Source organism: Strix uralensis, chromosome 15 (genome assembly GCF_047716275.1).
Source record: "Strix uralensis isolate ZFMK-TIS-50842 chromosome 15, bStrUra1, whole genome shotgun sequence".
NCBI lineage: Eukaryota > Metazoa > Chordata > Aves > Strigiformes > Strigidae > Strix > Strix uralensis.
This window is the reverse complement of record NC_133986.1, coordinates 17,024,527-17,085,474: the sequence shown is the minus strand read 5'-3', so window position 1 is coordinate 17,085,474 and position 60,948 is coordinate 17,024,527. Positions and strand designations below refer to the sequence as shown.

The following is a 60,948-nucleotide window of genomic DNA, read 5'->3' as shown; positions in this document are numbered from 1 at the left end:
TTTAACTTTTGAACTACTCAAAGCCGTATTTTTCCAGTGTAAAGGGATGCAGGCATCTCCCTAGGAATGCAACAATCTACAGGACTTCACGTGACACAGAAGGGTCAGTGATGGTCTTGAAAGCTCCTGTCTCTTATTAGGAATGATCAGGACCTTAGCAGCTGGGAAAAAAAGGTAAAATAAACATATGTTCTCAGTAATGTCCTAATACTTTGTATTCTGTGGCTGTGGGCAGGCAGGGTGGAAATTGGCTGTGTGGGATCAGTAGCTTCAGTCTCATATCTGCTTTTCCTTTCCTTCCCTTTCCTTTTCAAGAAAGGAACCTTGTGACGTACCACTCTGACATATAACTCCTTGAAACACTTAAAATCAGGAGTAAAAGAGCTGGTAAAGGTATGGTGTAGGGAAGACTCATTTGCCTACAACAGAATTAGTTGAACTTATCTAACTCTTGTCTTCTGTAACTGAAACTAAAATTACCATTTACTTGCACCAAGTCTTTGTTGTGTGTACTTCAGTGGTACTGACAGGTCTTTTCTTGAGATCTGGTGTGCCTTGTAAATGTGAACTCAATCTGTTTAATAGCAGACATAGTAAATACAGTGTGATAGCCCCACTATATGTGATGACTGAATTAATCTCTTTGCAGAGTGCCCATGGGTTGATTCATGGTGTATCTGTGTTCCTAAGCACAGAGGGTCGTCTGCATTACCATTTTGGTTTTTTTCTTGCCCACAGTCAACGTATGGGCAAGTTGAGTCATGGTGATGGGCGGTATCAAGTGCAACCTTTTGGGCTCTGGAAGTTGGTTCCAGTCTCATCAAGAAACAGGAAATCTTATAATCTGTCATGGTTTCCAAAAGCTCATCACTTATTATTAAGGGCAATTTTTCTAAGAGAGTGCTTGCTCTCCTGACTGAAGGATAACAAAAGGTAATAGCCCAGCAGTTTAGAAAAAATCTGTTTCTTACCAGTCATTTCTGCTCCTTAGCTGGCACAGGCTACTAGATTTCAGCCTGTAACATTTTGATGTTCAGAAAATCTGTGGCCAAGGCTGAAAATTTTGATCAGGCAAAAGAAATATAAGTAAAGGGAATTCCATTTTTAAGGTGAAAGGAGGAACTGTTAAAATGGTGAGATGGCCTTTAAACTGTGTCACTGTGAGCTTTGCAGGATTTGAAAATGCAAATAAATCCAAAGGTATGCAGAGAGTTGTGCAGTGGAGCAGGTGAGTAAAGCAGCATGCTCTATGCCTTTTCATTTTAGCACTTGGTGCTACTGGTGTGGATTTGCACCATAATGACTGAGGGCAAAATAGGCTCTTTTCTAGGGCATTTGGGATTACACAGTAACATCTTGTCTCTTCCTAACCAGCCCCAATCATTGCTACCACTAACAGCAGTGTAAGAGTGAGAGGGTGGTAAGGGCGGGGGGGAACACCTTTGGGCAGACCAGGCAAAAGCAAGAGTAATGTCTTTCTCGTGGCTTCTTGATTTGTAGGGAAGAGTTTAAAAATTGTGCCTCTGGGAGAAAATTTCTGAGCAGAAGAGGTAAGACGTATCAGGGTCTAGAGATGTATGATACCTCTGTAAAAATTTAGAGGGTATATGGAGATACATAGTCTCGGATAGAGACTCTTCACTTGTCTTCTGTGCATAAGGAGTTGAAGAACATTTGTCTCACCTACTGGAGACAAAGGCCAGCAAGGAGACCAGGGTATATATTTTCTGATAAGGAAAAGGATCTCCTTGGGAGGATGCCCAAAACAGAGCACTTTTGGCACAGCTATAATTTCTGCTGGCAACCAAGCAAAGTCTCAAGGTCATATGGTCTTAACATTGTCTTCCCTGTGGACTGTATCATCTAGGTTGCAGTGCATAATTAAAGCTTTATCATTTGTGCCCCCAAATCTTGGAAAGGCTTGTGTTGCGGGTTGATTTCCTTCTGCCCCAAAATCCTTCAGCAGGACACAACTGTGTCAGAGACTACCATTCCTTACTGTATCTGTCTTGCCAAGAAAAACCTTTTAAAACTAGGGAGCTAGAATTTCTAGATGACAGCACCCATTCCTCAAGGACTAGAATAGTCCCTTTTCTCCAAACTGCCTCCCATGCTAGGACCAGTCTTGGCATAGCTATAGGCAGCAGAGGCCCCACTGGAAACAGGCTACATGGTGACCAAATTTTTTCCCATAGTATGGTCACATTGCTTCCCTCGGTGATGCACACCAAGCTGACAGAAGGTGGGCTGCATCTGTGCTGTGGGGTTTGCCTTCTGCTGAGGGAGAAGTGAGGATTTTTGTTCTTCTCAAAGGCCAGCATGATCTACCTGCTATTGCAAGACTACAGGTATTGCCCCTGCATCAGCTATTGCCTTTGATTAGAAACATTTTGTCTTGCTTTGATTATTTTGGCTTAAAGCAACCTCCTTACTGTCTCACCACTGCAGTGAGGACAATGACACAGTTCCCAGCTACATTCACTGAGTGCAGAGTGTGCACAGCCCCTTGTAGCATTCCCATATCTGACTGTATGTGATACACTTAGGGGAGCTGGGGTGGTCCTTGGTTAAGGAAAAGTGCAATGAAATAGTCTAAATGAGTAAACTGGAATAATCCAAGCTGCTAGTAGGGTTTCCACTGATATTCCTGGTGTAGAACAGAGACCTTTTACTATTAATGACAGAAAAATATCTCAGTTCCAGTGAGGTGTTTGCATGGAGCTGTTAGAAATGAGTATTCAGGGCCAGTTCCTTAGTAGTTAGTCTGGCTGGAAAAAAAATACAGTTTTACCTGAATTGAAGAGCTAGTTCTTATAAAAGCAAACTAAATGGTTTCAATCTGATAGAAAAATGCAGCTCTTTGGAGCCTCCTGAAATGAACAGTTTAAAGGAGGAGGATTTGTCTTACACTGTGGGCATTTGTCTAGGCATAGGGCATGAGCAGCACTCAGGAGCTTAGTACAGCTTTTGCAGAACAGAGTAAGTCCTAATGGACCTTTGGATACATCCAGTTTTGATACCTTTCTTGAACGATATCTAACCCCTGTGCAGCAAGGCAGACCAATTTTCCCATTGTGTAGATGACATGATGGGTACAGAGAGCACAAATTACTTGCCCAAAAGCCTGCAGAAAGACAAAAGAAGCAAGGAATCTCCTATGGCCAGCTAGCACTTCCTACTGCACAAACCTTTCCCTCCCAAGAGTTTTAACTAACTGGGGCAATTCTCCATGTAACTTTACATTTCAGGGCTTCTTGTTATATCCGCTCTTTCCCACTCCCGGTAAATCTTCAAACAGTACCTCTCTGTTCTGCTTTATTAACATATTTTTTCCCCAACAAAAGAAGTTGTTTCTAGGAAGTCTTCTGCCTTATTGGAGTCTTTTAGCATGGTGATGTGCTCCTTTGAGATCCTTGCTGGAGAAAGCATTCCTGAATTTGTGGAAAAACCTTGTCTACTGACAACACCTGAGGGTGAGTAACAACAAATTCTGGTGAAAGACAGTTCTTTACCTAGTACGTGCCAACAACTGACTGCATATTCAGGTGCTCTTAGTTGTATTTACCCACCTCGTGCAAGGAAATACATACGGTCCATCATCTTCTACAACTGGAAGAGTGGTAAACAAAAACAGGTGCAAACTGCAGTTACCTATACCCAGCCTCACTGTTTTTACAGATTTGTCATGGATCAGTCAAAATCAGTGGGAAAGCTGCTGTTCATTTTAGCTGCTGGAAACTTGTCCTTATTGATTTAAATACAGCAGTCCTTGTTTATGCAAAACTCACGATCGAATGATTTGGCTGGGGCTGGAAGATTGTTACCCTTAATGCATAAGTAAATAAGCCTTTCCATCATGTATAATCTCTCCCATATGACTGATCTGTGACTATCTAAAGTGACAGAAAGATCATATGAGTCTTCATTATATATCAGAAATCATTCCTGTCAGTGTGCAGAGCACTGCTAATGAACAGATTTCATTCACAGAACGGTGATGGATGTGAAGTTGTAATAAGTACAGTAAGTAAAACAAGGTTAATCTAGTCTCCTCCATAAAGCAGACAGGAAAAGAAACCATGCATTTAAAATAAACCCAAACAGAGAAAGTAGGCAACAGGCCCCTGTCCCATTTCACTCAATCATTTATTAATTCCAATGTTTCTTCTGGAATTTTAGGAGACAAAGCAATATTCTGAGCTAAAGTTAAAAGTAAATCAAAGCCTAATGTAACATGGAAAAGGAAGAGTGGGTACCAATAGAAGGATCCAGAATGTTTTTGACAGTATTTTTAAGAAGTATGTGCTAAGGTAACACATCTTTTTTTCTTGCCATTATCTTTTTTTTTCCCCTATTCCCACAATAAAAACTGTAAAAAGGAAAAACTTAAGCACTATAGCGGCAATAAAAATGTCTCCATTTGCAGTCAGCCTACTGCAGTAGTGCTACTTTCAAATGCTGCTGTGTGTTTATAGGGCAGTGTTTCTGTTCAACAGAAAAAAGAGTATCAGAGCAGGACCCAGTATTTTTGTTACTTAGTTTTGTATTTAGCATAGTGAGGCCCTAATGCCTCTTGTGTGTCGTTCAGACAAAACCAATGCTAAATCTTAATAATTCATAATAGTATTCAGGCCATGTGTCCCAGTTCAGGCCTGTTTAATTTGTGATGTCCCATGGCTGCAGAAGTTCTCCCCTTCTGTTCTTTTCCTTGCTTCCCATGCTGTGTCCCTTTCTCTCCCCTTTCCTTAATTCTTAGTCCACTCTAATTCACCTCTTCTCTCAGGCAGTCCTTGTTTATAAGTCTGCCAGCTGGGGCAGGTCAAACTCTCTTTGTCTTTTCCTACAGTACTCCAGAGTCTGAAGTCCAGCAGCTTCCATTCACCTTCCTCTGCTCTCTGTATTGCTTATGCAGTTCAGGGGTAATACTTTCAGTGCAGAGCACTGAATAAAAGGATGACTTTCAGAAGAAATGTGGCTTCATTTTGCTCTCTTAAGGCAAGAATGGTCCTGATCCAAATTACATCACTGTCAGTGGGAAGACTTCTGTGTGTTTCTGGGGCTTTGGGAAGGCTGGGAGAGATCTTTAGGGAGGAGGAAGCATTGGATTTGGCCTCAAAATTTCTGCCCTCAGAGATTCTGCATTTTCAACAGATATGAATCATATGGGTATGAACTATTTGCTGTCCATCACCAGTGTGAATGCAAAGATGTAGGCACCTACAGTCCTCTTGTGGCCAGCAAGAAACTCCCTGTTATGCTGAGAGTGATAGGGAGTCTTTGTTCTCAGATGCACGAGGTTCTGTGTACAGTGTCAGCATCTGCAGACAAACATTTGAGGGTCAAAACTGGTGGACCAAACTGTGACCTACTTTCTTTTCTTACATGTCTTTGCAACAATCACTGGGCTTTTTAGGCTCAAACAGAAATCCAACATTGTACAAGTCATAAACCAACCCACAATTACCAGAGCAGCCATGTGAAAACACCTTTCATGAGATAGCAGATTTCAGTTTGAAGCCTAGTTATTACACATAATAAGCCAAATTCTCCACTGACGTCAGTGTGGCAGGGGTGTGAGTCACTACTGAATTTGGACCAGTTTTACTGGAAAAGATGGGAATGATAAAATGCACCTTGGCACTGTCCTTTTGGTGGAAGTGAACTTTGCTCAATGTTACAGGGCTTGGGAGTGAGTGGATGGGCCTGGGCATAATGAGAACGATCTTTTTTCATTTGTATATGCTTCCTACAAGCAGCCAAATGTGTGCCTGCTATTTGAAAGAAAACCAACCACATTATATTCAGCAAACTTTCTTTAAATCAATGCTGAGTAAAAGCGATGCTGCCCACCTGCCTTACCTTTTATTGCAGTAGGACCATCTCTTAAAGATAAGCTTTGCCATAAGTACCATTTTTTAAGTATACTACTTACCTTTTTGATAAAGGCCTTAGCAGGACTTAGGCACATGCTGTTTGGTAGCATGGTAATTACCTTAAACCAAATAGTGATCCTGTGCCAGGCACTGCAGCGCTCTTGACAGATAAGGCAGGAAGATGTCAGTCCTCCTTAAGTTTGCCAAATGGTTCTAGGTATGCTGGTAGATGTTATCTGCAGTTGCCTGAAACCATTTACTTTTCAATTACCTACAATAAAGGAGAGGAAAAAGAGCAGAGCTAAGACAGAAGAACTGAACAGAAAAGCAGTGTGTCTGTTAGTAATCAGCTTTGTAGGATTACATGCAACTTTTGCTGAACATTATGAACCATAGTTAGCTTAATTTCTACTGAAGCTGAAGGAATGAATTGATCTTTTTGCTGCCACTCAAGAAAGAAATCAAAATGACTTCACTGACGTCTTGCTATTTAGTGTAGGAAATTAGAGATCAGGAACTAAAAATAAAAGAATGAATGTTTGTCTTTTTGATATTTTCACAGGTGGGCCCCTAACTCCTGACAGAACTGAAACCACTGAAAGTGACTGAATGACAGACAGCAGCGTTTGAAATCCACCTGCCAAAGAAAATGCAAAACTTCACCTAGAAATTCAATGGGAAAGAGTTGAAGCAGCATGTCAAGTATGAAATTATCACATCTGATGATAGATTGGCCCACACTGTGAAAACAAAAGGCATTCAGTCCAGTGACTTTAAAGAACTCAATGTTCAGACTGGAGATCTAGTGCAGAACACTCTGCTCTTCATTGATCATAAGTAATGCAAAGTAAGCCTCTTTGGGCAGTGGGTGGTTCAAACGCAAGATAGCAGGGTTTGAGCTGAAAAATCATAAAGCTAAAACACAAAACCCCAGAACCTGGGCTGAGAAGACTGGGAGCTGCAGTCTCGTAAAGCTAATCTGTGGATGGGCAAGCAGAGGAGCATCAAGACCTCCTTTTCACACTGGAAGTAAAGTCCCAAGCCTGGAATCTCTCCTGCAGAGGAGCCCACGTTCTATCCTGCAAAGGCAAAGCCACTTGTTTTGATTTGTAAGGTGCTTGCTGGTATGTGCCATTTTTGCTTGTCAACCCTTTCCCCTTTCCCAGGGGTTCCAATGCAGTTTGTCAATCTTAAGAACACCCAAGTGAAAAAGAAAACAAAAGCCTGCCAAAGTATGTGCTGACTTCTGAAGATGTAACCCTGAAGGGGATGAAGAATGGACGCGTGACTGAGGGGTCTCCTAAGTACACCACGAAGCGTGAAGGGAAGAGCAGAGAGCTTCTCATTAATGCTGCTGAGCTGAGTGACTCAGGAGATTGCACAGCGATGGTAGGCAGGGACCCTAATGAGCAGTGCAGCGGTGCCAGCGTAACTGTGGCAGGTAAGTGTGAATAGCTCAAGAGAGGGAGGAGGAGGAGGAATAGTAGTCTTTACACTGTTCTTCGGTGAACTCTGCCAAGGAACAGTGCTGCTTTGCTATAACAGCTAGGAAACTGATGAGAAATAACACTGCTCTGCAGTCTATTTATTATTTAACATAGAATAAGCCACTAGTCTGTGCCCCCTCTTGGTAGCATGAAGGTAATAATTAAGGATTTCCCTTTGCTGTATAAAGCGGTAGAAACATAAAGCAGTATATCTTCCATTTAAGTCCTTGCATGTGTCACCTAAACCAGCCTAGTAAAAAGCGTAGCATGTTTTTTATTTTAATCAGGGTTGTCCTAATGAATTCTTATCCTGATTCTTTAAAGCAACCCATGGGACATTTGACTGCAGTCTGCTGAGGACCAGCAGCACAACATGAGGCTGGTAAATATGTAATATCACTTCTGTGAATTAATTTTGCAGTAGCATTATTAATGCTGTAAACTTAAGTCTGTGATCTTTACAGAAAGACACAAGGCTAAGAGCAGGAGGAAAAATTGGAAAGCTTAGCTACATGCTCTCAGATTAGGCCGGAGAAGAATTTCAAGCTTAGGGTATGGATTTTAGTGGCTGTTAGTATTTGAGATGACTTCTGTTAGATGTGGACCAGCTTTGAGATATGCCCAGGTGCCTTCCATATAAAGTACAGCATTTTAAGACCATTTTAAAATGAACTGCATGGAAGGAGGATAAAATTATATTAGTGCATCCTTCACAGGTTCAGGAACAACTGAGTATTCAGCTGGTAGCATAGTAAGAAGGAGACTTCAGGGGCCAAAAGAGGCTCAGCTGTGAGGTCAGACAGATTTTTCTCATGTGGAAGATTGATCTGCCGTAGTGCCCACCCCTGACAGGTGTCTCTGTGGGGCTGGTCTCTTCCTAATAGTCCGGCATTTTCTGTGTCAGATGATGCCCCACAAACCCTGTCCTGGTGTACAGACGGATGGAGGCCACTCCATTAGTTCCATTTTGGCCATGTATTTCTCATTTTGTTTTCCCAAAACAGGCCAGAAGGGAGCAGTTTCTCAATGACGTCCCCAACCCTGGGCTTCCCAGGTGTGCAGCCAGGTGAGGATTCTGTGGCCAGGGTTGAGAGTGGCTGATGGTGGGCAGGGAAGCCCTGGCTGCTGGAGGATGGGTGCCAGGCCTGTGTGAGTGCCCTCTGTGGGCTGGAGCCAGGGTGGCCTGAAGGGACAGTGTGGGGCAGGGGTCTCCTCTGACCACTCCTCTGGGACAGGAACCACTTCTGTGGCACAGGTAACGTGGAAAGCCGTGGCTGAGCTGCCTCTGACTCCTTGTGCATGCTGGAATTGCAGTCTGGTGCCTTAGTTACAGATTCACATTCCCCATGTGGAGTTCAGGTTTGGATACAAATATTATGTAGGCAGTAGAGGAAGTGTTTGGCTGGTTTGACAGTTCCTCTGGACCAGCTAAGGGTCTGGAGCAGTGCCAAGAGGCTGTTTTCTGCTTCAGCTTTTGGATTCCTATAGCTGTATTCCCTTCAGTGAACACACATAAAGAAGAGCAAAAACTACTTAGGAACAGCCTTTCTCCATCCCCCTTTCTTCCCAAGATGTCCAATTTACTAAACTGCTTTCATCCTGAGGGCCTGTCCATTTTGTTAGGAGGTCTCCCTGCCGTTAAATACTTCCTTTGTGTTTGAAGTGCTCAGTTGACAATCATTCTGCACAGTTTTTCTGTTCACATGCCTCCACCGGGATTTCTTCCAGAGACATTTGCAATCATGAAGAGTGTGTGTGTGTGACGTTCATGCTCTAATTGGGGATCCCGCCCAATGCTGTGAATGATGTGAAGGTGGAAGGAATATGGCTCAAGGGTGGCAAATAGATAAAATGCCCATGGTATCATCAGTATAATGAAAGACTGCAAAACCCTAGTGGGAAGTTTTCTCCAAATAGCTACTGTGGGACTTGGCCAGGTGTTGGTAAAGGGCTTCTGACTAAGCACAAACAGATGGACAGATCAGACAAGAACAGATCTAATCTTTCCCAGTGTAGTACAGTCTCAGTCTTACTAAGTTTTGGCTCTGGATCTTAGCTTTTTCAAAATTTTCCTTCCCAGTCTTCTGTAAAGATGCTTTCATGTTTGCTAAACCGTTTTCTCAGCCTGTAGATTCGCATTCTTTCCCACAAGGTTGGGTTCTCACCACTCACCCTTCTCCCTCTTCCAGTCTCTGATTTTCAGAGTAATCAGTAAATGTATCCTTTGCATGCTGATACACACCCTTTGTTACATGCCATGTGGCTCATCTAGGCAGCTGCAAGAGATCACTCTGTCCACATAACACTGAATTCATTTTGTCCATAGATCACAGAGCATTGTACCAGAGTAGGAGCTAGAAATCCTGACCGCTTGGTCATCTTAGAGCAGGAAACTCTGATCAGGGGATTCAGAGACAGGGTTGGAGATGGTGTTTGTTGCAATGGGGGTTGTTTCCTGCCTCAATCTTCTTGGCAGATTAAGGACATGAAAAGGATCTGGATAGTGAAGCAGGGAGTCATCTGCAAACTCATCACTGACAGAATGGGAGAGGAGTGTGAAGGGAGATGGGCGTTCTGTGCCAAGGGGGCAGAGAGCGGAGCAACAGTTGCCACTGGCGGTAGCCACCCCATCTCCTTACTTACTGCTCTTTACCAGGTGTACACAAACACTTGCAGAACCACTGCTTCACCAGGTCTCCTCACCTGGGCCTGTACCATTTACAGGCTTATCTATGTGCATGAGCAAAACCTCTTCTTTCTGCTGTGTTCCCTGAGGGGAGAAAATTGAACAGTAAGTGACTAAGCTTAGGTTTCTCTGTTTATAAATCAGTGATCAAGAATTTTGGCCTGAGCCTTTACTCCAAACGTTGTCATGAGCAACAAGAAAAACACCTTTTCTGACATTATATATAGAAATATATAAATATGTGTATTACTCAGCTCTTGGCAGCCAGATGGCGCCAGATGGACTTTCAGACGCGTCTGCAGCGTGGAACTAAACCTCCCTGTCCGCTGCATCAAGGCAAGGTGGGTAGGTACTGCTGCCCCGACAGCAGGGCAGACACACCAGTAGAGGTGCTGTGCCTGCAACACTGAATATTTATCACACCTGTGTTGCAGTAAAAAACCCATCCACAGCAAAGCTTTGGTATAGGGAGGGTTGGTTTTCCTGCATTCAAAAATATTTTTTTTAATGCCTTTTTACGACTTTCAGCAGGAGATAATGATTTCTATATATACATGTTGTGTGACAAAAGGAAAACCACCAAATATCTTTAGGAACCTAGTTATTTTTTTTATTGTGTGCAGGACATCCTTATCATTTTCCCATATTACTCTGTAACAATTGAGCGAGCATTTTCTTTACAAGCAGTACCTAAATTTGATTCTGCTATCTTTATCATGATCATAGATATATGTCGTAGTGTGGCCTAGGGAAGAACAGCACAAAGGGCTCCTTCTTGTGCCTTGCAAAACCAAGAAACTGCCTGGAATCAAATCTCCAGGCCCTAGGGACGTGAGGAGCTTTGGGGCTTGCTATTTCCCAGAGGTCCCTCTTTTTCTGCTGAGCTGAACAACTAAAGGAGGGCAGCCAGCTCCCTGTACAAGAAACAGAGGTAAATTAACTGAATCAAAACACGCCGAAGATTTTGAATGTCCCCGAAGTCTTTCACAAAATACAGAATTCTTACAGTAAAAACATGAAGGAGTGTATGAAGGGCCCTGCTTTGGACCACCTTTTCTGGGAACTCGCAGACATGGGAAAGATGTCAAGCTATATTTGTAGCTGCAGTTTTCAAATGTCTTCTGTTCTTTCCAGATTCTCCTGTTATTGAAGAATCTGTCCTCGAGCTTTTTGCTGCACACAGCGTTACTGTGAAGACTAAGCATACAGCAAGCATCAAGGTGCCTTTCAAGGCAAAGCCAATGCCTAAAGTCACATGGTTCAAAGATGGTATTGAGGCGGCAGAGGAAGAAAAAGTGTTGATGGAGAAAACCGGTGACTGCATTACATCAAAACCTGAAAATTCACTGTGGCTCAGCTTCTGACAATCCTTACTTCAACTTTTTTGGTAGGTCCTAAATTAATCATTTTATACGAGGACAATCACTGGTAGATATGTTTGGTTACAGACACTGTAATTCAGACTTTCTCTTTTAAAATATTGCAGTGAGGCAGACTCTGAGTTATCAAATCAAGTGATTCTAGTCAGTTTAGTTTTGCTGTAATCTACACTGGTTTACACCATGAGTGGATATGACCCTCTAAATAATAGCCCTCCCTGTCACTCTGGTCAGCTGCTCACACTGCAGACAAACCAGAACCTCCACAGGGGAAAGCAGAGTTCCTGCAACACACAGGGAAAATGTAAAATGAGAGAGAAAGCACCCAAAAGCAATGGAGGAAAGCAGGTGACTCACTTTGTCATCAAGAGAAGGATGGTTGGAGAAGAAAATTCACGGATCAAAGTAGGGGTAGTGGAGAGCAACTACACTACATTTGCTATGGAGAAGGTGGAGGAAGGGAAAACCTAATTCAAAATACATGCCATCAATTCTGAGGGCCTCATCGAGCCCCTAGAAACAGAAGAAATTTTTGCTGGAGAACCTGCTTTTAATGTGGTTTCACAGTCCCACTTCCCATCATTTTTGTCCTCCTCCTCCTTGCCAGTCCCCAAAAGAACACTGTCCCCTGAAACTCAAAGGACAGAGCTTAGAAGCTACTTTGTGCTTTGGCTGATAACCAGGAACAAACAAATACTCAGGTCCTTTTACTGCAAGTGTTTGTGAACTCAGAAACCCCTTGACATGGACTGGCCACAAGAGAGGACTGACTAGCACACTGTTCTGGTGTCGGTTACGTAAGCTTAGTGCGATACGGCAGAAATGAAAAGTGGCTTTCTCTGCAAAATATTGTGGGGGAGGAGAGAAGATAATTTAAAAGGGAATGCTTAAAACCATTTTGTTTTGTGGCCAAAAAAGAAAATATGTCAACCAAAAACTAAGTTGGTTAGAAAATACTGCTGAACTATCTTCTGGGAATTATAGTTCAGGTACCTCTTGTTCCTATTTTTCCTTTACGGATTGGGATCCCCAATGAAAGGAGATTTGAAGTCCCCTTTCCCCAAGACCATCACAGAAGATACAGTGCAAACATCAAGTCTGGCCTATTGAAACATTTCAGGAAGAAAATTACCAACTTGAAGTAATAGATATCATTTTTCATCTAAAACTGTGCATTTTTGTCTGAACTTCCTATGGATTAGGGAAGGCATTTCTGAGCTGCTCTGTTATGTCATCGCAGAAAGAGCTCATTTCAGAATAAGTGCAAGAATTGAAATGTTTCAACATTCAAAATGACAAAGGGAAGTAGATGGCAAAGAACAAGTCTGTAGAAAAAGGTTTTGGCCACGAATAAACCTAAACATACAAATTACCCTCCTTGACTTCTTGCTATACATACATACATATATATTTATACACACGTGTATAACACATACACATGCTTTGAAGTCAATGAATTATGATTGTACTGTGCTAATTTGATTTTCTTCTGTGTAGGGCCTCCAAGACAGGTGCCCCAGCCTGAAGTTGTAGATATCAGTAAAGAAGCTGTCACCATCACCTGGAACTCCCCAGCCCAGGATGGAGGCTTCTCAGTGCAAGGTTCTGTCATAGAAAAAAGGAAGAAGGGCATCAATCTTTGTGTCCTAATCACCAAGGAGCCAGTCCAAGGTCAGAGCAAGATTATCTGTTTTGTGTAGGCTGAAGGAAAGTCAGATAAGCTTTGAATGCAAAAAAAACCTGATGAAGTATTGATTAATCAAGGAAAATTTCATCATGACATCTACCAAGATACACATTTTGACATATGCTGTTCAAAGTGATATTTTCAGCCCTCAATAGAAATGGCTTGATACCCATGAGCAACAGTGAGAGGGCAGAACACTCAACACCTCTGAAAGTCACACCTATGGATTTGGGTGCCTAGTTTCAAGCATCTATATTTTACATTTCTCCCTACCTACATTTGACTGCTTTTCCCTGACTTAGGCCAGAACTGAATTAAACAAGTGACTGATTTTGTTGTATCCATCAGATAGCAACCATATGATCCATGCTTAGCACAGCTTGTATGACACATGGGAGTGTTCCTATCAGCAGCAGCATCTGACTAACAAGACTTTTGCTTTTCCTCTTCTGTTAATATTTTGGTTCTTTTTTGGAGTCTTTCCTCTGTCTCATTCAAAATGTTGGACTTCCATATTAATTAAGTTACAATCATTGACTCTATCCAAAAATATGCTTACAGCACCAACATTACTCATGGTAAATAATAGAAACATTTCTTAAGGCAAATTATTCAATTCCTGAGGTTTTTTTCAAAATTGAATGGAGGTTTAACCTTGCTTGAAGGCTAGATTGTGGAAGGCTTGGCCACTCTATTGAGTTCGTTATATCATGGGAAATCCCACTGAAGTCAGTAGAACAAGACATGAAGGTATTTCTCCCAGCATGTATTATACCAGGCTATATACCATAATCTAGCAGAAATGCAAATTATGCATTTTTTCTCTTATTATATGCATCAAAATTCCATCTCCTCCTTAGGGAGAGATGAAAAGGGAGCAGACCACTGGAGAAGTAAGGTTAGACCTAGTTAAGGGGTTCCCTGAACCCCTGAAATGTATATTGTTCTACAGCAGTCTGTGAGCTGAAGTTTCTTTTTGTTCTATCTCAGTCCAAAAGCAACTGAAAAAAAAAAATTAGTGACAACTTGGGAACACTTTTATGGGTGATTAGAGAGTTGTGTGATTGCAACATGTGTGTCTCTAGGTACCAGATTCAAAATGGATGTTTTCTGGAGGATATAGAAGGAGTTCCGTGTGATGGCTGTGAACCATGTAGGCCCTGGACTTCTCAGCATGCCCTCAACCTCTCGTTGCAAAGGATCCCATCAGTATGTTTCTTTCACTGTTTAATGTCTAGTTTTCCTAAACATGTATGTGATGACCAGTTCTATGCATTTATGAGTTTAACGGAGTGTGGCAGTTCCAGTCTGGCTCAATGTAATGGACTGCATTATGTTTCCAGCTTAACTAAAGATTAAGGAAGGCCTTAATACTGTTGGCTATAAATGTAATTATATTTTAAGTGCCTGAAAGTGTGATATTATTCACTTAAAATGCATCACTATTAAGATAAGGACACAGTAAGAGATTCCCACCTGGGGGTAATTGAGTATATGCAAACAGCAGAGATCAACATGATAAAGGTGCTCTGAGGTGTAGATACCTTTAGTACTTAATGTACACATATAGGTTGCCAAAGGCCCTAATATATGGCAAAGAAAATAATTTCTCATACATGTTACTATGCTCCTTACATCAGTCCCTTATCAGCCCTTTTAAAAGAAGAGAAAACTCTTGTGGAATTCATGAAAGTTGCTTACATTCTTTTATTTTAATACTGGATTTTTAGTAGTAAAGATTCCATGCCTAATTCTGAACTGATCAAAATCACAGACAAACTCCAAAGGATTACAGTAGCCTCAGAAATGCTGAAATGGGCAGATTTTACTTTGTGCCAGTTATAGAGAATTCTTACTCTATATGACCAAAACCAAAAAGGCTGTCAGAGGCCATCCATAAATATCTTAAACTATCGATGGAATCTTGTAATAGGTACAGGAGTGGGCCTTAGTAGCTACACATAATTTAGAAAATAAACTGGCCAAGTGTGGAAGGCGGTATAGCTAAAAGTGAGAGAATTCTATGTAGTAGACAAGAGCCTTAAGGTTAAACACTTACTCAGATAGGAAAGCATTCATGTTCCTTTACATCAGAAGACAACACAAAACCAATTTAAAGCCCGAAGCTATGATTCTTCTGCTATTTGAAGACTTGCATTATTTCACATTAGGCCTAGGCAAATATGTACTGTCCATATGCACCATATTCCTTATGACCCTTGTGTGCTTATATGAGTGTTCTGTATAAAAGCCATTCGCATCAAATTTGTCACGGCATGCTGCACTGGTTGACTTTTTTGCTTTGGGGCGGCAGGGGGGTGGGTCATTGCATTTTAGCTGAGACTTTCAGAGCAGGATGTGGATTTGGATACACAACTCCCTATTCATTTGATTAAAAACATACAGATTTTTAATATTATGTCCTTTGATTTTCTTACATATTATGGAGATCTAACTAGACTGCTTCCAGTTGGACTAAAGAGCAAAAAGCAAGATCTGTATTTTCAAAAATTACTATTAGTTAGGGGTACTATAATCTTTGGCAAATAAACTTGAAGAACATTAACAGGATCTTGCAAGCCAATAAGCAAATTCACTAATCCAAGCAGTCCAGATAGCACCTGACCACTTTACACAGGACTGTAAGAGAGATTTATTAAACAAGAAGAGACACAAGCCACTCAAAGCCATACAAGGCACGTTGTAGGAAATGTACTGCAGAGCTCACCAGTCAGCTAGGAAGAGACAGAAGTAAATCTTTAATGATAGCCACCTCTCCCAAACACGTGTGGAGAATGAGTGCTGGTCCATGCTCATAGAAGGTGCCTTTTCCAAGCTGAATTCGGATGGTCCCGTGTCAAACGTTGTGAGGATTTTTCTTAAACAGCCAACCTTGGAACGGGGTCTACATGTATGTGCCATGTTAGGAACTGCATTGTTTTGTTGGACAGAATTTGGTCTGTGTTTATTAAGTCTCCTTTTACCCTAAAACCTTGCAGGTTTGGCATCTTGAAATAGGAACAGCTCTGTATTCACATATGCAAGCGCAGGCCTGCGGGTACAGTCATGTGTCACAGCTCTCCTGCTGTCACAGAGCCTCCGGGACTGCTGAAGGTGGTGGATTTTTCCAACTCCAGCACTTCATTAGCCTGGCAGGAGCCAGACCAGGGAGATGTGCTGTCAGGATACATACTAGAAATGTGAACTGGGGACACCAAGGAATGGACAAAACGAACCATAATGCCTACCTCTAGTACCGTTTACACTGTGGGAGGCTTGCAGGAGAGACAAATACTACTTCTGAACCCGAGCTGTGAATGAAGCTGGTATGGGAGAAGCAGTGGAGTTACAGGAAGGAATTCTAGCAATGCCACCTTCAGGTAAGACCTGCAGTATCTGTCCAGCTGGAACTCCTATCTAACAACTGTTGCTTTCTTTTGTTTTTAACATATACCACGTTTTGTAAAGTGTTATCAAATTAATCTTGCACAAAAGAACATTTAGCATCACAGCTCTGCTTCTTTTTGCTGAGTTTTCAGAGGTGCTGAGGGGAAATGGAGGGCAGCACAAACTGTGCAGTCCTTGAGCCAAATTAAAATCATTCTGCCATCTTTCTTGCTGAAAGACCCCCTGAATGCTTGCATCCCCTGAATGTCAGGTATAATGGTGGGTGTTTCTTCCACTGTCTGACCTCTCACATCACATCTCACATGTAATTACAGAGGTCACTGTTGGAAGATTCTATGATTCCTGTCATGGATACTATAGTTTGAGTATGGGTTAGGAGGGTAGGTACTACAGCAAATCATGGTGTTTAAAACACCAGTTTGTTGTAAATATGGTGCTACTGAGGCAGGATTGTAGTTCTTTCAGGCGCTTGATTTGAAAGGGATGAACAGTGAGGTGCCAGCACGCTAAGGTTGAAATGATATTATCAGAGGTCAATCATGCTTCAAAGACAGTAATTATGTCTTAAGAATGAGGGTATGATCTCCCTAGAGAGCTTACTATCTGAGGTAGCAAAGTATTTGAATGTTTATCATTTAGGACTTAGATTGCTTAATTATTAATTAGGAAATCCAAAATTTTAATGTCTAAGATACTCCCAGGTAACAAAGCATGGTGCTGACTGCCCTCAGTAGCAGTAATGCCAGCAAGAAAAGATGCATGATTCATGAGTCATGTTATGTGGTGCTGATTCCTATAGAGTAGAAGGACATTCAGGCTTGACTGAGGAAGTTTCAGAAAGCAACATCCAGGTGACCGATACAAAAAATGGTTCCTTCTCTTCTCAGTCTTCACTTTGTAACTACACAGCCCATCCATGCAGCATGGCTTTGTTACCACATCTCCAAATAGCAAAACACCAAAAAATCCCAGAGAGGCTGCAGACTCCAGACTTCTTTGGTGTGGAATGGCAACATGCAGTACTGTACTGAAGAGTATAAGAAGTCCTGTAAGAAAAGGGCATTATACAAAATTATGCGTGCAGGAGGTGGACAGTAAAACAATCTGAGGCATTAAAGCTGCCTCTTCTTTTTCTTTGTTCCTATTCACTTTTTACATGAACTATTTTTAAGTGTTCCTGTTCCACCTGCCTCACCTGAAATTGTCCTGAATAGGTGCTCATCACTAAGCTGTTGATCACTGAGGCATTAATGTTTCTCTTCTGGTGGTACAGGCATTAGGAAAAGAGCTGTCAACATTGCAACCCTTACACTAACTGCCTTCTGCTGAAACAGTTTGAAGGCTTCTTCTTCCAGTCTCCAGGCATGACTCAACAGACTGAAGAATGGCTTTACTTTTCTGTGCAGTCTCTCACTCTTAATTTTTAAATTTCTCTCTGTCTGTTTTTCTTTTATCCCCCCCCATAGGTTTGATCTGACTGTGAGGCTGAAGAGCCACACGGTGGTTTGTTCTGGGACAGCACCATGCATTCATACAGCTTTCCCTCTGAGATTCTGTGTTGTGTCCTGTCAGAGGAGAAATCCTGCAATTAGAGTTTTCTTGGGCATCCAGTGAAATACAACTGCAGGGCTATGGAGGTGGTAGTTGTCCTTTGGCCTTTATCACATGAGCTGTCACTTTGGTTTAAAAGAAGTTGACTGTTAGAGAAAACTCATGCAGTGCTTTAGGTTCATCAAGTCCTGCATAACTGCTCACTAGTTTTTATGGCTAGTCTTTATAAGCCTCCTGGTGGTGGTAAGGTAGAGGGACTTCTGTGCACACAGGTTTGTCAGCTGCACAATCCAGCCCTCTGCAGCTGGCACAACAGTGTTCAGCAAACCATAAAACATTGGGGAACCTCTCTGATTCATCACAAGAAGTAGAATTTTTCAAGCATGCAACTACAGTTCGTGCTAACTGAAGTGAAATCATTCTTGATTAAACCTTGAGTGACCTAGGGGAGTGATCGGGTTGTAAAGACAACGCTTGAGGTCCCAGCACTGTCCTTTCTGAGGTACAATTTCTATTAACATGGATGTTGAGCTCATTTCTGTAGAGGCTAAGGGCAGTTTCTGTGCTTTCCTTTTTTTTTAAGCCTAGACTACTGCACAAGCTGAGGCTCTGAAGTACCTTGCAGAATCAGCCCCAGTGTAAGAATGTCTCTCTTGGTCTAAATTATACAAACTTATCTGTATCACAGCAGCTATTTTCCCTCAGCTTTCAAGATGATCAAAGTAATGAACTGCAGCATAAGGTTTATGTGGCATTTCACAAGCCAAGCCAGCTCTATGCACTTTGCTGGGGACAAAGCCTGCTGTTGCCTTTACAGCTTGAACAAATCTCTAGGATTGTTGTCCTTGAGATAGTTTTCTATCAGGCTGGTGGCCCCTGTAGACACAGATACCCCTTCTGTGCTCAGACATGATTTGTTTCTGTTGCCACCCAAGTCAGGAAGCAGAACATTATATCTGCACGTTTGTCTTGGCCAGGGCTCCCCACCATCACCAGTGACGTGTCAAAAAGAAGGCATATCAACAAGAGGGAGGGCAAGAACCATTCCCAGTCCTTATCCACAGCACCAAGCAATTTGTTTCTGACCTGTACCAGATCATCCTCAAGAACAGTTACGGAGAAGCCCTTTACGGAATTCAAATGCAAGTTGCAGGTACAGTATAGAGCAAACTTGAGCATCTTGGTCACCTCTGGGTATCAACAGGAGGTATTCGTCTGCTGACAGAAATGTCACACAATTTCTGCATCAGTACTAGAGTTGAGAAGGTTGTTTTTTTCTTGAAAAAAACAAACAATCCCAATCATACACACCTCTTATCCAAAAAATGCCACAGGAGAGGTACAAAATGTTATGTTTACAGTCAAAAGGAGAAAGTCTCCCTGGTCAGAAAGGATTTTCCTACCTCTTGTCACTGTGTTTCCCAAGTCCCACTTTCATACTAGCTCAGAGCCAGTTAGCTGAGCCAAGCAGGGGAGCAGCATGGTTCAGAGGTGAGGGATGAGGAAGGTACTGCTAGGGCTTTGCACACTCTGTTCCTCTGGGAAAGGGTGAAGCAGTTACTGCTCCAGACATCCCCAAATGCTGTCTTGTTTTTCATGCCATTATTTGATTGGGCAAATCCCTACAATAGCACTAACACAGCTGTCTGTCCCCTCAGAAGTCTGGTGATATCAGTTCCATTGCAAGTGGGTCTGTGACAGCCAAGTGGAGGCAGGCTGGCTTGCTCCTTAGAGAGGCTGCTATTACTGTAATGATCTGCTGGGGGTTAAGGACCTTTGCAGTGCATTTTGTAACTGTCATCTCTTAAGAGTGCTTTTTAAAACTAACAGCCTCATTTTTTCATCAGAAGGGAATTACACGCACAGGGCAAATTCATGTTCAGGTTGCTCAAGGTAGAAGAAATTAAGGAAAGAAGTATTTTCCTAGACACAGAGGGACTTTGGCCGGGAGGAGAGGAGTTGAAGTGAAAAATTTTTGCCCCAGAAAAGGACAGAGGGACAGTCCCAAACAGAAGAGACCAATACTTAAATGTGCTCATTAATTCTTAGATTTCCCCTGACCACCCACTAATCTGCAGCTGGCTGAAGAAGTCCCAAACACTGTGACCCTAAATCTCAGCTGTAGAAGACGACTAGCAGACTGATTATGCTGTCCTGAAATGTGATGTCACTACTGCCATGTTGTTCACAGCTGCAGAGAAAGTCTACAGCAATCAGTACACTGTCACAGGGCTGCTCCCAGGGAGAAAATACTTCTACTGAGTCATTGCCTGCAATGACACTGGGGACACTGACCCTCTGGATTCATAGGAGCAGTGGTACATCTCCAAAGACAGAGGTAAGCATAAAAATTCAAGACAGTGCTGGAGGAAAATGAGTGTTCTTGTACACAAGTCTGTGGACTAAGCTGAGCCTCCTTTTGTGGCCTTGGGTATATCACTAACCCTTTCTGCACCTCAGGTCCCCACCCAGGGAATAGGCACAAGAATAACTCCTGTCCTATCCCATCCGTTTGTTGGCAATCTCTTCAGGACCAGGCTTCCCTTTACTACGTGTATGTGTAGCACATTACGTAGCAGTTCATACAGATACTGTTTAAATTAAAATTTAAAACAGTAGGGGCTATCTATGTGCAAGGAGAGTGATATTATCATGTCTTGACACAACAGAAGATGGGCATTATAAGTCATTTGACTTGTAGCATATTTCCAGCCTGACTGGGATTTATTTCCTAGATGAAAAGCAAAAAAAGTCTGCCACATGTAGAAGACTGTGTGACAGTCTTTCTGAACCAGAAGCTATAGAAAGTCCCTAAAAGCACATTAAATTAAACACTCAGAGGTCATCCCATCAGGTAAACACCTTCTCCTTTGTTCAGTTGCTCCCTGCTCAGGCCTAATCAGTAGTAAGGGTGTCTCATTAGCTGAACATGCACCAGCTCAAATCAAAATGGTAAGTGATCCTTCTGCCCAGTCTGGAGCAAAGCAGAATGCAGTTACCCTGAATAGTGAGATCCACACCAAATCTTTTTGCTTGGCCTATGCCTCTTGTAATATAGTAATATAAAACAAACTATATATTAACATATATTACCAGACTATACATGTATTTCTTCAGAAACCTATCTATATGCTGCTACAGGTCGTAATTCCATTAAGAGTAATGAGCAATACACGAAAATAACAGAATTAGTAGTACACTAAAAGGAGTAATCAGGTGTCAAATTGTGTATTTGTATTTAACAATCAACCTTCCTTGATCAGTATAACTAGGCCATAGGTATGTTACTTCAGCTGCGTGTGCAGCTGAGAAAGAGCACTTCCAGTTATGTGGCTGTAGTTGTGTTCTTGTGTGGAAGTACTCTAGGCCTGGATTTTACAGAGTCTGAAATAGCTTCAGTAACTTCTGGTTGTGTAAGCAAGTATAAAAGGAGGAAAATAAATGGAGGAAAGCGAGGTTGGTTGTGCCTTGCAGTGCATTCCCTTGAACATTCCCTTGATAGCAGCCTGCCTGTCTTCAGGCAGGACACGAGCAGATGTTAACAGGTTTCCTATTCTTCATTACAAATGGCAAGTCACAAGATTTATTTGCACAAACCTGAGAGATGGTAGAAAAACTCTGAAGGATAAGGAGGAGATAAGCTGTTTTCTGAGAAGGAGGTCTCATAAGAGAATTTTGCCATACAGTGCTACATTTAGGAGCCAGGGGATTTACCTGATGGGACCCCATGCCAGTGCAAAAGGAGATCATAAAGATTTCAAGAAATGTGTTTAAATACAGGCTGAAAATGGAAGATTTACAGCAGACACTGGTGATTAAATTGCACATGTAGTTCCCCTTGATTTCCCCTAGAGCATTCTGTAGACTATTAATGCCTCAGAGCAACACCAGCAGAACAATATTCCTTCCTTTACAAGATCACCTGCTTTGGTTTATAATTGAGTGTAATTTAATCATGCATTTCTAAAGTGCCTTGGGAGCCAAATATCCAAAAGCACTTTACAATTTAATGGCATTAGTGAGAGAAGGCATCGATATATCCCCATGGAGCAAAAACCTGAGACCTTATTTACAGACCAAGAAACAAAGAAATTAATTGCTTGCTTACAGTTGCATAGCAGATTAATGGGAGAATGAGATTTCTGATTCCTTCCTCTCTTGCTTTTCAGTTTGTATTTGTTTACATGTTGAGATAGGTATGCCGGTCAGACACTGAGTGTAATGTGGTGTATTGTTCATTCATCCTCCTCCCTAGTTTTCCCTGGTGGAAAAGAAGGCCCAGGCCATGAAATGTCATACCCGAGCTCTTTGGATTGTACTCGTGCAGGAGAAGACTCTCTGTCTTGATGGTGCCAGCTCTGTGTCTACATGTTTGCATGTGCAACAGACAGTGCAGTGCAAAGCAGCCCACTCAGCAGAGTGTTTTGACTTCAAGATGAGTATCCCAGGAAGGACTATGGTTCCTGTTTCATCACCCAATCCAAGAACATGAGTCATGGCAATGACTGTGCATGAGCTGTGCTTTCATCAGTAACCCCCACCCAACAGTGACCCTGTACAAGGGCAATATTAGCTTCACATCCAAGTCTAAGTTGTGGTTCAACTCAACAAGTAGCACCTGTCTGCTTATGATCTCTACAACTTGCAGCTCCAAGCTGATCATCTGTGGTAAGTCAGATTGGTAGCACCTGTGATTTGTTGGGGGTGATTCCCTCCGGGTTGATTAACCACAGATTTCATGTCTAAGTGTAGTTCACACCCTGCTATTTTCCAGGGCAAGTGCACTTATTGGGACTGGCACTGTGGATCACACTTCTCTGGGCCAGTTTGGCTCTCCTCCTTGTCCACAGAGGAAGAGATTGCTCAGACTCTAGGTACTGCAGCTGGAGTTGCAAGGGCCACATTGTAAGAACTTACCTTCACATCCAAAAAACAGCCTAACTCTGACTTTGTCTTCCTCTGAAGTTAGCGAGATTTGTCTTCAGTTGCTTGAAGGCAGTATTGGATCCCTTGAAATGGCATATTTTGGCTAGCAGGTCTCATGAATTTCCTAGATGGCTCAAAAGCAATTATGGCCATTTCTCAGTCCCTAACCAGGCTTGCCCTGCACCTGTGGCATATTTGCATCTCCAAGCAATCAACTGATGCATTCTGACAACAGCTTTGTGCTTTTTTTGCTGATACCACAGACACTGCACTGGGTAAATTTGTTCTCTTCCTTTATGAAATGGCAGGATTTTGCCAACATTGTATGAAAGCTAGTAAAAATTTGCAAGACACGGAAAGGAAGAAAATCAGACATTTCATATCCCTCTCTCCCCATTTTTTCTCCATGCTGAAAGCAAGCTGCAGAGTGGTCTTACAGTATGTACAGCAGTGCCTTGAAACAGCTGTGTCCTGTGCGTTTGTTTCATCAGGCCCTGGTAAGCTCACCCTGCTTATGATTGATTAACTAGGGACCCTTCAAGGTTAAATATTTGAGAGCAAGAATTCTTCATCCTTTTGTCTGTCATGACCTTAAAGTATGTTTCCTCCATTGTCCCCTTCTAGATAAAGGCCCTGGTGCCTCAGGACCTGTTGGTGTTCTTTTAAAGGGAACAGGCACAACCTGAAACTGATACAGCACCAATAATGAGGGACTATATTTGGAAAGATCTTTTAAGGTTATTTTTGTCTGTGATCAGCTTCCGGACAGCCTGCTGACAACTGCTGAGCCCCCCCACCCCCCCAGGGTTTGTGTTCTCTCTGCTAATGCAGAAGTAGCTCACTGTGGGTCAGGGGAGGGAAAGGATGTGCACGCTGGGTTTGCTGTTCTGATTTTCAAGGAAGCTCATTTGTGTTTGAGTGTAGGATACATGCAACACTTCTCTCACTGAAGCCAGCCACTGCCCGCCTAAAAGACTGAAAGCACTTCTTCACCATTTTTTTAAAATCCCTGGTGTTATTGGGTCTCCCACTTCCCACGCTCCCTGATACACTCCCTGAAGCTACAGTTTCAAGCCATAGCTGGAGGACAGTTTCCTAGTCCCTAAAATCAGCGGGAGGTTTCCCATCACTGCCAGCCAGGCTGATGCAAGAGGAAGCCTGGCATCACAGCTCACCTAGACTGGGGAGGGCAGGCAGGCCCAGGCCTGAGGAGCACAAGAACAGATTTCTATCCCCTCAGAGATCTGATCGCTGGGTGACACTTCCCACACAGAGCTTGTTGTGGTAAAGACTGCTACAATAGGAACATACCTCTTCAAAGTTATTCAAAGCAGCCTGTTCACAAGCGGAGCTGGCTAAGGAACAAGGCTTGTGAAACCACTGCATTCCTGAGGTGCTCATTTACATTCAGATTCCTTAATGAGAGCCTATATCTGAGGCCTCCCGAGGCTCATCCTTACCTTGACCTGGGCAGTCTCTTGGGGGGGGGGGGAGGTGTTTGTGTGTGTGTGCAGCTGAGTGAGGTGGGAAAGCAGAAGTCAGAGACTGTAAAACTGACCAGGAGATAGGGAATTCACTTCACTTCAAACTGAGCTTAAATGCAGGTTTATTCTACATCTCAGGAGCTATATTCTTACTAATTTTAGTTCTGGAAGAGGGGTAGTTACTGCCTGGAGTCAGGTACTGTAGGCTAGAGGACATCATACCTCATGTAAAAGCACTCCTCATTAGGCCAGGAGCTTCTTCAGACCAGGACTTGGAAGACTTTCTTTAGGGATTTTTTTTAGAGACTCTCAATGGTCTTTACCTGGTGACAGGCTGTCCTAAGGGAAAGGAGTACGGAGTGATCTAAGGGATGAGCAAATCTGCTGATTCGAATAGCTGTGCAGGATTCTCAGCAGCTGATTTCTATGCTGATTCCATAGGAGCTAAACCTGTTCTCAAATACCTGTCTCCACTCCTTTAAATGTATTGTGGTGGGCTGGCCCTGGCTGGATGCCCAGTGCCCACCAAAGCCACTCTATCACTCCTCTCCTCAGCTGGACAGGGGAGAGAAGATATAACAAAAGTCTTGTGGGTCGAGATAAAGACAGGGAGAGATCACTCACCAATTACCATCACGGGCAAAACAGACTCAACTTGGGGAAATTAGTTTAATTTATTACCAGTGAAATCAGAGTAGCGTAATGAGAAATAAAACCTAAATCTTAAAACACTTTCCCCCTACCCCTCCCTTCTTCCTGGGCTTAACTTCACTCCCAATTTTCTCAACTTCCTTCCCCCAAGTGGCACAGGGGGGCAGGGGATGGGGGTTGTGGTCAGTTCATTACACGTTGTCTCTGCCACTCCTTCCTCCTCAGGCAAGGACTCCTCACACTCTTCCCCTGCTCCAGCGTGGGGTCCCTCCCACAGGAGACAGTCCTCCATGAACTTCTCCAACCTGAGTCCTCTTCACAAACTGCTCCAGTGTGGGTCCCTCCCTGGGGTCACAAGTCCTGACAGCAAACCTGCTCCAGCGTGGGCTCCTCTCTCCACAGGGCCACAGCTTCTGCCAGGAGCCTGCTCCAGCGTGGGCTTCCCACGGGGTCACAGCCTCCTTCAGGCATCCCCTGCTCCAGCGTGGGCTTCCCACGGGGTCACAGCCTCCTTCAGGCATCCCCTGCTCCAGCATAGGCTTCCCACAGGGTCACAGCCTCCTTCGGTCATCCCCTGCTCTGGCGTGGGGTCCCCCATGGGCTGCAGGTGGGTCTCTGCTCCCCTGTGGGCCTCCCTGGGTGCAGGGCACAGCCTGACTCACCATGGGCTGCACCAGGGGCTGCAGGGAAATCTCTGCTCCAGCCCTGGGCACCTCCTCCCCCTCCTCCTGCATGGACCTTGGTGTCTGCAGAGTTGTTTATCTCACATAGTCTCACTCCTCTCTCCGGCTGAAGTTGTACAGTTTTGGGGGGCTTTTTTCCCCTTGTTAAATACGTTATCCCAGAGGCGCTACCACCGTCACTGATGGGCTCGGCCTTGGCCAGCGTCGGGTCTGACTTGGAGCCGGCTGGTGTTGGCTCCATCGGACATGGGGGAAGCTCCCAGCAGCTTCTCACAGAAGCCACCCCTGCAGCCCCCCCATACCAAAACCTTGCCACGCAAACCCAATACATGTATGCTCTTCTGTTCCCTTCTTTAAGGAAGGACACTTGCATTCTTCTGCTTAGCCACGTTTTCAGTTTTAGCCTTTTTCTTAATATTTGCAAAAACAAATAGGGCATTGCTCCACCTCTATGACACACAGCAGCATCTTTCCTGCTGTTGTAGCTCAGAAGAGGTGAATATAATTTCTGGGCTGGGAGGCTGCAGGTTGCAGAGAACACAAAGCCTGTTAGACCCAAAGTGAATTATTCAGAACAGTGATGAACTGAACAAGGGGAAATGAGAATGAAAATGAGAACTCCCTAAATTTGAACTGTTTACTTCCTACAAAAACTGTGACCAGACAACTTTTTCCTTTATACAGTGGAAAGCTTTATAAAGCTGTATAAAGCTTTCTAGCCAGAACTTTGTGACACTTGCACTCAAAACACAGGGTTGGTTGCAATAATTATGGCACTTACTCTTTATCATCTTTCTTAAGAAAAAGATAATAAAAACCTCCTGGACACAGTGACAGGAAGTTTGCAGAAGTCAAAACGCAAGATATAATTAGTGGAACTAGCTGTGCCTGGTCCAGCATGCAAAACAGCATAGCTGTGGCTGTGTAGTTTGTCTATGTTTGTGTGGCTCAAAATGGAACTGCCCTTGGCTTCTGTAATGGTCGGATAAACCAGGTGGTCAAGTGGGGCTTCTGCTCAGCAGGGACACTTCTGATGTTTCAATCTTCCTTCCTTCTAAGTGGTTTCAGACAGCCAGGTTCATGTTAAAGGTGATATTTCTAATACCACCTGCTAATGTATCTTAATGGTAATAAAAGGAGCCAAAGATTGCAGTTCTCCTATATATCAGGTTGCTTCCACACTGGTTAATGAGAATCCTGCTTCTGAGTTCAAGAGGAAACTTGGGTTCAGTCTCCATGTCCCCATATAGCCCAGCAGGACCTCCATAATGATCTAGGCTTCATTATGTCAGATTGTATATAAACACAGTCAGCCATAAATCTGAAGTACTTAAATCCTTGCAGGCAATACCAAGAAAGTGAATACAGTCTGCAGCTTTGCAAATGAGGGAGTCACTTTGTGAAAAAACTGGCTGTAGAAGCTAAAACTTGAGATCCAGGAGGGTCCAGGAACTTCACTGCTGATGGCCAAGACTAGACAAGGAATTGCAGAATATCTGAACCATTGAAGGATCAACAGATTGACAGATAAATACGCATACATATACATTGGTGCTGGCTCTTTTCATTTAGAGTCAATTCTTCCAGGAGCCAGTTGTGGCATAAAAGCATAGCAGCAACCAGCCACAGACACACACACACTCTGAGAGTATTTTGCCACCTTTGTTCCATCTGGAGCTAGGAAGGAGGTATGAGGAAACAGGATGCTCCTCCCAGCAGGCCTCTTAGTTTTTGAAAGGAATTGTAAAAGACCAAATTAAAGAAAAAGGAAAGAAACACCCACTTTTGCCTGCTGTTAACCCCTTTAGGCTGCTTTGACAAGAGTTCAGTAGTATTTCTGCCTGGTACTGATTCTTTCTCACATCAGGAACCACTCTACTGCAGAAGGGACGTATGAAGGAGTCTCTGTTAAGCCTGTGAGTAGATCCATTTAATGGACTGGGAGCAGTTGCACACGCTGTGTTTCCATGCTATAAATCCTTGAAACCTGTTCCACGGGTGACAGATGGCCTGGTTCAGGATTAATGAAACCAAGTATCTGTGCCACTGCATCAAACAGCTGAACAAACTGGCATTAGATACCCAACCAGAGAAAAATGTCCATACTATCTTACTTTTATCTCCTGGAAACTTTGCTGGGGTGGGGGCAAAGAGAGACTTGGCCATTTGTCTGGGACTTCTGGGCAGCGAGCAGTCTTCCCAGAGCAATCCTTTGCAGAAAACTGCCTTCTCCCTGGAAGGGTGGACAAATGGCCATTGTCTGTGGGACTGGCTGTAGCAGCAAGGGGCGAGCATGCTTCAGGGCTCCACATCCCAGGATGTGTTGTACCACGAGCCAGGTGCCATCATCACAGTGGTGCCTGGTTGGTTTGTGTTGGATGGGCATTGTGGGGTGCACGGGGCTGTGTTTCAGGGTTCCCCAGACAGGAATACTGTAGCTGGCTGTGACAGTGTCAGTCGGCTTCAGTGGGGCACTGGGTGGCTCCAGGGCAGAGCCACATGACTGATGGGCATAACAGTGGCACAAAATTGCCTGACACAGAGGGTCAGTTGGCTACATGCTTCATGCTGAAACTGTCACAGGAACAAAATGAGCAAGAAGACATTGTATCTGCACATTAAAAATACCCAGTAAATTAATATTTTTAATTGCTGTTAACACACAGAAGAAATGAGAAAAAAATACATTCCAAACAAAGAACTAAAATAGTAAAATCAGCATTAAAATGTGTTAAGAAAAGATCCCAGATCAAGTGGCCGTACTGCATGTGGTGACCTTTACAATCACGGTAGAGGAAGTAAGTGCTAGAGACTTTCAGACGTGGCAAAATGCTTGGCTCCCCGGGGGAGAGCAGCTGCCTCAGCCCCATCTTTCAGTGCACTCTGCCTGGAATGCGTGGGAGAGGGGCTGGAGCGAGAGGCTCGCACTGGTACAAGACATGGAGATTAGTGTTCAGGACAGACCAGCCAGTCTGTGGTCTCAGCCAGGCAGAACTACCGCTTACACAACGGCGTTTACTTTTTCCTTCCTTGTTTGGTTGGGTTTTTTGTTTGGTTTGCAGTTTTATTTAACAAAGCAGCAGGTTCTGCTGGCCTGACCCTGCTAGCCCTGTATGGAGCAAGCCTCCCCAGGTGAATTAGGAGCAAGGCCTAGTCCAGCAGGAGCCTGCACAAGCAAGGTCTAGATACACGTCTACTGATTCAGCACCATCGCCCAACAGGCTGGCTTTGATTTCTTGCTTTTTATATGTCAGGAAAAGTTTTTTTTAATTTCCTGATTCTCTGTTTTTTGACTGATCCGAATCGGCCCAGTCATGCTCCCACTGCAGTCTCGGTGGCTCAGCCCCTGCATCCCTCTTACATGAGACTGGCCTTGTGCTTCAGCCTCACTGTTTGAGCCGTCACACCGCTCCAGTAGCTCATCCTACAGCAGCATAGTGTCACCACAGAAACAGTACAAGCCACAGAAGTTTTGGCAGTCCTGCCAACTGGCCACCTTTTTTCATTTGTAGTCTATCTAGAATTGTACATTTTTATTCTTTACAATAAGAGCAAAAATAAAATAATATTAAGAAAATTTCCTCTGAACTAAGAAAACTAAAACCCATCAAACATTTTAAAGAAACCATAAAAATTTGCATTGTGTTTGCTTCTGAGTTCATATTAAGATAAGATTTTACTGCAGCTGCTTCAAAATTATGGTCCATTTCACATGTCCACAGCTCACATTCCTTGGTGTGTAATTCCCTGCCTTCATTTGTGTTTGTACGGCAGCTAGTTCTACCAGAAATAAGTAGTTTCTAGCTGTGGTCCAGATTTGAAATCATTGAACAGTGTCATTTTTATACTAGTTGAGAACATGGTGATGGTTTAGAGCTGTATTTTTAGATCAGCTTTTGTTCTGGGCCCTAGGACTGGTAGTACAAGCACCTCCTTTGCTACAGAACCTGCTATTTCTTTGATTCAGGTGAAAAGGAAGTAATTGAAGAAGGATGTGCCAACCTTATTGATTCCATCTAGGCCTTCCCTCTCTGCTGATTTTAAAGCCAGTAAAACTTACAATCACAGAATTTAAACATCCCTTGCAAGTTGTCCCATGAAACCTAGCTGACCTTCTGCAGAATGAAAGTTGAACAGAATGAGTTCATTTTCTGTTCCAGTCATTTCAGTAGCCATAGCAGACTGTGAGAGCACTGTGTTTTGGTTGGATTAGGTTTATTGTAGCTAACAGTCAGGGATGACCAGACTGCAAAATCTGGATGCAAGGTTCATGTCTAGGAATTTGGTTGAGACTTTTAGAAGAACTAAAAACCATTTGCAAAACTGAAATTAGAGTTCAGACTTTTAAGCTAAACACTACTCAGAGTTCAAGTGCAGCTGAGCCCATCCTGTATGAATAAATATTTTGCATTTGCTTTCCACCTGATGCAAATTGAAAAGGCAGTCACACATTCTGTGCTTTAAGAGAAGTCCTGCAGATCCCTAAAAGCATTTTTAACACTAGGGTAGGATAATACTTGGGACTTATGTAGCACTTTATATCTTCAAAGCGCTGTATGAGCACTAATCCTCACAGCATCCTTGTGAGGTAGGTAAGTGCTAATATCCCCATTTTAGAAATGGGGTGAGGGCCTGGCCCCATGCTGTTGTAACTTGGCATAGCACTGGCCCTCATACACTTGTGCCTTTTCACACCAGATGAGGACCTGGCCCCAGAAAATTTAAGTGACTTACCCAAGGCCACAAAAGGAGCAAGCGTGGATAAAAGGCAGGAGAAGTACCCAGGAGGACTTCTGTCATGAGAAGTCAGCAACTTCCCATCCTCTTCCAGGAATGTAGTTATGATGCCTCTGCTTAAAAGAGCCCCTGCCTGTATCCAGAAACCAAGCAAAGAGAAAGAGACACCTGCCACTGAGCTTTAGAGTTGCTGTTTGCTTTGATCTGCTTCTTCCAGAACAGCTCTCAAAATTACCATGATAACAAGCTGAAAACATACAGGTGTTATGTCAAACTACGGGACTGGAAAACTTTGAAGAGCCACTAAAAATTCTGCAAAATTGGTCCTGGGAATTTTATATACTTGCATAAAAATATATAAATTACCTCCACTGATTACAACATGAAACCTTCAGCAATCTACTTAAAAGTCATGTTAGAGTAATTCTTAAACTGGGGTGCTTCATTCCCTCTGTAATGTCCCTGGGCCAAAGACTGGGTGTTTCTCAAAGACTGTACTCCTGAAAAGGAGAAGAATGGATCAAACCTTAAGAGTTTTACAATGCATAGACAACGTGAAGGTCCCAAAGGTAGTGCCACAGACAGTCATGTCATTCCCACTTCTTGTTTGCTCCCTTTCAAAGTGAAGATTACCCTCGCTGGGGTTGAGGGAACAGTTTTAATCCCAAGAAAATGTATTTAACAGACTTTCAGCAACTGCTTAGTGTTTCTCAGGGTTTATGAAACTCAAAATTGTGTCAAATCAGTGTCCACACCAGCTGGTCTCTTCCCAGCAGGGAAGGGCCTCCAGGAGAATGGTCTTATTAAAAGGAGGAATGCAGAGCAGGAGAGAGATTTTGAAGATTGAGAGCCTTCGCTGGTGAACCTCCAAGCCAGCCAGGACTCTCCCTGACTTTGTATGCTGAGGGCTCTGCTGCATGCTCCTGGGAAGGCTGAAGCTGCTGCAGCACTGGGACGGAGCCAGCGTGGCTGGCCAGGATGTGTCCCAACCAGCCACTTCAGGTGAGGGGACAGTGAGGGAGAACAGCTGCAGCTGTTTCTGCTGTCCCAGCTAGAGCCACTCAGAGACCTCTGCCACCAGAAACTGCACTTCTGATGGCCAGTGGAGAGGAGAGGACAGGCCTCCAGTAACACTTTAAAGATTCTTTTCTGCAAGTATCCAGTGGCTGATGGTGGAGCAGGGTAACAAAGCAAGCCAAGAGGAAAAAGGACACAGAAAGCAACTTGGCCATCTTCAGGAAATTGAAGACTACTCATTTCTAGAGGGGAAGAAGAGATAATCAAAATTCTAACTTAAATAAAGCTTACTTTATCACACACGCATTTAAAGGGAAGCTCAGGGTGTGAGGGGCTCTCTGAAGAACTGCCAGCTAAGGACTGAGTGCTGGACCGACCCATGACAAGATGTAAATCAGACAGAAATGTGCTGTTTGCTCACATGCTGGGAGGACAGTGGAGTTCACCCCAAATGCTTAGATTTCCTCTTAGCTGGATCAATCTGTTGCAGGAAGAGATTTGCAAACAGTCAAGCTGAGTAACAGCAGGTGACATCCGCAGAGAGCTGCACTGCAGGGTTCAGGCTGCAGCCAGGATATAAGCAATGCTGATGAATGAAGATGTTTATGGCTCTAAATCCCCTTAGCAGTTTACTCCAGGCAGGCCCTGGTGCACAAGTGAATGAATACTGACAATATTACACAAGAGCATTAAAGGGAAGAGATTACATGGGGCTGTGCTATTTACAATGCTTTCCCTCTCAATAACGCAGCTGACCTTTCTGATCTTTGAAAAGCAGCAGATGACTCCATGGGGTCAGGATGGTTAACCCAGATTTTTGTAATTCTGGCTGCATTTGCACTAATGCAGAAGTCGTGGGGCCTATTCCCCACCCAGTCCCACCACGTGAGGCTGGGGAGGAGCAGGAGACCCACTTAGCACCTCTCAGCACCAAGGGAAAAGCTAGCAGGGTTGGTAGGGTTTCCTCAGCTGCCCCCTGACCCTGCCACACTCCTCGCAAAGAGGAATTCCTCCTCTGCCGACTGTGCCAGGGACTCTGTGCCAGGCTTTTGCCTGGAATGGTCTGGGCATGCTAGGTATGGAGACTGTGGTGATTTTCAGCTGGTCTGAAGGGCTGCCTCTCCTGCTCCCTCTGCCCATGGCAGCATCTGCAAGGGGCTGTTGGGGCATGCATGGATTCGAGCTGTGCAGTCTGCTCTGGTTGTCCCTGTTTGGCTGCAGGTTTGAAGTGTGGGAAGCCTCAGCAAGCTTCCTTTGCACACCTGAGTGCATTCGTGTCTTGCAACAAGCCATTGGGGGAGAATCTCAGCCCATGGGAGCGGCCCTAGGACAGAGAGAAGGAAAAAGCACATTCGAGAGAGTTTCAAACAGAAACAGAGCTTACTGTTAGATAACCTAAATAAGAGGGAAAAATATACATATGATCACAAATTAACTTGGATTAAAAATCAGGGCAACCTTTTCCTATATCTTTTTAAGAGAGTCTGAAGTCAGAAGTAATCTTGCTTCAGCAGATGGGCTGACAAACCAACCAAAGAATTTGGATCAGAATTAAACAGGCTTTCCTGGCCCTGATGGCGCAATTCTCACTGCGTTCATGTGAGTTTGAGAAGGAAGCAGCAGGCACTCTGAACACACAGGACAGTGCTTTTCAGGAAGCTCTGCTGAAAAGGGGCTTACCAAAAACAAATGGTGCAAAGCTGATCATTTATGACCAGCTGGCAAAACACAATAACAATCTACATCCACCATCGGGGCCTTGATCACAGGAAATGCTCACGCGAAGGTTTGAGAAAGATAATTCAAGCAGCAGTACTGTAAAGCTGGATGAGTATATGGAATATTATTTTTAGGATACTGGGGAAGAAAGGCATAAAGGTTAGATTCCTGTCTGCTATACTAAGAACAATTAGGGCATAGAGTAGTAAGACACATGCTCAAAGTCCTGCTGTAAAAATCAAAGTTCCTCATGTGCCCATTACATCTCAGCTGTCACCGGTGGCTGCAGACACTATGTAACTGCACACGCATGACAGGGGGGAACACACTGGCCTGGCTACCTGGATGCCCCCGAAATCCCACCAAACTCCTCGTTCTGCCACACGCAGCAATGCTGACTTGCACCTACAGGCCTACCCTGGAGCAGCGATCAAAGCACACAGCACTGCATGTCAGCGCACCCTTTGCTCTGCTCTCTGCTTGGTGTTTTGCTTTCATTCTGGTTCTGCTGGGGGCTGCCCCACATGCTGCTGTTGACTCCAAAGCTCAGCCTTCATCTGAATATGCTGTTTTTACTCTACCTCCAGGCTTCCTTTCAGCAGAGGCAATAGCTCCAGTTTACATACTGAGTTTGTAATGCACAAGAAAAGACTAATGTCAGTTAAATACATTTTTACCTATGACTTTAGCAGAGATCTGTGCCTGTCTGCCTACTATTGAAAGCAAGTCTTTTAGCACAGTGCATGGCCAAACCTCCTTTCCATCAGCCCTCCTCTTCCCAGACATTCAGCATCAGTTTCAAGACTAACAAGTAAAATGCAGTAGTACAGCACTTCCAAGGAGGAAAAGTTGAATGAGCTACTGCAGGGACAGTCTAAGCTTTCTGATGTGGACTCCACACTGAAGTAAGCTGTATTCAGAGAAAGCCATTGAAAAAAAAAAAGCCCCAAAGGTAATGCTTCAAAGAAGCAAAATCAACATCACCAATGTGCCTAGAGAAATGGAGATCTCTCTCAGGGGTGAATGCAGCTACAGCACCTGAGATATAACCCACGTTGTTCACAGGCTATTGGCACTCCACCTAGCTCCTCTTTCTGAAGTCCTCTTCATCTCTGCTTTCTACAGCTGACAGTGCAATAAGCATTTGGGCTGCATAGTAAGTAGCCATGATGATGAAGCGCGAGTAGGGCACAGGAAAGCAGAACTTGTTAAGTGCAATGGTCAGATCCGACACCATGAACAGCATCGCGCCGATGCAGGCTGAGAGCTTGGTCCATGTCCAGAGGTCGTTGCACAGCTGCATGCCAGCAACTGCTCGCCAGCCCATGAAGCCAATCAAGGCGATGTAGACAGCTACCAGGTAGGTGAATGGGCCTGAGAGGTAGGAGTACAGGAAGGCATAACAGGAACTGGAAACAAGGCCCATCAACAAGCCGGCTTTGAGGTCCAAAGGCTTCATGCCGAAGGCTGAAGAGTACAGGATGTGTGTGATGGCGAACATCAGCAGACCTGGAAAGAGGCATTGACACGGCGAGTGTGACCTTTCAGCAGTGACTGGCAGTTGGTAGCAGAAGAAAACATGGCTATATTGGGTTTTAAATATACCGCGATAAGCACAGGCTTAGATGTCCTTGCAGTGTTACACCCCTTCACACTTCCAGTGGGAACCATACTGACCCATTGGGATAAAAACCCGTGCATAGGAGATCAGCCTTAGCACCAAGCTCCCGCCCTAAGAAAAATCCCCAGCGCATCTGCAACTGCAGCCCAGTACAACTCTGCGGTGATACAGGCCTTTTTGCTGGGAGGCCAGGTGAAGTGAGCTGCTGCAGAGGGAACAAAGCTTGTTTTTCAGATGGTTCCTCCTCTCCTGCTTTGGACGGAAGGGTGGGGGCAAGGCACACCAAAGATCATCCCCTCTAACTATCCGAAGTGTTTTGCTCATAGGTCACGTGTGGAACAGGAAGGCTGGAATCAGAGCACTGTAGGAACAAAATCTGAAAAAAGATGCCAATCCCTCCAAACCCAGACACAAAGCCTGACCGTATTTAGCCACAAACCCCAAGGCACTCAGGGACTAAATCTGGCTTCTACTCCATCTCTGCCCATAGCTAGGAGAAACCTAAGCTGGAAAGAAGCAGCTGGCATATTTCAGGGACTGCACCAACGTGATTTGCCAACAATTTTATGGCTATTGCAAGATTCAGATGAACCTTAGCTGGAATCAATCAGTGAAAATAAAATGCCAGCTTCCCTTTGAAGTGCAACACCCCTGAGAAATGCCAGATGTGGGTGTTGGAAGGTACTGCCCATGCGTTACTCACTTGCAACTAATCCATTTGACAAAAAATGTCACAATGTACTGGTACAGCTGCTAACTACTAGCTGTCATGCCAGTTGTAGATAATGGGCGCCAAACGGAGTCCAGCTCCTCTGATCCTCCAGTTCCCAGCCCCACACATGGTGCAGCTGCAGGCTGTCCCACTTCATCCTGGCAAGGTTATTAGAGTAGCTGGAAGTTTTCATGCAGCTCTGAAGCATGAAATGGAGAAAAGGATCTGGGAAGCTGAGTCCTCCAGCAGGACACTTGTTTACATTGAAAGCATGATGCTGTGGTGTAAAGGGCAGTCACTAAAACCTGCTGCTGGCAGATATTTCTTCATCCTAATACTCTTGTGTTGAGACAGCTCAAAGAAGGGGAAGTGTCTCCCTGCCTTTGGGGTGGACAAGATCAGACATCCACTGAAAGCTCAGCCATGGTGGGATGAGAGGGGAACCCACAGGAGGGAGGGGGCTGGTCTGCAAGGTAAGGCCAGACAAAATGGACAGCATGAAGGGGAAGGAAGAGAAGTGCAAAGGAGGGCAACGAGAAATGGATGTTTCACAGAGCTATTACACACCATGGGCACAGCACTGAGGAAACCAAGGAGGGATTTAGGACAAGAGCTGTCTGTAGTGTTATAGTGCAAGAAAGGTTCAAGCCCTGGGGGCAGTAAGGAGAAGAAGATTACTTTGCCCTAGCAGTGAGGAGTGGTTTTTCCTTCAGTGGCATTATATGGAGAGCTCTTGGACAGGGAGCTGAAGAATGTGTTGTCCTTCACGCAGGCAGCTGACAACGAGGAGGAGGAGGGGGAGAGGACAGGATGCAGCAGCCAAGCAGAATCCCACAAAGGCAGGAGAAGCTTTGTGATATGTGGTGAGGCTGGTCATAAACAAGGGAGTCAGCTCCCAGGTTTGCTCATTCAACACCCACAAATCAAGCCAGGAACTGGGGAGACCTGTGACGGCTGCACAGGGAAGGGGGTGCATTTCTCTTGCATTTCTCAGCCTTTGGCTTGGTCCTCCCAACCACATCAGGCAGATCAGCCCTTCTCCTCCCTGTCCGCTTCCTTCCCCCGGGTTTCCTTCCCCCTCCCAGCCCCTGGAGTTTCCCCTCAGGCTGGCAATAAGGCCTTTTTGTTAGTCCCTGTCTTCTTCACCAAATGCATAAATTGTTTCTAACTGCCTGCTATCAAAGGAAGTGGATGTTAACACTGTAAAAGATCTTCTACATGCAGTAAGACACTAGTCAGAAAATAGTGTGTTCTTAGTGAACTGAAACAGCAAAAATGAAAAAAGTCAAGTGTGCCAGGAGTAGGTTCCCAGGCTCCTAATTCCCTATAAAGTAATGAACAAATGTCCTTTTATAAACTCATTGACTCAAAAGCTATTCAAATCAGCCCAGTTCCCAACCCTTTTTTCAGCCCAAAAGCTGTAGAAATTGAACAGAAAGTACATTTTTATCTAGTATTTCCTCTTATTCTCCTGAAATTTTCAATTCCCACAAACGATGATGTCAAAGGGTTGAATATTGTCAGCTGTCAACAACAGCAGCCTGCTGAGTTTTAAAGTGGAGAAAATACGTTTTGCAGGAGAGGTGAAGGATGAAGTAGGGTGGTGCACTTTATCTGTTAACAGCTGAAACGCAAATGTTAACACTTCACTATGGAAGATGGCAGCTTGGATTAGCATGGACTGAGGCAGGCAGGAGACAGCCAGAATGAAGGCTGAGATTTTCAAAATGCTCCAAGAGAGCTTTTCTTCTCCTTGAGAAGAAAAATGTGTCTAAATCCACAAAGCAACACTTCTCAGTTGTGAGACTAGGGTCAAAAATCCAATTTATTTGCAGTTTAAAACACATTAACCAGATACTGAGCTGCTGTGACTGGTTGACCTTCCTCTAGTGTTAATTTGGAGAGGGAACTCAGAGATATCCCAGCTACGTGGGAATGGAGAAGCTCGGAATTCAGAACAGTCCATGTACGAAAACGGTCATGGTGAGCATCAGGCCTTGAACGTTTTCCAAGCCACAGCTCAAGGAGCAACTTGAGGAAGCAAAACAGAAGCACAAGCAGTTGGGCTGAGGCAACCTGCACTGAGCCAGGTACCCCTGTTAGGAGGAGGCCCATCGGTGGGAAGGCCAACACTCAGCACAGAGGGGACAGCACCCCAAGAGAAAGCTGGAGCTCCTCAGCAACATGCCCAAGGTTCAGCCAGACAGATCCAATCCTCAGAGCCTAATCTAAATCCCACCAAAATCAGTAAAAATTTTGACATGAACTTTTAATGAGATTGGGATAAGATCCTGGGAAGGAGGATTAAAACCAGATTCAGAGCATTTGGCCTTTCATATCTGGCATTGCACACACTTCCCTCTCATGAGGGCTTGTGGGAATCCCAGAATAAAACTAGATACTGACCTCATGAGAGGGGAAAAAAAATAAGCCTTTGACTTTCAGAGCTGACAACAGCACAAGTCATAAAATTTCCCTCGTCTCATCACATTTTCCAGTGGGACAGTCACAGCAGCCAGTTAATGGTGGGTGTTAAGCGAGATCCCTGTGCTGGTTAAATTAACTTCGGAAACCCCACCAGTCAGTTTAGTGAAGGACTCAATTGCTGCTGATTTCTTGTGACAGTCCAAGGCCAGGAAGAGTGTTGCTGCAGGCAGGTTCAACGTGGCTTTAAATGATTAAATCATTATGTTCTAGTCTGCAAACTAGCAAAATAAAACAAGCCTGTGTTGCTCTGAGAGGTGTGGATCTTTCTGTAGAGAAGACAGGCCATTGTGGTAAGGTTTGTCCTTGATTCCCCATCATTTATGTGTCTTGCAAAACAGACATGACTTGTACAACAGGCTGCATGATTCACACTGATGAACCTGCAAGTAGGACAAGATTTCTGATGCTTTGGTTTCTAACCTCCCCCAGGCTACAGCCTTGTCTATCAAAACATAAAGGTCCTCTCCACCTGCTCTCCACTGAGGACCTTTGTATCATGTGTCCTATTTCTGATCCTTGTAGCGAAAGGCTGACAGATCTGCCTACAGAGAGGTAGGAGATAGATAATTCCCATAGCTTCATGGGAGCTGCTGAGTGCCATGATCATTTCCTTCTCTTCCCCAGGGATTCTGCTCATGCCAACTCCCCAGCTCCAGCCAGCTGAGATGCTGTAAGCACGTCCCAGGAAACTAAACCTGCCCCAATTACCTCTCTAACCTCAAAGAGAAGCTCAAGAGAAAGACTCATCCATGGTGTGACTCCTCTAACCATGATGGATTTTAGTCAAGGGATGAGTGCTTCCCACTGCCCAGGGCTGACGCTGTACATGAATAAACAAAACACGTGGCCCAGCAACTCATTACTCAATAAGAGGGTAACAGCCGGACACTGTGGCATCCCTTTAGGACTGACACCGCACTCACCATGAATGAAGTAGCCCTGCTCCTGCCAGATGAGAAAGGCGTCTCCCACTGCCGAGAATATGAGTCCCGCTAGGATGCGGCTGGCGCTCCGGTGTGACACTAAGAAGTTAATTCCATGTGCCAGAAGGAAAACCCACAGGCAGAAGATGGGCAGACATTTGATGAGGGCACTGAACCAGGAGGGGCTGGAAGTTGGCAGCCAGAGGACAAAATAGACACAAGTGGCTTTAAAGAAGGGCACCAGTTTGGGGCCTTCACTCTTCACCTAAAAGAAACAAACATTAAAAAAAGAGAAATTAATAGGATCATCAGAAGCATCAGTGGAATAAACTGCATAACAGAACTGTCTCCTTCCTTTTGAAAGCTGCTCTTTCATGTATACTGTCAGATAGCAGCATTTGTACCCTGAGAAAGACTAGTTGAACTTGACCATGATCCTCAGCCTAGACCTTTGTGATCCGCTCTGCTGAAAACACTTCTTGGCTGGTAAGATGGGGTTTGGGTGGTGGAGATGGGGGAAGTTTTAGATACCTTTTCTCTTTATTTGTTCTACTGAAAACATTTAGGCCATCAGTCAAACTCCTCTGGTGGTCCTTACCACCTATCTTATGTTTAGACTAACCCCTTTTATACACCTCCCTTCCTGTAGCTGCAAAAATACTGCACTCCCTAGGAATATCCCAGCAGCAAACAAGCCAATAAAAGTGCAAATCTTCCCTCACATTTTGGCGAATCCTCTTGCTTGGCCAGTTGCAGGTCACCCTGAGGATACAACCTCTCTTCTAACCCATTCCCTCTCCTGTCCTGTAGCCTCGTGCCTGGAGCTTGCTGTTGGCATCACCACATGACTTCAAAACCCATCACATCAACCTCCCAAGTGAGGATGTCACTTCCTCAGCTGACTAATATGAACATCAATCAGGTGTTGCTTTGTTCTAGCATTACACTAATAATATACTGCCTATATTGAAGGAAATGTTTTGACTCAGGGCTCTACTGTATAAATCCAGACACAAAAAAGCAGCGTGCACACTAGGCTACTCATAACAAACAAAGCCACAGCAGGGGAAGGGCGGAGAGCTACAGACTCCACAAGCTGAGTCTTCTCTTAACACACACTTAGCTCAGACCACCCTGGACAGTGATAAGATACATATTGTGTTCACCTGTACTCCTGTCATACTTCTGCATTTTAGTGCAGGTGGGGATAACCCTGTATGAGAAACAAAGCTATGATTTTATTTTCTCCTGGAGTGCAGCTGAGGGCCAAAACAAGGAGAAAAGGAAGAGACTGTGATTGTCTCACGTGCCTGCCTGAGCTGTGTCCTGGGGTCTTCTAGAAGGCCTGTTTCCTCCTGCAGCTAAGGCTATGCAACCTCCAGAGCTCCCCTGCAAGCAGGGGTTCACTCTCAGTCTTCTCATTTCTCTGGTCAAGCAAAATTTAGTTGCTTAGTATCACAACAACTTCCCACTACTCATGGCCTAAGCACACAGAGGTTTTAAGGACTGGAGGAGGACATGGGGAAAAATTTAGAGGCATCAGAGCTGGGTTCACACTGCAAAGTCCACCATAATCTGAACATCCATGTGTGACACTCTGAGGTTGCTTATGTCACGCAAGGAGCCCGTGCTCCAAAAAGCTGCAAAAGAAACATTGGTCTTTTTTTCCAAATCACTTGGCCGTATTTCTGCTTCCTGCATCATGGGACATTGCCATGACACAGAACCAGCATCCATCTTCCTTTGATGCAGTGTGCCTTGGTGCAGGTTGAAGGCTGTGCAGCAAATATCTCTGTGCTTATGGTGCTCAGTTAAAAAAGCCTAAATTCATCAAAATTCAGGAACTGTTACAGACACAAGCAAAGGGAGTCAGGTGAAGCTGAAAGACAGAGGCAGAGGCAGTGGAGGGCATCTTCACATGCAGTATCTAAAAGAGGGAATGCAATCTCTGAAGCAGCAAGACCATAAATAAAAGGCATCCCAAGAAGACAGTGCTTTCAAAATTGTTCTCACATCTGATGGAAATTTCCCCAGCATATCAGCAGTTTCTTAGCAGTAAGGTATTTCATTATTCCTGTATACATTATTCATAGGCTATTGCCAACACAGTTTTTAAACACTCCATTAAACAACCAGGCTTCACAATTCACTCACAAAAGGACATCAGCAAGCCGTTAACTTTCTTGTATTACATGGGGAGCCTGTCATGAGTCCTCTACTTAGGTTGTCTAAATTAATCACTATTTACCACTTCTTGTCTACATTCCTTGGGAGAATTCTGGCAGCAAATAACAAATGAACTTGAAAGAAAAGTCATAAAAGCCCACGTAGTTTCACAGGACTAGGGGTGCCTGGGAACTATGAAGTATTGCAGGAGGAAGAGCGGAGCCAAGCTTCCCCCTCCTTCAAACCCAGCACCTTGCCCTTCTGAAGTGACACATCAGCCTCTGACTACCCAAAGCCAGTGCCCGGCTCCAAGTCTTCCTCCTCCCCTTCTGACTCTTTTTTATTATAAATGCAGTTGATCACATTCCTCCTCTCACAGTTGCAGGCAACAGATGACAGTGCTTCTGGCAGGGTTTCCTCCTCTCCCCCACCAGTTGTGGAGGACCCCACCACACTGCAATGAGCCTGAGATCCTCAGCACGGAAAACTATCAACCTCCAGAGCTATAAAGTGCAAAAGAATCTGCAGCATCAGCAGTGCTCCAGGTCCCTGTAACAGTCTCAGCTAAGGTAGGTAGTTTTGTACCTCTGAAGGCAAAAGTTCAAGTTCAGCCTTGTTTGCAACACATCACAGAGGCACTGTCAGAAGCATACAGGAGAGTATTTGGGTTAATAAACACAAGAAGTTTTATTTAATACCTCATATTAAAAGAAAAACACCTGCTAGGAGCAGTTACCATTACAATCACAGCTTGCCCTCCCCTGTGTGCATGCATGATGAGACAGGTTTTAATTACACTTGTCATTTTCCCCAGGAACCTTGCCTTACTGGATATAAGATATGCACTTGTTTGCTTGGTAAACTTAAAATCACCATTTCTTACTATTTGAATGTGAATTTTCCAAGCCCAGCCAGCATTATTTTAAAATAATGGTTTGTATTATTTCTGTCCTAATAATAATAATTAAGGAATTTTTTAGGCATAAGGGGTCAGATTCCAGTCTCAGTTACTCACCCATAACCCTGGAATTTACAGTGTTACAGAGTCCTTGTATAAGAATAACCTCATATATCTAGAAGGGCTACAAGCTCATTAACACACTTTATTTCTTTACACTTTTTCTACAAGTATACTTCAAATGAGTTTTTTCAAAACATGCCCTTGCCTATTACTGAATGCTGCAGCTCAGTGGAGCCCCTGCCACAGCTCTGACCAAAATGAGTGCCCCATGAGGGACACCACTTGCTGAGACAGAGGGCTGGGCAGCACATCCTGCTGGGATGGTGTGGCACTGGAAATACTTGGGAGAGGTCTCCCAGGAAAAACTGAGGTAACCAGAGGGTGAGGCTGGGCCCTCTGTTTGGACACTTGCCACCTGGAGAACAAGTCAAGGCTGGTATTGGGAAACTGTGTACCAACACGAGTGGAGGCTGTGGCTTCAGGAAAGCCAAGCACATAATCCATGACTGGACTTGCCTGTACCTCAGGGAAGGGAACATTATTTCTTGGCTGCAAGGATAAATTGCATCAAACGACCCATCTCCTTTGCACCTGTGTCTCAGAGACAGAATGTGAGATGGGGCTGTGCTGTGGTGTTGGAAAAGGAAGCACCTGATGCAGGTGACAAGATCCTTTTTGCTCATGTATGTGATTGACATGGCTTTAAGCCGGGCTTTTGTTACAAATTCTATTGCATTTCTCTTCCCACTTCTTTTCTTCTTCCACTGCTAATTTACTCTGTGCTGAAATGCAGTACAGAAAAGATCCTGAATACAATGACAAGGCAATATTTCCAAGTTTTGAATTTCTATACTGTGCATAATTCAGGGCATTTTCTCAACTGCTATGACTACTAAGTTACTTAGAGTCTTTTAAAATTAGTTTAAATTGCTGTAAAGCCACTATCTCTGTATTTGTGGAATTACAGTAAACGTATAATTTATTAAATTATCTGTATCCAACCAAATCCAATGAAACCCTCCAGGACTTAGAAGACTAGGAGGAAGTTGTGTCCTGGCTCTCACCAAGAGGTTTTGGACCAGATGATCTCCAGACATCCCTTCTAACCTCAACCATTCTGTGATTCTGTGGTCTTCAAACAGAACATGGTATTGGTGGATGGAGCTCTCTGGTGGCTCAGGGCTCAGATATCCACCTCCCTACTAGGTATTCATAGGTTTACAGTATCCCTTCTTGTTTTGTCTGTTCTCATTCTGCTCCAGTATGAAACATTGCTCATTTCCTTGTTACTGTTATTCAACAGTGACAGATGACACTATCACACAAGTATTCCAACCATGTTGTGATTTGGTATTGGTGTAAGACACGTTGAGAGGTCAGGCTAGCCGATGAAGAAACACAGTTACAGGAGAAGTGGCAGACCTGAAGAAGTAACTCTGGGCAATAAGGACTGACAAAAAGTTCCCAGTGTCAAAAATACAAGATGTAGCACACAAACATGACCAAAAGCTTCATACAACAGCTCCTAAGCTGTATTCACAAATTTGTTATTGGTGACTCGCCAAGAGCCCAGGGGTCCCTGCTGCATGATCTCTTCTTGCACCTCCCTGCTATGCAGCGCTCGGAGATGCTCATGATTCACCCATGTGTAAACCAATATTCACTCCGGGCTATGACCTGGGGAACATCTATGCTGCTCCTCAGCAGCATGGACGGCCTGTTCTGACTGCTGCAGGCACATAACAGAGCCAAAAAAGTTACAGATAGTTCCTCTACCCCAGAATAAGCTGCATCCACAGAGGAATGGCTACATTTGTAACACAGTGCCCTGATTTTGGAGCCAGTTGTCTGTATCTACATCCCAAGTGGGATGAAGAAGATCCAGCTGCCACTTCTTGCTCCTGAGGTACAGAAAACATCAGAAGCTTGTCGCTTTGAAATGCTAAAGTTGGACAAAGTTCACTGTTCCTAAGCCTCACACTGGTCCCAGGAAGCAACATGGAGTATCAAATAATGCTCTTCTCTCCACAAGTCCCCTAAATCAGCCCGTACAGAAAACGATTATACAGCCTCTTCCAGACACCAGCTGTGTGCCAACCTGCTGTGAGGTATGGCTCATGCCCACTGGGCTGTAAAATGCTGCTTTCCAGGAAAAGTGTTTTAAAAATAATACCCCAGCTATTCCACTGAGCAACACTTGAGCACAACTGTGTGCACTGGCCAAAAAAAGCTGGGCCATTGTCCTGCACCCATCCCTCCCAGCAGCCTTGGCTGGCCAAGTACCATTTTGTGTATCCACAGCTGAGCTGTTTCTCCTGGCTTTTGGCATCCTGCATCATGGATCCTGCCTTGGTTCTGCCCTACTGTGACAATAGCTCTTACCCCCAGTTGTGCGCCACTAAATGTTTATGTGGCTTTGCTGCCATGTATTATGCTGCTACGGCAAGCCCATGGCTCATGTTTCTCATTCCCCAGAATATGTGGCTCTTTGCAAGGCACCAATGATCCTCTGTGCAGTTTGAGTCACACAGCGAAGGCTGCTTCAGCCTGGGGATAGACCACAGTTAAGACACAGTACGTGCAACAGGCTCTCATCTACGGAGCAATGGGGAACCAGCACAATTCCCCGTCAGCCTGAGCCTACAGAAAACCCATCTTTGTGCTTAACCAAAATTAGTAGACCGTAAGGAGAAGCCTGTGTGTGCACAGATCATAGCCAGAGGCAGCCAATTTTCACCTGAATTAAATGACACATCAGCTTTTGTTGAACCAAGGAGGAACCCAGCAGTGCTGGGCAATTCCTGGCCATGAACCCGCATGAGCTGACTGCAGAGCCGCCATCCTCCTGGGCTTGCTTGCACGTTCACACCTTTGCTTAGATGGTGTGACATCAAGCCTTCTGAACGTGTACACACTGAAACTGATATAAAAGGGAAGTTTTTGGCAGGGGGGCAGATGTGTGTGTAATAGGGCAGATTCAGCTGTTTGGTACCCAAATTCACCACTTAAATCTTCCCTATCCTGGGTGGACGCAGGGGCTGTCACAACGACCAGCCTTGGCGTGGGCCTCGCCTGGCCACAGAGCAAAGGTCCCAGCGGCCACTCGGGCTGCTCAGCTCTGCATCCCTCCTGGGCGGCTTGCAGAGGTGAGGGAGGAGGAGCCAGATGAGATGTAAAAGGGCCAGCCAACTGGTGCTTTTCACTCCAGAGGGTTGCTGAAATATTAGGGCTGGCTGGGACAGCCCTAACCGGTACGCTCTGGTGAATGCAGGTGAGTGCAAAATGCTTCACCTCCAACTCTGTTCTCCCACTCTGCTCTCCTGCAGGAGCAAACATGCTCCTGGGGGAGAACCGATTGTCTTTTGTCGAGGAAGGCTCTGGCTCGTAAATGCCCCAAGTTGTTCCTGAATAAAATTCTGAGAAAAAGTGCTTGTTTAAGGAGCGTGGGGAAGAGTTACTGAACCAGCCAATCAACCTGCCTGAAATACTGTGCAACATATTTGTGCAATTAATAAGAGGGTTTATGTTTGTGTTGGAGATGCCATGGGCCACGCATCCAAGGTAGATGGCTCCTGTTCCTGCTGCAGGAAATTCAGAATGATAGATAAACCCTCCTCCCCTCACGTGAAGGCAAGATCATAGAGGCTCCATCTGAAATGGAATTGTAAAATCGCTAATAAATCACCAAGAAGATGGTACATGATTTGCCTTTGGGAGAATGCATGTGATGATAATCCTCTGTCTTCTTCAATGCAATGAGTTTCGCCAGGCCTTGTGGTGCTTTGTTGCAGCTACTAGCACTCCCCAGCACAATTCAGGGTCTCCATTTCTCCAACAAGGGTAATGCAGTGAAACTCATCTTGTGCTTGGCTGTCCAGCCAGACCTGTTCACAAGTGATCAAAAAATCATGGTTTTGTCTGACAGGAAAGCCTCCATCATTCAGTACAAGCCAGAATAACAGGGCTCGGCCTGAACTCTTCCCACCTGCAAAAGGACCATCCTCCCAGCTCAGCCACATGAGGCAGGAGCTGTGGGTCCAAGGCAGCTATTCCACCCACAGGGTCTCTTCAACTCCTCCTGCAAAACAGGGCTGGTTTGTTGGCTTCTCTCATCCCTCCCTCTACCCCATCAGCCTGGGTACCCTCTTCCTCCCCCCAGTTAAGCCAAGTAAGCTCCAGCCCCATTTCCCAGCTTTGCTCCACAGCAGACTGACACACAGTTGAGAGCTAGAAATACTTGACTTCTTTTTCTTAAGACCAAGCTATGGCTATTTGCCAGAAAAATACAATTAAAAATTTGGCACGGGCCCTCACAGTCCTTGGGTGGTAAACTCAGATATATTGCTGCACAAGGTCTTGGCATCAGAAAAATCACCGTTTGGTGAAGGCACAGGGGAGCAGGCAGTGGGTGAGGATTAATCATCTGGCATTGAATGAGGGCCCCTGTGCAGGGCTGGGCTGCTCCACACACAGCTGCACGCAGAAACGAGAACCGCAACAAAAAGTTTAATTTCCAAGCCAAAATCCTGCCCGACTTGCAGTCACATCAACATTCAACCCAATCTCCGTATTAACCGTGGCAGGGATGAAAACCTATCAGCACCGAGGTTATAATCTTCCAGACGAGTGTCTTCCCCCCAGATGCAGAAAGAAGGGAGGAAATTTGGAGCAGCAGCTTCCCCGCAGTCGCCTGGCAGCAGGGCAATGTTTGCTGCAGCAGCAGGGGAGACCACCGCTGCCGTTCCTGCGGCACGCCTGGGCACAGCATGGCCACCCAGCGGAGCAGCGCCAGGCCAGCGTCAAGAACGGGACGTTTTGTACCAAGCCAGCTGGGGAGCACGTGAGCAAGGCTCCTCGTGCCGTGGAAATACCAGCGATGCGAGATTGCAGACGCGGCTGTTGCGAAGGTCCCTTTCCCGATGTTTGCTCTCCGAGCGCGACTTCTCCACCACAGGCTGCTGTCTGTCTCTAGCTGCAGACACTGCTCAATGCTTTATGTTAGCCACGCTGTGATCTACCACCAAACCTCCCTATTATCTGTTGTATGGGAGTAAATTTCTGAAGGGGATTGTCTAGGATAGGTTTTGGGAGAAACTGAACTGAACTGCACTGAACACGCAACATATGAAGGATATTTAAATAAATGGCTCAAGAAGGTAGACGAGATAGGAATTAGACAAGCTTTGTGGCCTTCTCCAGAGGACAGCAAAATAGCTACAACCATGAATCCTTGTGCAGTGGTCAGGGAGGGAGACGAGCAGTAAGAGACAAAGGTGGCAGGCAGCCTTCACTTCTGCCCCTTCCCAGGTTAAGGCAGGAGGAGCCAAACTGCCACTCACATAGAAATATAGCAAAGCCTGTGTTAGCAAAGCTGCAGTACGAATACAACAGCAGTCCTGTCTTGTCTTCAGTTGTTTAATGAAGAAATTAAAAAACACTGGGTGCTGAGAGTCACCCTGACCATGCTGACGGAGCTAATGAGGCCAGTTTGGCTCAGCAGCCAATGTGACCTGGGAGCTCTTGGACATTGCAGCTCTCTGCTGCCATACGCATGAGTTAAAAATGCATCTGCAGATGCCTGGGACATAAAATAGTGTGGGGGAAAGCCACAAAGAGGAAACTGCAGTATCGCCTTCAACAGATTCCTGCAGGAGGCCTTAGAAATGTGAGGGACTGGTCCCATAACAACCCAGAGGCAGGTACTTCTGGAGCCAAGGAAATAATCCCCGCTGCATCAGGGCGCTGCCTGTGCCACGTGTTGCATCAGAAGCCCACTCTTGCTTCTTGCCTTTTTAACCACAACATTGCCCAAAGCTATCTTGAGACACTGGACCACGGTGTTCGCTCCAGCAAGTAAGGAAATTATAACATCCAAAAAGGTATCTCCTTTACCAAACAGAAGAAATTGGGTTAGCTCGGCTAACTGTGGTCAACAAGCTGTGCAACACCATGTCCAGGGCCTGCCTCCTCTATGCAGGACTGACTGTTATCAGCAGGGAGCCCTGATACCAGGCAAAGTGAGATACCGCTACATCAGCCAATACTTTCAAAAGTCGCTCGGGTATCTGCCCTTGGCTTCCTAGGACCTCAGGGAAGCCTTCAAGATGGCAAAGCCTTTATTTAGCAACTCATAAAAATCAAATTACAGACAAACACATTTCACCCTGAACTGAAGACTCTGCTCAGATGTATGTTGTTTTGCTAGGGCTTGTTTTGTTTGGGTTGGGTTTGCTTTTTTCCGTTAGCAAGCATCATCTGTCCTGTCTACCAGACTGGCACAGGACCACAAGCTTAACCTGCAGTGGTAGTAATTGACTCCACACCTGTAGCAATCCTACAGCTGTCAGCAGTTTTGGAGATTGCCTTCTGAGTACAGTCAGCAGCGTACCATTACCAGTGGCCAACAATGTTAAACCACTCAAGAATTCAAATGTCTCTGCAGGGCTGAAGGAGCCGTCACAGACAAATGTTTTCAGCATAGTCCACTGGTTCTCAAAAATGAAAGCAAAAAAATAGCATTTGACTGCCAGCATCTTATTTCAGAGCAAAGATTGCTTTTCCCTCCTGGGATTCCAGATCTTCCTTTCTGTGTAGCAGAAAGCAAATGTCTCCGAACATTTCCTTTGCTGTAACACTCACAAAAGAACCCCTTGCAGATGTTTAAAAACCTGTACCACAGTGGATCTGCCTTTTCACTTTGCTCACCAGAGCTGCAGTGCCACCACAAAGGCACGGCACCCTTCCTGGGCGAGCAAGGTTGAGTGGGGCTGCGTCCCCTCATGCTGCCCAGCACCACAGGGGGATGCTGTGAAGCCACGGGGAGCTCCAGGAGACAGCCAGCACCCCGGAACACGCAGTCGGTGGCTGTCCCAGGCAATTCCCCTCATCATGGGAAGGGGCAATTATTTGGCTTGTCACACTAGAATCCAGATAAAAAATTTCTACTGCTTATGGAAAAGTCTCTGCAACTCATCCTGGGGATGGTTTCCAGGCTACGAGCACACGTTCTCAGGAGACTTGTCATTATTTATATCACACTCTCCTGTGAAAGAGAATGCAGATTTCTGTTACCCAGGAAAAAGTAGTGTTAGGTTTCATGTTGTTGTAAGCATTATCTTGGAGAGCTGGGGAAGTCCTGCGGGCTGTGGGGCACAGGGGCATAGCAGAAAGCAGCACGCCCTTGCAAGGCCCATTGCTGCAGACAAGTGCCACACAAACATCTGCCCCACAAGCTGTGTGGCAAGACTGGGGCCTCTCTCCAGTCTCTCTGAGATGGGTGCAGACCCAAAATAAAATGTCCCAGGGAGAACTGTCAGTTCTTTCCTTGTCAGCACGGAGGGCAGGCTGAGCCTCTAGGTAACAGCAATGAGGGGTCTGCACACAGAGCGTTTTGTACCCAGGGCTTAAATCCATTCTTTGCCTTCACACTCCCACTTCCAGCTTTATTTGCACCCCACAACCCACTGCAACACTGATGTCCTTGTTGGAGGGCATGGCCACAGCAAGAGGGGATGCAGAGAAGAATGGGTGCTCGGGGGAAACAGGCACTTGGCAAAGCCCTACCCTGCCACGTGCCGGTAGGGATTGATATCTGGGAGGAAAGGGAGGCCCTTCCATCCAAAAGCAGCTTCTTCAGCTGAGAAGACCTCATTTTACCTACAACCTGTGGGGAATTAATGCAGGTCTGGAGAGTGTTGCAGGCATTGGTGCTGTCACAGCCCTTCACAGTAACAGTCGAAGAGCCATTAGTGTAGCAGAGAAGGCAGGTGACACATGACAGGCTATACCAGCCCTACCAGCCATTCCCAGAAACGTGCCAAGAGTGAAACCACCTCCAGCACCCAAAAGACACTTCTGCAGCTCAGCTTTCTGGCTCACACAACAGATTCGTGCACATCTGTCAGGTAAGGCTTTTCCAAAGCAACGGGAAAGCAGAACTGAGAGAGGGGAAGGCTCCCAGTGGCTGGGAAAGCTGGCAGCTCTACACAAGAGACTCACGCTGTACAAATCCTCACAAGGGGCTGCAATAAGATCAGCCAAGTCTGGCAAAAGCAAACAGGGCTGTGCTGGGAAACCATGGAGGGACAGTTCAGCTTGTCTTGTGCCTAATGGAAAGCTGAATTAAAAACTCTGCCTGTGTATCATGTCCTGCAGGCTGAAAGCTTGCAAAACACTGATGTTAAAGAAAATTAGAGGGAAAAATAGCAAGGTACCCCAGTAAAGATGTGTATTTAGAGAGGTGCCACTCTGGTACCTTATGAAAAAGCAGCAGCTCTCCCCATGTTATGATGGAACCAATATGCTTTAAGAGACAGGAGGATGTAAGGTCAAAGTATGACAGTGGAGTCACAGTTTTTTATTTCCAATCTCTATCCTTGTGCCAAGATGTTGTGACCTAGGCAAGTCAGTATCAGACACAAATCACATGAAGATAAACTGGACTTTCCCAGCCAACAGATGTGCAGTGGGAAGGTGCAAACACTAATCTGCACAGACTCTAACCCACAGACTCCCAGGATTCACACTGATATATCAAGAGTTTCACTTGCTAAACCCCTGCTGCATTCAGGCTGCATATACAAACGCAGACCATGCTCACAAATGAACGTGCAGCTGCTTACCAGTGTTATGCCCTTTATATTGAGGGTGCAACAGGACATTAGCACATAGATGTATGCACAGATGCAGGGGACATTAGCCAAGTGGAAACTTCACAAACATCAATTAAGTGATAAACTTGTCATCACGCTCCTTTTATATACGGGTTGCAGGGAAAAGCCATGCAACTTGCCTAGTTCCTCTTGCAACGGAGAACAAGGCGGGACTGCTATCCAAACACCCTGGCTGGCTCTGAGTTATGCCGTAACAAAACCAGAAGACACAAGCAGATAGGGATATGGCAGCCGAGCTATGGTCTCAGCTGGCACAAGCCCAGTTCTGCTGAAGCTATGTGAGACAAAATGACTCACGTAAGGCTGAGGATCTGCCCGGTGTGTCTAGTATGTGCCGAAAAACATGCAGCTGGCTTAATGTCAATCTTACCCTCAATCTCAAGCAACAATTCAGTCAGAGGCTAATTGCAACCAGCAGAAATGCACTCATTTTGATACATATTCGGATATTTAATGCCTGATGCCAACTAGTGCCATATCTGTCTCCAAAGCTGGTGTCTGATGAGGGGCATGAAATGAAACTTCACCATTCAAACTTGACAAAAGTCCTAAGGCCAATTCATAAACATGGCTTGTCTCCTCTCCCCTCCGTCTTGGAAAGTACCTGTTTTGCAGTAATGTACAGGAATTCTTTTTTGGGAGGAGGTGTAGCCTGCTGGTAGAAGCAAGGCATTTCCATAAGCTCACAACAAGGTGAATCAAAACAGCCACCGTCCTCATTAACAGGCAGATTTGCAACACAAGAGTCAGCCCACAACACTAAATTAACACAAGAAGAGACACAAGTTGCACTTACCCAGGGAGAAACTGGAGCCCTGTGCAATTCTGGGTCAGAGGCTTTGGTGTGAGCCCCTGGGCTCTCTGCAGGGGTCTGAAATCCTTCCCACCCCAGCACGATTGTAATCTTCCAGGAAAGCTCTCACCCAGCCCATCTACAGCCTTTCAGCTCTGGGGGCATCTAATCTCCTAGACAGTTTTCTGCTCCATGTCACCTGGATACTTGTTCACGTTCAGCATTACATGGAGGGATGCTCTTGACTGACACGCTTGTCATACAGAAACCTGTCATTAGCTTAAATGCTATTTAGATTATGGCAGTATCAGAAATGGATGTAGGAAGGGCACAAGCAGCCTAGAAGAAGCAATAACCATCACCTTCATTTTGGGCATGCTGCAGTAAGCAAAAACTACATCTCTACTGCAATGACAAATCTATTGGGCACTGTGTGACATGAAGGGCAGTAGAAAAATTGTGTTAATATAATAGCCACTTAGGCCTCTGGGAGGGAAGGGAGTTACATAACTAATAATCTTTTCCCTGTTCAAGAGTTTCCACATGCTAGCAGAAGACAGGTTCCAGATGCCATCTTTTTCTAAGAGTCTAATTTCACTGGAGTTATTACTTCCTCAGTACTATGCAGTTACCCACAGAGAAAGATAACTTTGGCTCTGCTGTCGCACTCAGTGTATTTTGGATATAGATACTTGAACAGGAGAACAGAAGAAATGCATCTCTGTCCATTCAGAGGAATTATGTACAGGCTTCTGAACTGGACCCATAATCTCAATGCGCAAAGCACACTTTGAACAACAGACACATGTGACTTGAGTGATATACTTGAGTTAATGAAGCCTTTAATCTACAGCACTGCCTGCAGCAGCGATTGTCACTAACTGCTTAATGCAACCACACTGGGACTGGGAAGGGTATGAGAGAAGCCCGCACTTTCTAGCCTCCAATTTCAGTTACCCATATTTAAGCCCACCCTCTCATAGCAACAGCTACAGCAAAGAATGTCAGTGTCATAGCAAGAATGTGCAAGTTCAGTCTGAAAAAATAAAACGTGGCATGTAACACTCTGCCTGGGCTCTAGCTGGCATAATCAGCACAGGTTTTTGCTCAGTAGGACCAAAGCTTTTAGGCTTCTCCCAAAAGGTGTGACTGACGTAAATGTTACTAAGATCCTGCTAAGCTTACCTAAGGTGATGATTCCCTCCTTCACTTCACTGAGTTCAGATGTTTAGAAATCTTTTCTATAATTCATTTAAATTGCCTTGGTTTTTATACAAGTGCCATATTTCCATAATTGTCTATGTGGTATATAAATGTGCATGTTTACAAGCCTCCTGCGTAATAAAATCACAATTTATGATGGATTTACGTAATGGGGAAAATTACAATGAAAGCACAAATGTTGCGTATAAGCAAAGAGAACAAGTAAATTTAACCTCTCTACCGTAAGACTTACTTCTGACTTAGGTGGTTGCTAACATTTCATTCATTAATGCAGAAATAATACATCCTCTATTTAAGAAGCAAAGGCTGAAATAGTTCAAAGTGCGATCTGGTTTTCTTGTTTTCAACAGCAGTTTGAGGATTATGGAGAACGGTTTCTAATAATAAACCTTTGAAACTATGCTTAGACCTACTACTGCTACAATTGCCCATAGCACGGAGTCTCTAAGCAACGTGATTTACATCAGGTTTCTATATTCATCTGGATCAGTGTGGTTTGGTCCCTCTTCAGAATCTCAAATGATACACACCCAATTCTTCAGCCCTATTCAATATCTGTTACTGATGAATGCCTTTCCAGATCATACCTTTCAGGTTTTTTACCCATTTTTTGTAAGTGACCTTTAAACTCCCCCCAAGTGACATCCTGCACCTACGCAGGGGGTCGACAAGGGCTGCCAGGAGGGCTGCTGGCTGCTTCCCACCTAGGGGGGACGGGCCAAGGGCTCAACTTGCCTGATGCAGCCAAAACAATATATTCTTCCCCAACCCAGCTACCTCTGTTTAAAGATGCAAATACATCAGAGGACAAAAGGGAAGGGATGGGGATTGTTAAAATAAGCTTTCAGGGTAAAAATCCATCCCAATTACAGAGTTTCACCTCCCTTCCACACATAGGACTGTGCTAGGCCAAGTAAAAGTCAGATGCAGAGGGGATGTTGTAGGGACGAGAGCCCTTAGTTCATCTTGCTCAGAGTCACCCCAATATCATCTATAACTGCCCCCCAAAAGAGACTGATTCTCAGCCAATCAATGGCTTTTTATTTTCCATGCGCTGTTCTCCTCAAGGTGGTGTGAAGCCCTAAACTAAGTTTAGCCCTAACTTTAGGGGAAAAATAGGGTCCCTCTGAGGAAGGAGCATTATGTAAATGGCAGAATGACTGTGTGTCTCCAGGCTCATCTGCACACTTGTGGCCCTGGCAATCATGGTGCCTGCTGGGCAGAAAGGTCCTTAGGGCAAGGGATATCTCCCACAAGCTCACACTAAAAACTGCTTAACCAATAGAGGAAAAAAAACCAACCCAACAGGACAAAAATCACTAATGAGGTAATCTCAAAAACGACTTTTATTAAGATGGGACCAGTGATGACTGAACATGAAGGGAATTAAACCTCACATATCCACAAAGCAAATGCATCTTTTATTAACACTGCTCTCCAACCACAGGCTCTCAGCCCACACAGCTTTATGCAGAAAAAACAGCTCTTAATCAGAGCAGTATCAAGAAGAACAATTTTTAAGCAGGATGCTCCTGCTTGCCTAGCAGAGTAAGCAGTGAAAGCTTCCCTCCAAGGTGACTTCCAACAGAGTGAGCATTGCTCACCAGCTGGAACAGGACTGGCAGACAAATGCATCTTCTCTGCCACAGCCCAGCGCCATGCAAGTCTAGACTTTGGCATCAGCAGGATCCAAAAACTTTATCCCAGCTGAGGACCTGGCACAATACATTAAAAGGTATTTTGGCCACAGACTCGTGGGCATGCTCCCCCCAGCAGATCTGAATTGTGCAGCACCAGAGAGAACAGCCTGCCTAGCTCTGCACAATGCACGCCAGCCCCCCCGGGCCATGATGCACACCTGGCAGCCAGCGCGAACAAGCAGTCCTAGCCGCCGTCTACTCCCTAGCTTCCTCTCCATGGTCTGTGCCTCCTTGCGTGGTTTCTTCCAGCTATCAGTTGTACAGCAGACCTGGAGCTCGGGGTTTCTCACTCTTGCTACAAGAGTGTCCTAAAGAAGGAAAGAGGGGGAGACACAGGAGACCAGGTTGCATGCAAGTAGTCAGGGCCATCTGCTGCAGTTATGTACTAATTGCTTTGAAAACGGGAAGCAAAATCATGTCACTCTCAGTTGTGCTCTTCTAGTGTCCTCCCCATGGAGGCTGATGCTGCAGTGTACTGGGAGAGGACATACACTGTAGACAAATCAATTCCTCTGGCCAATTTGGTTATGCCTCAGGTGCTGCCCCCACAGAAAGCATCACCATCGTATGTCATAGCAGCAATAGCCGTGCTGGCTCCAAACACCTGGTCTATCTGTGCAGCAAAAGGCAGTGCAGTACAGAGATAGGGCCTGGGCTCCAAGGGTAGCCCCGGCTGTGGTCAGACCGACTGCCAACCGCTGTCCCCTTCAGCAAGCGACTTGCTGGAGGGAGCCCGCCAGCTCTACAGCCACCCTGCTTCTCACCCCCGTGCAGCTCCAGCTGGCAGCTGTGCAAGGACCACGCCACGCTCCTGTTCCAGCCTGCCCTTCGCAGACCGCGGCACAGCCGACGCAGGAGCAGCAAGCACAGGGCGCTCCTTCGGAGGGATGGCGATGTGAAAACCCACTGAAGGTGATGTGTCTGCTCCTTAGCAGACTGAAGGCTTGCAGCTCTTTTTTTATGAGCTCTTTGGATGATCAGGCGCCCTCCTCTCCCACCTCTACAGCCACGGCAAACAGCTGCAGCTCTGGTCGCAGCTCCCGGTCTCATTGTCCCTCCAGCTCTCGGCAGCTTCACACCTGCATTAGTTGCCTTTGGTGAAGCAAAGAGTCAGTATGTCAGGGATGAAGCCAGAGCAGAAACGTGCTTTGTTACATGTCAGAAGGGCAAAAGAAGAAAGCAGGATTTTTTTTCACTTTCCTTCCCAAGTTACCTTCCTAAAGTGTGATTTCCAGTGTAGGTAAAGCCTTCTGGTCTGAACTATGTACACACTCCCCATCACAGACTCGTGCTTTAGTCATTTGCCTCCTCTCAAAGCTTGGTTGAAATATACTCTGCAAGACCACCCTGATTCACTGGCCTTAATGGCCAAGTACTGCGTCCTGTGAATTGTGAAACAAACTCTGCCAGTTTTTGAGCCATTCCACTATTGTCCCAGCATAAGATTTTACTTCCAAGGTACATGTACACAATTCACCATAACCAAAAGCATTACTTAAGGATGAATTTAGCTTAAAAAAAAAAACCAAACAAAAGGGTTTGGCACTACAATGGTATAATTTACAAGCTACTTCCCTCTGTCTCTGAAGATAAAAGTCACCCCCAGGCTGCTGATGAATTTACCAGGTACATGTTAATAACTGGGGGAAAATTCATCTCAGTACCAGACAATACAGGCTGCTGTGCAGAACTGGCAAAGCAATTTAAATGTTTTGAACCCTGGCTTTGTGAGTTAAGAACAGGGAAAGGACGGGATTTCTACCTGTGAGAGAGAACGCAATGGACTGGCCATTAACCAAAATATTTCAAAACAGGATGATAACAGATCCACAGGGAACCAGGATACCAGCAATAGATGTTCAGTGCCGCAGCGAAGCACCAGACAACTTTCCGACCAACAGGCAGCTATTCTTACAGCACGCATTAGCCTGCAGGTGTATTCAGACAAATCCCTCGCTTTCTAGAAAGAGGAACATGCAAAGCACCATGTCTAACAGCACAGCTTCTCTGCTGTTCTGGCTGAAAGCATTTTGACTTCTTTCGGCATAGAAACACCCTCCCTTCACCCGCAGGGCCAGGACCTGGCATTGCTGGCGTGAGCCGCGGCTACTTCAGTCCCCAGCTTTGCTCCATCAGTCCAGCTGCGCTGCTACACACGTCACCTGCTACATGCTGTCACTGGACAGCCCTGAGGCGCTACCTGATTGCCGGTTACGTTAATTAAGCATCGTGACTCCCCCATGAAACAGGCAGGAGACACCATCCCCGTCTCACGTCGTTGGAAGGTGGAAGTGCCAGACGGGCTTGTCGGGGGCGACGAGGTCTCAGTGGGAGGTCGCCCAGCCTAGGGAAACGTCTGCCCGACGCGGTGGCCGACACAAGCCTCAGGCCAGGCCGTCCCCTGGGCAGCACAGCCAGCTCTGGGTGCGCCGGCAGAGGTGCCGGCGAGGGCAGGGAGGCCGCGGGGGCAGGAGGATGCTCCCGGGGGCAGGAGGATGCTCCCGGGCGCTGCCGCGGCGCAAGGCCAGGGCAGCTGAAGCGGCGCCGCGCCGAGCCGGGTGCGTTCTACGGGCAGCAGAGGTGTGAGAGATAGTGTTCCACAACACAGATGACAGGAGGAGGAGGACGAGCGGGAGCGGCACCCGGGCCGGCGCGACGCGGGAGCAGCGCCTGGCGCGCCGGCACCGGCGGGGGCGGGGGGGGCTCCGCCAACGACCGCTGCCTCACGCCCCCACGCCCCGGGGGGCACCGGCGAAGGGGGGGGGGGCGACCTGACGGGCGGCCGTGGGAGGGGGCGCCGGTCCCGCTCCCCCCGCCCGCCGCGCGGCCCGCACTCACCACGGTGACGGGGGACACCATGTCGGCGGCGGCGGGGCGCGTCCTGCTGCTGCCGCCGCTGCTGCCGCCGCTGCTGCCGCCGCTGCTGCTGCTGCTGCTGCTGCTGCCGCCCTGCCGCCGGCCCGCTGCCCGGCCCGCTGCCCTGCCTGCCTGCCGGGGCGCTTTTTTAGACAGCGGTGGCGTCACCGAAGAGGGGGCCCCCGCGGCGAATGCGCTGCGGGGAGAGGGAGGGGGGCGGCCGCGGCCCCGCCCCCGGGGCGGGCAGCGCAGGCAGGGCGGGCAGCGCAGGCAGGCGCACCCCGAGCCCGCTGCCGGGCGGAGTGCGCGGTTCGTTCGGCCCTCGGCGGCGGCGTCAGCGGCGCCGTCCCCCTCCCGCCGAGGCGCCCGCCCGGCAGCCGGCAGTGCCGGGTCCTGCGCCGCGTCCCCTCCCCGGGGGCGGCCGCAGCGGGTCCGCGGCACGCGGGGTCCCGGGGGCCTGCGCCGCGGTCGCGCTGGTTCTTGCGAGCCCCGGTTGCAGCCCGTTGCCGGGCCCGGGGACAGGCGGCGGGGCTCCCTCCCGCGAGCGGGCTCCGGCCGCTCGCTCTCGGCCGAGAAACGCGTCGGCCCGTTGAGCAAAAGGGCTTCCCTGCGTGCCGGGGGGTGCCAGCGGCCGGGGCTGCCGCCCGCCCCTCGGGAAACACCCCGCACCGGCAGCGCCCCGGCGGCCGGTCCCGGACAGGCCGATCCCGCGTCCTTTGCCTGGCACCGCCCGGAGCTGCCGGTGCCAGGCACGGGGCGGAGGGGGCGGGGGGGGGTGGGCAGCACAGCCGCACCCTCGCTCTGCCCGGGGTCCCCCCGGCACGCCTGGCCGCCGGCCCGTGCCCGCACAGCCCCAGCCTTCCCCCCCTTTGCCTTCCCGTGCCGTCCTGCCCGCCGCTCTCCCACTCCTGCCCTTCCCTTTCGCAGCCCCATTCCTTGCGAGGCCCCCGTGGCCTTCCACCCTTTCCGCTCACGTTGACTCCTCACCCGTTTCCCCATTTTTCCCTTTCCAGGGGCTTCCCTCAGTTCACAGCTGCCCCCTTCACACCTTCCATCGCCTCCAGCTTAAGACCCGCAGGTGCTGGGCAGCCGCTGGCCCTGCGGGGCTGGCCCTGTCCCTGCTCCCAGCGCCTGCTGAGGGCCGCTGTGCCCCCCCGGAGCGGGTCCCTCCCAGCTCACCTCCCCATCCCCATTCCTCCTGCCGAGGTCATCCAGAGGCTGCAAAAACGTTAGTGTTGGCACAAAGACAGGGTGAGGGACGTGTAATGGGGGATACTAGAGAGTGGGACGGGCAGCTCAGGCTTATTAACGTGACCCTGGGACTACCTTCAACCTGTTTTTACTTGAGGATTAATGTTTAAGGATGCAGGAAGCCACTTTACATGTAATACGATCTTGCTCAAAAGTTTCACTTCATAACAAAACAAACAGGTACTTAAATAGCAGATGATTAAGTAATCTGCTATTTGCAGCCTGAGCAAAAGTCACATTCAGTATTTATCACATCAAGGGAACATTTTCTTCTATAAATTAAAAACATATCTCTGCAATTCTTTTGCAGTCTGTGTGCAATAGATTGGTACCGTGTTTCTGAGGACGAAATGTATACAAACAGCAGTCCCAAGATCCCACACAGGCAACCCGATTTATATCAAGAGATGTGTAAATAGAGAGAGGGCAGCATTTGGCCCATCACCATCCGATGGGACTGGGATGGACACTGCAACCTTTGCATCATTTACCAATCAGAGAGGGATTTCTACCCGAAAAAAGAAACTGCAAATCTGCACTATCAGATCAGAGAGGCATTGCAGTGAAATCTGTGGCGAGTAAACCTCAATCAGATCAAAGCAAACTGTTCTCTGTGCAGCAAAGACCCGCGCGGGTCTTACAATTTCAGTTAAAATAGTTCATAGGGCAGTAATGTTGTTAAGCAAGAAGAGAAGTATAAGATTTCCCTTTTTTGGGGGAGCTAGGTGAATGAGAGAACGGGAAGAAATTTCACAGCTTTTCACAATAAAGGCTTTACCCATCTGAAATGAAGGGGGACCGTCCCTAGCAGAAGCAACACAAGGAAACAGAGGTATTTAGATATCCAAGGATGCAGTTAATTTGATACTATACAGGATTTTCGGAAGGACCAATGGACTCTCAGAACTTGTATTCCTAATTGCTTTTGAAAATCCTCCTGGGAGCCTGATTATGTCTTGGCATTTAAATACCTCAAAAAAAAAATCTGCTCCTTGGTCCTTAGCCAAACTCTTCATCTGTTTATCCTGCCCTTTAAGTCACGAGCCAGGCAGTGCAATGGGTAGGGTCATGTTTGCATTCTGGTATTGTCTCTGCTGCTCCAAAAGTGGGAGACGATAGTAGGATGGATGCAGCTTTGCATTCGTTCTTTTTCTCTAATGCAGTACCTGTCTTCACTGGTTACCAGCTGAAGCTTCGCCTGGTCTCGCAAATGAGTTATTTCTCTGTGTCATTGATGCAAACATTCAAAATATGTTAACACTTCGGGGTGGGTTTTCATGCCATGTTACTAGCTCAAATAAACTTATCACAAGTGAAGGGGAAACTCTGTGCATGTCCCGACTTTTCCATCTCAAACAGGCACTGGGGAACAAAATCTCATTAGTTTTGCTTCGGAGCTGGTTGACCTTTTGTGATTTCCAGATAGTTCCTTCCACAAACCTTTAAAAATAGAGATTCAGAAGCCCTAATGACAAATACAGTATTTGTAGTTAATAAAGAGATGGCTCCTATGACAAAGATTTTACAACCTCAATATAAGGTGAAAATTTTTTCTTGTTGTTTGTTTAATACTAGATTAATTTCATGTGACTCACAAGATTATTCATGGAATGATGCCCATTTTTCCACTGTCAAAATAAGCACTACATCAATGATAAGTAATTACTTGTGAGGGATACCTTAGAGTATAATTATGAATTTGAATAGAACATGATGTTTTACATTTAATTTTACATTTTATCTAAATTACATTTTATCTACATTTTATCTAAATATCAGAAATATTTTACATTTAATCTAAGTTAGGGGCACCTTGGAGTATAAATTAGAAATTTGGATAGAGCAGAGATATTTTACATTTTATCTAGATGCAAGCTCTGATAGAACAGGTCCTGGAACAAATCCATTCCCACTGTAGAAACACCAAGCAACAGATGAAGCAAACAAAGGGAATACAGGAATACAGGATCGATGTCAAATTTGTCTTGGTCTGTGCATGCCATGCTTTTGGGGGTGGGGGGGGGGGTGGTGTTGCAGTCTCCTGTCTTGACTAGTGCAGGCAAGAGAGATCTCATGTGGCTCATCACAACATTTTGTTCTATATCAACTGCAGGGATTTAACAAAAAATAGAAAATAGTTCTAATTTGGGGTGTGTGTGGTATTTTTAACTCGCTATCAGTAGGCAAACAGAGAGCAGTAATTACATGAACATAAATTTATGGGGGTTGGGTACAGCAAAATAGCATTCAGTACTTCTGTGTGTGTTTGTGCTTGAAAATGCTTCTGCTGGGCC

At 45.8% G+C, this 60,948-nt stretch overlaps 2 protein-coding genes and 1 long non-coding RNA gene across 3 annotated transcripts; 1 reads left to right on the top strand and 2 right to left on the bottom strand.

Annotated features, from left to right (window-relative positions):
* Positions 1–2,936: 2,936 nt before the first annotated feature.
* On the top strand, positions 2,937–23,683 carry IGSF22 (immunoglobulin superfamily member 22). Its single transcript, XM_074884485.1, is given in 25 exon segments — positions 2,937–2,979; positions 3,345–3,473; positions 4,180–4,248; positions 6,458–6,706; positions 7,040–7,099; positions 7,102–7,314; positions 9,111–9,159; positions 9,161–9,198; positions 9,745–9,978; positions 11,181–11,360; positions 11,660–11,715; positions 11,717–11,970; positions 12,918–13,096; positions 14,198–14,300; positions 14,302–14,321; positions 16,207–16,399; positions 16,401–16,492; positions 17,212–17,221; positions 17,987–18,087; positions 19,123–19,224; positions 20,121–20,190; positions 20,192–20,409; positions 21,574–21,640; positions 22,588–22,739; positions 23,622–23,683. Coding segments are annotated over 25 exon segments (2,943 nt in total).
* A 9,064-nt stretch (positions 23,684–32,747) lies between these two features.
* Positions 32,748–57,490, bottom strand: TMEM86A (transmembrane protein 86A). Its single transcript, XM_074884558.1, has 3 exons — positions 57,386–57,490; positions 39,032–39,296; positions 32,748–34,797 (listed from the first exon to the last, which is right to left on the bottom strand). The coding sequence occupies exons 1-3, from the start codon at positions 57,404–57,406 to the stop codon at positions 34,370–34,372; spliced, it is 714 nt and encodes a 237-aa protein (XP_074740659.1). The 5' UTR covers positions 57,407–57,490; the 3' UTR covers positions 32,748–34,369.
* On the bottom strand, positions 54,176–55,354 carry LOC141950127 (uncharacterized). Its single transcript, XR_012630927.1, has 2 exons — positions 55,312–55,354; positions 54,176–54,855 (listed from the first exon to the last, which is right to left on the bottom strand). It is a non-coding gene; the product is annotated as an uncharacterized LOC141950127 (long non-coding RNA).
* Positions 57,491–60,948: the final 3,458 nt, after the last annotated feature.

Coding starts and splice junctions, on each gene's coding strand:
- TMEM86A (XM_074884558.1), bottom strand. CDS start 57,406: ATGGTGTCCCCCGTCACCGTG. Junction 39,297..57,385: donor TGGTGTCCCCCGTCACCGTG/GTGAGTGCGGGC, acceptor TGTTTCTTTTAG/GTGAAGAGTGAAGGCCCCAA. Junction 34,798..39,031: donor GCAGGGCTACTTCATTCATG/GTGAGTGCGGTG, acceptor GCCTCTTTCCAG/GTCTGCTGATGTTCGCCATC.